This window comes from Lagenorhynchus albirostris, chromosome 7, assembly GCF_949774975.1.
Source record: "Lagenorhynchus albirostris chromosome 7, mLagAlb1.1, whole genome shotgun sequence".
NCBI lineage: Eukaryota > Metazoa > Chordata > Mammalia > Artiodactyla > Delphinidae > Lagenorhynchus > Lagenorhynchus albirostris.
Window position 1 is genome coordinate 112,056,316 of NC_083101.1, and position 71,194 is coordinate 112,127,509.

Consider the following 71,194-nt stretch of genomic DNA (forward strand, 5'->3'; position numbering starts at 1 on the left):
TTTCTAATTCCACTCACTTGTGACCCAGACCCCCACACACACTCCGGCCCGCGGCCCGGCCGGGTACCTCGCACCTGCGCCGCCCCCGCGCAGCCCTACCGGAGGCCCGGCTGGGTCCACCTGGGCGCCCGACGCGGCCGCGAGCCGGCGAGCATGCTCAGTCGGATCCTGACCCATTTCTGCGGCCGGGCCCGCGGCGGGGGTCGGGGCGCTCCCCCGCGAAGCTCGCCGGGGACAGGGAGAGAGGAGGAGAGCGGAGCTGCGTCACCCCGCCCCCGGCAGCGCTCCCGCCTGGCGCCTACCGGCGACTACTGGCTCCCGGGCGCCGTGGGAAATCTGCAGTTCCGGGTTTTCGCCGCAGCCCGAGGGGGCGGGGAGGGGCGGGGTCGGCAGGGGCGGGGGCAGCCCGAGAAGGAGCTGGGGGCTGGCCTGGCACCAAGCAGTCCCGCAGTCTGGAAAAGGGCAGCTTGCACTGCGGGACCGAGCCGCTCAACTTCTGCAGGCGCCTTAGAAAACCTGTCTTTCCTCACTGACAAAACACTACAGTGGTCACTAGAGAAAACTTAGAACCTCCAGATAGTCACAAAGGAGGAGAATAGAATCCCAAGCCCGCCGCTCAGAAGCCTCCGGTGGACGTCCCGCTCCTGAGGCTCCGCGCGCGGGGGGGGCGCTGCCGGCGCGGGCACCGCGGCCGCACGGGGGCCCTGCTCGGGGTAGGTCCGGGGTCACGGTCCCAGGGCGGGTCCCGAGCCCCACGTGCGGGAACCCGGGACCCACGCCGAGATGGCCGAGGCTGCAGCACGGCCGCGCGGGGCGGGCGCCGGCCGGGTACAGCTGGGCGCGGGGTCCAGTCGCGGGGCCGCGGGGACTGAGGAGCCGCCTCCCGACCCTGGCCCCTCCCCCGCGGGCCGGCCCGCTGCCCCGCCCCGCCGCGCTGCCGAGAAGACCCGGCGACGACGCGCGCACTGGGCATGCTCCGCCCTGCCGCTCGGCCCCGCTGAGCTGCGGGTGGCTCCGCGCTCCCGCACACCGCAGCCCGCGCCGCCGCCAGCGCTGGGGCAGAGGCGGCCGCCGGGAGGCTGCGGGCATCGGCGCGGCTCCCGGGATGGCCATGGCTAGGGTCGCGCGGCGGCCGCCGGGGTGGCGAGGCGGCGTCAGGTTAGCCGGGCGCCGGTGGACGGGGGCGCGGGCGGCGGGGAGCCCAGCACCGCGTGTTGGCCGAGTCGCCACCGCCGGCAACGCGGCCGGGCAACTTTGGGGCTCTCGGGCTGGAGGGGCCCGCGGCCGGGGCTGCGCGCCGGGAGGCGCCCGGATCCCCGCGGCGGGCTCCTGGGTCGCAGGATGCTGCGGGATCCGGGAGCGGCGGGTCGGGAACACGGCGTCCCAGGCTTGTGCCATAGCCTTCCCACGGCTACAGGAGCGTGGTGTCCACAGCGCGCTGCCGAGGAGCCTCCCGGCCTCCGGGGAAAGGGGACGACAAGCCGCGGCGGGGCCTTCACCGACTCCAGGTCGCCCGGGTCACCGGGCCTCAGTGTCCCCGGGACGGGGGGTGGCGGTGGTGCACTGTCCCGGGTCCGGCAGGCCCTGAGCGGGGGCTGCGCGTCCTGGTGCCGCAGCGGTGCGGGATCTGTGCGCGCCGCCAGCCGCCGCCTCCACTGGAGCTCTTGGAGTTTGTCGCATTTGACTCCATAGCAAGTTGACATCGAATTGCTTCATGGCGTGGAGTAGGTAAACGTGTTTCATCGGCTTAAAAAACGGAGTAATTGCAGAGCCGATTTATTTTAAGCTCGACCATTAACCGGCCTTCCCCTCCAAAAAACTTGAGCTTGCAAGTTGCAAGACTTTTAAAGAAAGCTAGCCAAAAAGAAAAAAAATGTATGCGGGTCCATTACCCGCTCATACTGTAGAAAATAATGTACTGTGGTTGAATGGTCATTGTTTTTAAGCATACTCGTTGCAGAAAGGTTGGGTTACTGTAGCCATCTATGTTGTCCGTTACTTTGGCTTTATGTTAAGCACTTGGAAGCGTAGCGTCGCAGAAGCGCAATTTTTTTTTGTAAAGTTTTCTCACTTTTGTTTCTAAAGGAAACACATTTTTTTCTCAGTTGCTACTATGCTGAACATAGTAAAATTGTTCAAGATGAAACGCAATATGCAAGAAAATTTATTTTCAGAAGGGATTAAGTTAGAGCAATGTAGTTCTACTGGGCGTTTAACTTTTATGGAAAATGAAATTTGAAGGTCCCACCAACGTTTCTGTTGGTTCTTAAAACATTTAGTACCATTATCACCCTTAGGATTACTGGATTTTAGGAGCAACGCAAACAATCCTTTTCCTAGTGGGAACGAGTTCCACCTCTAACTAAAGCTCTAACTCTCAAGCCAGTTTCCATAAGTACCACTTAATGGGTTCAGTTGTTTTATTTATTAAGGTTATTACAAAACATCTGGTTTGCGTTCTTCATAGACCTAGACTTTGGAGGTGCATTTGCTCTTCACTGGGTTGTGAATAGCTTTTAATGTTTGTTCTTTCGTGAGATGGCTCCAGCTCTCATTCCAGATGCTCCAGACCATTTCCCCACGTGGGGTCTGTGTCGTGCCTGTAGGTGACCCAGATGTAATAACAGGAGTGAAGTGTCCAGACAGTAAGAGCGGCAACATGATGACTCTTTCTGCAAATTAGGCCTGCAGTCCTCCATTTTAGCCAGAGTTTGGTTGGTGGTGTTCATTGCCCTAAATGTTTTTTTTAATATATTTATAGAAGAATTTAGAAGTTTGAAAAAAGCTCGACACAAATACTGAGAAATTGTGCTTCCCTTTTCTATAAAAATGCATCCAGTTCAAAATCTGCCGTGTGTACTACATGTATGTACAGCTTATCCGTTACGGCAGGGCCCATGTTCTCAGGCTCCATTCCTCAGTGGGTGTTCAGACCGTCTACCCTCACCCTTGGCTTTTTGCTGACCTGGAGGAAGCAGCTAGGCCTGAGTTTCCGCTTTGTGAATGTGAAGTTTGATACAGATCCGTAGCCCCCCCCCCCCTTGTGGATCTGAAAATCCTACCTATTTTATCAGTGTTAGGAAAGACAATGAAATTTAACAGAAGGCGCATTTAAACACCACTCTTGGCTTTGGGAACTCCACATTCTGCTAACCTGAAACTAACAAAACCAACAGGAGTTAGGTTGAAGAGAGGTTTTATTACTGCTAAGGAAGAAAAAATAGCAGAGTAGACTTTGTATTCAAATTCGGAAACAGGTGATAATCTCTCCTCTTTTGTACCTAACTGTTGGGTCTTGCAGCTCAACTGCTGGGCACATAGATTTTACTTTTAATTACGTGTCTTTAGGTTTCTATAGTGCATAGTCCTATTAGTCACATTGGATATTCATGGCAAACTGTTGCCTTTAAAAGTACAGCTTTGCCCATTCACGAGACCAAAATTTATTCAATTCCTCGTTTGCCTTGCAATTTAAAGATATGAGGCCATTTAAACTTTGCTTAATTTGAACTTTTTGTTCTATGCAAGAACTTCCAGATACTGAAATGTCAAACAAATATTGTGGCAAAGTTGCTTTTAACCCCCAACAAAGTGCAGTCAGATTTGTTAGATGAGAATCATTTTCTTGGAATTCAGAAATAGTGCAAATAAGGTCACTTCCCTAATTCAGCATCTAAGCAAGCATTTGGGATGTGGCTTGCCCCTTTCTAGCCAAGCCCAGGAGGACACTTGACAACACTTTGTGATCTGTGGCAAATCACTTTAAAGTCAGAAACAGCCTTAGATGCAAATGGTTGATTTTAAGTTTGCAGGAAGACCTCCCTGGAATCATTAAAGGATTAAAGGGCTTGGTTGATTATGTGATAAGAACCAGTTAAGAGCTGTCAGAACTAGTTTCTAGGTTATACTCAGAAGTCCTGTGTGTTTATTGGTCTTGCCTCTGCCTGAGGCCTTTACTCATTAAAATATTCATTTTTCTTCCCCACAATCTTTTATAGTTAGGCCCCTAAGGCTGCAAAAATGAGTAAGACGGAGTGATGCACAGTCTAGTCAGAGAGACAGGCTTGAGCACAAATAAACTGGAGTACAAAGTCAGTGCTGCCAGAGGCGTGTCTTGGGTTGGAAGGGGAGGGGCCTCGTGAAAATAGTGACATTTCCGTAGGATCTTAAGGAATGCCTAAGGAATTGGATAGGAGTCTTCTACCAGGGAAGTCCAGGCAGACCACCATGATGGTAGTTAGGGTAATGCCCCCCCACCACCAAGATGTCCACTTCGGGACTGTGCAGATGTGGTTAAATGGAGAATGTGGAGATGGAGAGGTTATTCTGGATTATCCAGTGGGCCCCGTGTAATCGCAAGCGGGAAGCAGAGGTCAGTGTCAGACGCATGGGAGGAAGACTGGCTGGCCATTGCTAGCCTTGAAGATGAAGGGGCCAAGGAATGGGGGCAGCGTCTGGAAGCTGGTAAAGGCCAGGACACAGATGGCTGCCCCCCCACCTTCCAGAAGGAGCACAGGCCTGCCAGCTCCTTGATTAGCCCATCCTGACCCATGTGGAACTTTTCACCCACAGAACTGAAAGATAACAAATGTGTGTATAAGTCAATAAACGACTTGGTGCCATAGAAAGGAGCCATAGAAAGGTCATCCAGCCATAGACAAAGAACGGTTTGGTGTGATGGAGTCAGGCCGGGGCAGAGGAGTCTGGATTTCATCCTATTATAGATAAACGATGGGAAATCAACTGAAGATTTTTAAACAGGAGCATGTGATGGACAAACCGCTGCCAGGTTTCTCTTCCTGAAAAAGCAGTATACAGCTAAACCCCAGGTTTCACAGGGCAGTTCGACAAAGGGTGTGTAACTAGAGGTGGTCAGTGGCAGATGGGAGTCTGGAACCAGCGTGTCGTATAATTCAGTTCTCTCCATTGATCTGAAATGACATTAGTACGCATGTGTGGAATTAAGAGCTTAAGAAGACTTGTGTTCACAGCTAGTAATGCAGGAAGGACGTAGAAAGTAATGCAGGAAGGACGTAGAAAGTAGAGCAGAAGGGCGAGTCTCGTTTGGACTACTTTGTTTCTGTTCATTGCCCTCTTAACAGGCAGCTGCTCTGCTGCATACACACCTGTGCAGACCAGATGTGGGCGGGGACCTGGGGGAAAGTCAGATTTAACATAGTTACCTTGAGAATGATGCCACGTCACCTGGGCCAGCTCTGACCAGTTGGTAGGAGCTGCTTGCCATGTCATGGGCTTGTACAGGCTCAGCTGGGAAATTCTGACAACCCGTCAGCAGTGTTTGCTGGGGGATGGGCAACAGCTACACTACCAGATGCCCTAACCTGTGGGTTTAAATATAAGAAATTCAGTCATTCTCTCCAAACATATTATTCAGTCTCTTTTACATACAAGGGCTTAATAGTGTATAAAAACGTATGGTCTGGTTGAATTGACATCTCTGTGTGTCTGGAAAACCTCATCTGAAGAAATCTTCTACCTTAGTGTTACAGGAGTGGCTCCAAGTTGAAACCGAACTATATGTAGAAAAATTAGTAAGAGAGAACAGATTTTTCAGACAACATGGTGCAGGAAGCCCTGCGTTGGCAAAATCCGATCCTGGGAACAACAGTAAGACTTGATGAAAACGTATCTTAATGAAAATGAAACCGTGGATCTATATTGTTTAGCTTCCGTTTGCAGAACTTTGTAAGATTTTTACCCATACTTCCTTACATAGTGATGCAATAACTATTTTCCGCTGTACAGGACAAGGTCAGTGTAAACCGTTCTATCTATCTTGAATCTCCTCTCCCTTGGGCTCTGGGATACGGGCCCCTCGTCCTCTGAGGGTCTGTCCTCCCTGGGTTCTAACCTTAGTCCTCTCATTTTGTGGTCCACTGTGTTCCTTCTGGGTGATTTATTTTTCTTCATGACTGCATCAGTCACCCACACGCCGATGTCCCCAAATCTGTACCTTCAGATAAGCCTCTCTCATTCATTCACTGATTCATTCAGCAAATATTGATAACTTGAGAGCTTATAACCTAGCGGAGGGATGGATGTGCACAAAGACGGTTACAGTGAAAATACGAAGTTCTGGGTGAAGGTTGGTGAGAAAAGGGGTGTCGGGGGCTACCTGGGCAGTCCTGGTTGGCTTTGAACTTGAAGGCTGAGTAGGGGTTTGCCAGATGTGTGAGAATATGGAAGGAAGCACGGTGCAGAGGTGCCAAGGGAGCTCCAGGGATAAGGTTACACAGGCAGGCGGGAGTCAGAGCATGAAGGATCACGTGTGTCCTGCCATGGACTTGAGTTGTACGCTGGTGGCGGGATGAAGACCTGGAATACGTCTGAATCGGATCTCTCAGAGTCAGCCCACTTCAGCAGCCACTTGGTTTGTGGATTGCAGGCAGGCAGGACTCGAGGCAGGTCAGCCAGGACGGGGCCCATCAGAGTGACGTGGGAGAAAGAAAGAAGGGATTAATTCCCTGGTGGTTGTCCAGCTTCTGGACAGAAGCCTCTGGGGCTTGCCAATGAGACTGAGAGGAAGTCGCTGTGGGTGGACTTCCTAATTCTGGATTTAGAAGGTAACTCTTTGAGAAGCTGGGCTGAAGTTGTCTTTGTCATCGGTGGGAAAGAAGAAGCTTGCTGAGCAGATATTCAGATATCATCCCAACCCTTTCCTTCCATTGAGGATTCGAGTTGGCTGAGGGCTCCAGGAAGACTGGAAGGGAAGAGATTGCTCCTTAAAAAAAAAAAAGAATCAGTGGATCGGAGTAGTTACCCATTGACAGCGCTGGAGGTGGCAGGCTGGATTCATTAAAGCAGTAGTTCTCCTAGATAAGACAGGATGTGCCTGTTCCCACGTCTGTACCTTTCCGTACCCTCTCGAAACTAGCGAGAGCTCTGTGATATTTGTGGCAGTGGGGACCATCCCAAGTTGGCCAGCTAACCCCTTTCTCCCCTGCAAAGGGGAGGGGGGTAGGTAGGTGTACAGCCACTGTGCTTTCTTAAAGGTGCAGAGCCCGCTTTCTCTGGTCCTCTGCAGGAGAAGGTATTGGAGTGAAGACTGACCGCATTACTGTTGGCCTCCCACCCAGTCCTTCCTTCTGGGTCTTCACACCCCGGGATGGCCCGTGGGGTGGCTTAAACTTCCAGTAGCCATGGAGCTGTGCTTGCTTCTCAGATGCTGTTGTTAGTTTCATCTTGTAGATTTCTGCTGCGGTGCTAAAGACCGCTGCTGGGCTGCACTGCCCTGTCACTGGATGTGCTGGAGGGAAGGGTTTTGTCCTTCAGGGTTTGGACAGCCCTAGATGACTTGGTCTCTGAGTGAGTCTAGCTCTTGTTAGACTCCCCAAAGGTAACACGGCCTTCTCCATTTTAAAACACTTCTGAGGAACTTGAAATTAATTTCCAGAAAATATCTGAGTATTACCAGTCCTTTACCTGGCCGGGGGCTGGGCATTTCTCCCTGTACATCTGACCCCAGGACCTATAGTGGACTTGATTCCCTCCTGCCTTTGTAGGGCATCCATCCCTTCCTCCAGATTTTGGCTGTCTCCCCTCCTTCTTTCACTGGGGTAATGGATCTCTGTCGCCAAGTCCTCTTTGTCGTTGCTCCTAAGACGCCCTGGAGGCCCTCTTATTAAGTAGAACTTCTGGAGGAGTGCCCTGATATGCCAGCGTTCTTGAGATGAGCACACACAGCAGATCCACGGCCTGAGTCCTGCTGAAACATACTGTAGTGAAGAGTTTTGTTTTTAATTGGGAGGCCGTGCTTTATTTCCACCCCTACTTGCTAAACTAAGCCGTTACTCCTGCTGGGGAAACTGTCCTGTCTCCTTTACTCACCCTTCAAGACTTGGCCAGTCCCCGTGACCATTCTTTGACCTTTCCAGCTGGCCCTCGTCTGGATTTCTGTGGTATTTACCCAGTAGTGCTTAATTAATGATGTATCATTTTGTATACAGGTTATCACCAAGATTGTAAGCACCTTTAGGGTAAAGACCTGGTCTTAAAAAGTTTTTTAAGCCCCACAGCAGTTGGAATCGAAGTGATATTAGTGGCCTCTTAGATACTTGGAGTTCCCCTTCATTGGGATGACTGAGTCCTAATTGTTTTTATCACCCAGATGAATCTGACTGCCCCACTGAGAGATCGTTGAGAACACCCAGAGAGTGTGCCCAGCGTAGCAGGGCCTTCTCCCGTCAGAGCTGAGAGAAAAGCAAAGCTTCCTTCAGAGATGCTGCATGGAAACCACTGAAGCCGCATTTCCAATTTCCTTCTGGTGTTTTTGTTAAGATAATTTTCCATAGTGCCACATTGAAACCCACTTAAATTTGGGGGAGGACTGACCTTAGGATATATGCATTAAACTCAGCTAGAAGATTATTCTGGTCCAACTGAATTTTGAAAAGTATTGCCCTATGCACAGAATTTTAAAATAATAATCATTCTTTAAATAATCACAGTATTTTTAAATTATCATTTTAAAATAACAGTTATGACAGTTTGGATGTTAGTGGCATTTAGCCAGTTTGCCGGGGCTGTAGTGTCCACTCCCAGGTCACCGTGGGCAGGCGAAAGGAGCCCTTTGGGTGGGCCCTGGGGTGATGTGGTCCTGGAGGGGCTTCCATGCACAGGTTGGCGGCTTGGCCTCTGCCTCTTCGGCTGTCATTGTAGACAGATCTGCGTGGTCCTTCCCCACGTCATAGGCTCGTGGGAAGGCGAGGCCGAGTAACGTCCTCGGGTGTGTCTTGTAAACCATAAATGCTAGGTGAGTATAAGGGATGTTGCCTTCATGCTGTTAGTAAGAATGAAATCAAGCAGAGTGTGAATTCAGAATCTCTTCTGACCTGTTTTTCCTGACATCCAGTTCTCAGAGAGTCTAGTAAGAACACTCGTGTGATTGGGAAACACGTTGGCCGTACAATTACACTTTGTGAAAATGGGCTGGTAAAGGAGGGAGAAAGAAAAGAATTTTAACTACTCTCTGCAGTTACTGAGCATATTTACTCAAATAGATGAGATTTTATCCTGATGAAAGAAGAAACCCTGGGTGATCCAATTCCTCTGCGGTAACTCTGAATGGCCTTCATCAGACACCAGCAAGACAAGGAATGAGGGATGGTTTTGACGCTGTGAAATATAAATTCCATTTCAGCAGCCATAGGAATGTACATTTCAGGTGTAGAAGAGAGTCACGTAAACCTCACTCACCTCGCAGGCCCGAGTCCTCCAACGGCGGATCCTGTGGCCCCCATGGTTCCCACCCAGGTCCTGGGCCTCTGCTCCCAGGTCCACGTGGGAGCACCTGCCTCTCCTGCAAGGGAAGGATGTGCTGTGAAGACTGAGCTCTGGGGAAACCTTGGTTTATGTTTTAAAGTTAGGTTTGTGGTAAAGAATGGACACAGTTACCTAGAATTCCTAAGAAATGGGTGGAATTCGGAGGAAAGCAGGGCCAGTGTGGATGCCCAGTGAGTTAGTCAGCTGTTTAAAGGAAAGGACCCAGAGGGGTTTAAGCTCACCCAGTGGGTAGCCAGGTGCTTGCCATGAGGGGGGCGGCAACCCACGTGACCACGAACCACCCTCGTGACCACGAACCACCCTCGTCTGGGACAGAAGCCCAGCCCCCGGGAGAGGGAGGGGGGAGCACACCGACTCACATCACACAAGGGGGAGGGTGCTGACGAGGTGACATTTGAGAGTCAGAATGGGGGTGTGCAGGAGCCTTGCCGGCATCCCAGGGGCTCGGACCTGAGGAAGGAATGGCGCGGGCGGCTTCCCGCGAGCCTGGCGGCTTCCGGGGTTAGCGGAGCCCAGGTGGCTGGCACGGAGCGAGAGGGGCAAAAAGGTCAGAAATTGAGGCTGGGAGGCAGCCAGTGAGCAGATATTGTAGTGGCCATGGGAAGGCCCTCTGGCTTTATTTTTTTCTTTTTATAAATTTATTTACTTATTTTTGGCTGCGTTGGGTTTTTGTTGCCATGCGCGGGCTTTCTCTAGTTGCGGCGAGCGGGGGCTACTCTTCGCTGTGGTGCGCAGGCTTCTCATTGCGGTGGCTCTTCTTGTTGCAGAGCACAGGCTCTAGGCGCGCGGGCTTCAGTAGTTGTGGCACGTGGGCTCAGTAGTTGTGGCCCGCGGGCTCTAGAGTGCAGGCTCAGTAGGTGTGGTGCACAGGCTTAGCTGCTCCGCGATGTGTGGAATCTTCCCCGACCAGGGCTCGAACCCGTGTCTCCTGCGTTGGCCGGCGGATTCTTAACCACTGCGCCACCAGGGAAGTCCCGGCCCTCTGGCTTTTACCCTTCAGTGAGGAGCCCTGGGAAATGTGCATTGCGCTAACTAAAGAGTGTTCCTGGTGTGTTTTCCTTGAGGCCTCCCCATGCACAGGCCACTACCAGACATTTACAAAAGTACGTAACGAACGCCTGGTGCCCAGGATGGCGGCGGGTATTTGAGCACCAACCACACCTTTCTGTAGTTCACATAGAATTTACAAAGAATTTGTCTGGTCACAGCATCGCCAGGATAACAGTGATACCCCCAGGTTGCAAGAGCAGTTGCAGGGCCTCTCTGTCAAGCATTAGCAAGCGAAATGGAGCTGGCAGGGCCCGGGCAGGGGCACAGCAGGGGCTAACTCCGTGGTGGGCCTTGGTCTGAAGAGGGGGCGCTGGGTGGTGTGGCCACGGCACCCGGGTCCTCACCGCCGTCCACGCGAGCAGCGAGGCTCTGTGGTGGCGCTGAGCTCGCCAGGGGTGGGGCTGAGGGAGAGCCCTGACCCTGCTGCGGGAGGAGGGTCCCTCCCCGCAGCCCCCAGCCACCCCATCCCGCCTGCGCATACAGGCGCCGCTAGGGACCCGAGCTGCTTCCCCTCTGTGTTGAGGTGAGGCATCTGGAGGGTGTGGATGGACGTCTAAAGGCTTCAGGAGCTGGCGCCCTGTTGTACAGGATGGTGGGAACACTCAGGAAGGTGCATCCCCGGCAAAGGACAAGTCCCCACGTGCTGTGTGGTACCCAGGCCACTTCCTGGCCATCCACCAAGTCCTGGACAGCTGGCAACCTGGTGCTCTGCCCTGACTGTTCCCTGCAGGGGGACCTTGGTCTGGACACAGACACCTCGCTGTTCCTTCCCTCCACAGCTCAGCCACACCCCTGCTCGTTGCGGTACAGGATGGTGGATTTGGAGGAGAAGTAATCAGTCATCCCTTAGGGATGGCTTCTGTGGAAAAGGGCCCCCCTCAGTGCACACAGTGCCTCACCCTTGGCAGTTGGGAGCTGGTCTGTGTACAGGCAGGTGGGGTTGAGAAAGGGGCTGTCACTGCCACGGCCTTAAGTGTTTACGGCGTGTACCAGAATCCGCGAGAAAATCTAAACTCGCAATCGCGTCGGGCCTAAACATCATATTTAGGAAGCAGGTTAAGAATATTGGTCTCTGATTTTGGCAGCTGGGGGTGGGGGGGGCGGATTGCCCCTCTGTCCAGGCAGAACGCTGGCCTTGCGGGCAGGCAGCCGGGGGTCAGCGTGTCCATCCAACATCGCCCCAAGACGTCGAATCCTCTGGCCACTTTTCCAGGCCGGCCTGTTGATGCGTCCAGGCTCCCATACGCCCACCAGCTCCTGTCTGGCTTCGCTCTGGACAGAGGAGCTTATGCATGAAATACACCAAGAGCGTCTCGGGAAACGGGCTTGCAATGAAATTAAAACAAGAATTGAAGGTTGGCTGAAGTTGTGCTGTAGGTTAGCCCGTAAGAGAAATTAACTGCACGAGGGTGAAAATATGTATCTCCCTATATACACGTTCCAAAGAGTAGGGAGGATGTTTGGAAAGGACAGTCTTTTTAAGTGGTGTTGGGAGATGCTGGACAACATATCTAGTGGTAGAGGCGGGCAGAGAAAGACAAGCAGCCCCAGGTGCTTCTGGACCAGCTTTAGGGCCCGTATAGGATCTGATCATCAGAGTTTCAAAGGTAAGAGAAAAGTGCCAACACAGCATCCTCACCTTTTATCTGCATTGTGATGTGTTTCAGGAACAGGTTTGGTAGCACAGAGGCACCGTCCACCAGTGTATGTGTCCCATCTGTATTCAGTTCCCAGGTTTGGCTTACTCCTTGGACCGTCAGATTCCCGAGGAAGTATCTCTCTGATCAATTAAGAATTTACATGAATTGGGCCCAAAAGTGTTTTAGCCTATTCATTTAGAATGACAATTAGAAGACGTTAACTACACCCTAAAACATCAATAAGCTCTTCTAAAAGATACGCTTGTGATTAGAATAGTCCTCTGCCTGTCTCAACTGCTAGAACAATGAAAAATCGCCTTTACGGAATGAGAGGTTTTAACGTGATAATCAGGCCTGACATGGGCGTGACGTTGTATCCTGGTTTGAAGCCAATAAATTGTGTGACCCTAGGTCAGTTGCTTACCTTCTTTGGTCTCCCTTTCTCATCTTGTGTAAAAAAAAACGCCTTTTAGAAGAGACACCCAGGTTCTTCCAGATCTATTCCTCTTGTTCTGTGAACAAACCCATGCGATGGGACCATTTTTATCTCACCTGACAATAGTCATTGTCTGTAGAGGGAAGCCTTTAATACTCTTCTTTTTCTCTTTCTCCTTTTCTAACCATTATATTTATGAGAGCTTTATCTTACATGATTCTTACTTTTAACCAGAAAAATGTACCCTGTGGAAAAACTGTGTAGAAGCTCTAAGAAGGGTTTCTTCACACGATGCGCCCATAAAAAATAACCTATTACTTAGATGGCATCTCTGGGCCTGTCATTCATTGTTAGGTCTGAAAAACAGTGATTTAAAACAGATCCATTTTTGAAAAGTAGGTGCCTTTTGTGTATCAGAAAAATAGAGGCCTGAACATCAGTGTAGTTGATAAAGTAGGAATGAGACCTTTTGTCCTCGCTCCTTCTGAATTGTGCAGTGAGCTTGCTGACCTTGTCTGGAGGTCACTCCCCCCGTTACCTGTGGGCGTGCCCCATCCTTGGTGTTACAGGCCCTCCCCTTGTTATCCGGGCGCTCTGCCTTTCCAGCCCCCCGTCTTGTGCACGTCACCAGTGATGCCTAACGCACACCTTTCCCCGAGTGTGTTGGGTCCTCTGTAATCACCATTTCCTCTTATAGGGTCAGCTTCTGGCCCCGGCCCCCTTGGTGGACTCCTTTGTAATTAAACCGCTGGGTCACTTCTTGGAAGAAAGGTCTTCCTGGGCCCTCTGCCGCTTGGATCTCCTGTCCTGTACCATGTGGATCCTTGACCTCTCTCTGATGGGGCGGTTGCCACACTGTCCTGTAATTATTGATTGACTTTGTCCTCCTCCTTGACTCTTGGGTGACAGGGGTGAGGACCGTGTCTTCCCTGTGTGTTCCACACCCCGGCAGTGTGCCTCGCACAGGGAATCTTCTCAGTTAAAGTGTAGTGGTTTGGATTGGTGCTCAGTGCTTCTGAACGTCACCTAAACAGGATGCTCTTCACGCTCTCATGTAACTATCACCATCTGAGTCAAGAGTTACCTTTGTGGGGTTAGAGACATCAGGAGTCCTGCACAGACAGATTCTAGGACACATGTCGGGAAGAAAGAAGGCCCAGATGAACCTCTTTCTGTAGCGCGACTTTGGACATTGAGATAGAACTTAGCTGATTTAGAGCTTAAATGATGTGATGCTGGGCTACAGTCACCGTGGCAGGAACGTGCTTCTTCCACAAAGCTCTTCATCTTTGACTTTGGATTCCCGTAGCCCATGTTCAGACATCACCTTAACTACCTAAACACTCAAGTTAGGGGAGAAAGAATGGCCTGGTAGAATTTTGTCATTTTTCTTTAACATTGCCAAAGAAAATCTTTTTTAAACCATGTTTGTAAAACAGGTTAGCATAGGTAGTTTTCATGGATTATGATGCATGGGAAAGGAAGTTGCAGAAAGATATCTGTAGTGGCCGCAGCTGGCTACCCCTTTTGAACGTTAGCATCTACGATGTAATGAGCACGTCAGGCCCTGTCCATTCCACCAGAAGTTGAGATTTCCCACCTCGCCTGATGAGTAGGGACCTATCAAGATTGTGTCTTATCTAAAAGGTGGCCCCTGTGCCCGTCACATCATTTACGCACAAATGAAAAATGGTGATAACTCTTCGTAGATTTTGTGACAAAACCCCATTCTGTGAAGTATAAAATTATTCACAGTTGATGGGGAAATGCCAGCACGAACACTGCCAAGAAAAAACAATCCTGTACGTTCATGTAGTTCAAAACACCCTGAAACAAGAGGCCCTTTTCCTTCCAACTCCAGAAATTCATGGTCAGTAGTCATGTTTTATTATAGGTGCAGAGATAGCAAATAAGCCTCCACAAAGCATTTTATTAAAATGCTTTTAGATAAGATGCAATTGTTGGAAAGTAAGAAAGGGGTCAAGTTAAAGAAAGGACATTTGATGCTTGCTAAGCGTTTTCTCTTTTGTTTCATTCGTTTAAAAAAAAAAAAAAAGTCAAGTATTCTGTGAACGTTTTCCCAAAGGCCCTGAGCAAACATGTGAACCTTAACAATTTGTCCATTGTGGCTGTCTCTAAACCCCGGTTTGGGAATCTGTGGCCTTCGTTGTTGTATTTTGAAGGACTGCATTTTAAGCCGCCGGATTACAGTCCTCGTGGTTAATTCTACAGTGGCTGAAATGTCTTTCCCAGCGTGACAGTGTTATCAACTGAACTTGTCACGATGCTGTCTGCAGAGTCCGACAGGCTGAACAAAGTACGTTTGTAGAACATTTCCCCAGCGTTCAGAGGGACGCGATGTCTTTATGTTTTTCTTGCACCTCCCTCCTCTTGAGCAGGTGCCGGTGGATCCCACCCCAGCGTGGCCACAGGGCAGGTATGGGAGGGAAGCAGGACCGTGGGCGGCCGAGATGGAGGAAACTCTGCAGAACTGCGCCGAGTTCCTGCCCTCCACGCGTTCTCCTTGTTACTGAGCGGATGTTTCCCCAGCACGGAACTGGGAAAAGCAAGGGCCTGGGTGGGAGGGGTGTCAGGAGGCTGGCACAAGCTGCATCTGCCCCGGGGTCGGCGGTGGGACTCCTGGAGGTGGGGAGGGGAGCTGGGCTGGGCCTGGATGCGGCCAACAGCCACTCCCAGTCTCCCGGCACCTGCACAGCGCATTGAATTTACCTGTCTCTCTCCACAAGGGATTGTAAGCGGACACGGCCTGTGGCTTGTTGGGTTCCTAGCGCCCCCAACGCCCCCTGCCGCCCCCAAGCGCCTGGCGGTGTGCCCAACACATAATAAATACTTTTTTGAGAATCCGAACTGAAAGGGCACGGCGTGAGACACGGTGAATTCTTTACCAAAGCCTGTTAATTCGTTAGTGCGCCTTTTCAAAAATGAGTGCTTTCTTTTCCAAAATGAGTGTTCACAGAGAGTTTTAGAGTACAAACGCTTGGCTTCCAAACAGCGCATAGGCGACGTGTTCTGCTTTCGAAGCACCCCAGTGACTTTTCAGATGGAAAAGGAGGGGAGGGATGAGTCAGCTCTCCAACATGCCCGCAGCAGAGGGGAAGCCTCTCCCCTTACTTGGTCAGGCCTCTAAGCGAGCTAGTGCCGTTTCGGAGCAGTCGCTGTGTGTCCAGCCCAGAACACCCACTGACATGATTAAAAGATGACAGCACAGCCGTCTCCCCTTCCCTTTGTCCTGGCTGGTACAGTGTGTTGGAAAGTAGAAACCATGTGGCCGGCCTTTGTTTGAAAGCAGCTCTGATTTACACACCTTAAAACCCACTGTGATCTCCCATTTGCTGCATTCTCCCTAGTTGTGGGAAAAAAGGTCACAGTGTATTTACTGCACATATTTATGAGAACCTGTCTCGCTCACCGACTTGTTTCTGATCCTCCCTGAGGTCCTTGGTCGGGCGTCTGCCCCGGCCTCATGCCAGGGAGTGAGTGTCCGCAGGCGCTCGCTGCCCACAGAGCTCATGCTTCTCAGACCTGAGTCCCACCAAAGGAACCAGTGCCAGAAACCATTTGTCATGACTTCTGGTGGTGGGATGGTAGTCATAATGTATTCAGCAAAACCAAAAACAAGGTGTGATAACAACCTGAAATAAGAATAAAGTCGAGAAGCGTAGCTTCAGTAAAGGATGCTTTATATGCTGTATTAGTAATTTTTATTTTTCAAGCTGAGCAATGCATGCTTGATGTATATTTGATCATGAATCCTTGTAACAGTCCTTACGTGGTAAGTCCTGGGCCGGAAACACCCAGGCCTTCGGGGTGGTTGGATCCGGGTGGGATCCCAGTCGCTCTCAAACCTGAGGCCGTGCTCTTAAGCGTTCTGTATGGCGCAGGTCAGCTTTCCTGCTAAAAGGAAACCACAAGATGAGCCCAAGTATAGAAAACCATTGACAGAGCCACGGCAGGGTGTCTGTCATGCTCCTCAGCCCTACAATTCCTACTGGGAAGTTGTGTGTGGGCCGCCTTGGGCAGGAAGGCACCCGGCCCCGTGGGGTGTATGTGTGGAAGGCTGTAGCTCTAAGAAAACCCGTGTCTTTCTGACTGAAGAAGTCTGTGGTCTGAGGCTGCTTTATCACCCCTGGTACTTCTTCAGTGTTACTGTCCACACGATTGAAGTGATAATTTCTGCTTTTGCAGACAGATTCATTCGTTCAGCAATCCGTTGGGCATGTAAAGTGTCAGGGACAATTTCAGACTCTGTAGATACCAAGAAAGTTGAGGCAGACAGTACAGTCAGGATGACATCGGACTCAGGCCAGGCATTGGCACTAGTGGAACAGCAGGAAGAGTTTAGTAATGGAGTCACTGTGTTTGAGACACAGTCCGCTGAGAGAGGATGGTCTTTTCTACAGGTGGTGCAGAAATGGCTGGGTGTCCGTGTGGGGAGATCCCTCCCTCACGCCGTACACAGAAGTAACTGGAATGGGTCCGTGGCAAAACTAAAACTGGGAAGGGACACAAGGGAACTTTTGGTCGTGATGGAAACATTCTATATCTTGTTTATCGTGGTGGTTATGTGAGTGTATAAATCTGTCAAAGCCTATTAAAATGCATACGTAAAATGGGCACTTTTTTAATTTGTAAATTATGCCACAGTAAAGTTGATCTTAAGAAAGACAAATCACATCCTGTCCCTTCCCTGCTTAACATTTTTCAATGAACGTCAGCTAAAATCCAGATTCCTTACTCTGTCCTCCAAAGCCCTAGGTGATCTGGGCCCATCTCGTAGTGCCCCGTTTCCTTTGGTTGTCGGCTCTTCCTGGAATGCTCTTCTCTGGGGTCTAGGCATGGTTGATTCCCAAAGAGCCCTCAGCTCTGGGGCCACCTCCTCAGTGAAGTTCTCCTGGATTGCCAGCTGTCACGGAGGACCTGGCTGGGGCTGGCGACCGTCCTCTTATTCTTGTGGTCACGTCATGGGTGTAGGATGCCCACCCAGTCCTGCTCCAGTCTCCAAGGAGTAGAAGCTGGGACGGCAAGCGATGGGTGGATCGCGGCTGGGCGCTGGCAAAGGGATTGTGGCGGGAGAGTGAGAGCTGAGGGTGCAGGGGGTGCAGTCCGTGTGCCCGGGTGTGGGCAGGGGGCGGAAAGGAAGTGAGCCAGCTGGGTGAGAGGGAGGACCTGAGGAGAGTAGGACGTCCAGGAAGCCCAGTGAGGGGACTGAGAAGGTGGGGTGCAGGGAAAGACGGGTATTGAGAACTTCAGAATGAACTGGAACTTCAGAATTTAGAATTTGGAGAGCAGAAGGGTCCTGGGTGTGGCCGTGTGATTAGTGGATGAAATGGAGAGTAGAGGTGTAGGTGAAGGTTAGATCCTTGGGTGAAGAAGTGCAGCCACCCGTCCTGTCACCCCCTGCATCCAGGGAGGCAGGTGTAGCTGGAAAGCAAGGCATTCAGTGAGTGATGAGGGCGGGTGGTGCGGGTCGCCCGGAGGCTCCAGGAGCCGGGGCAGTTGCCTGAAAGGGGAAGGGGGTGTCCTGGTGGGGGTGAGGGGGACACCGCACTGGTTCTGGGGGGCCCTTCCGATGTGGCAGAGCCCAGGTGCACACTGCAGGAGCTGGAATTCATTTTGGCCAGCAGAGAGGTTAGGAGGGCCCAGGTGCACCACCGGTGTCCACGACGGGGACAGGTGAGGGATGGGAGGAGGCCTCGAGGTGCGGGATGAAAGAAGCAGGGGTCAGCTTTTTTTTTTTTTTTTTTTTTTTTTTTGCTGTACGCGGGCCTCTCACTGTTGTGGCCTCTCTCGTTGTGGAGCACAGGCTCCGGACACACAGGCTCAGCGGCCATGGCTCACGGGCCCAGCCGCTCCGCGGCACATGGGATCTTCCCAGACCGGGGCACGAACCCGTGTCCCCTGCATCGGCAGGCGGACTCTCAACCACTGCGCCACCAGGGAAGCCCGGAGTCAGGTTTTGAGCCCCAGGAAGTCGTGTGGTCCAAAGTTAACATGTTCCTGCTAAGAGTCATATGTTTCAGTAGCAAAAATAACAGACGTGTATCATCACGATTTCCATGAATATTTGGAACATCTTCTGAATTTGTGTGCTATTTAAAAATTACACAGATGTGTACTTTAGCTGGGTTTCTAACATTTTATAAATAATCATTTTAAAGTATGGGCGCTAACATTTACGTGGCTTTTTTTGTTTGTTTTCTTCACAGAGGTTCTTAATCCAGAGCCAACTCCATGGACCCAGGCCGGGTTTGGCCCTTGGCCTGCTGTGAGCAGGGTGTTGTCTGCTAGAAGACTCCCCTGGCCCACCTGCTCTGGTGCCTTGCAGAGCAAGCGAAGAGGATGGACGGCGTGACGCGCCCTCTGCCTGTATGCCTGCTGCCTTCTGCGTCCTTGTTAATCCTAGTGTCCACTCTGGCGACCGCTAAGAGTGTGGCCAACAGCACTTTAAATGGCACTGACACGGTCGTGGGCTCAGTGCCCGTGGTCATTGCCAGAACCGACCATATCATCGTCAAGGAAGGGAACAGTGCCTTGATCAACTGTAGCGTTTATGGCCTCCCTGAGCCCCAGCTCAAGTGGTATAACTCCGTGGGCAAGCTGCTGCATGAGGACAGCAAGGACCGAGGGGCAGGTAGGCTGTCCAGTCGTGTCCCGTGTCAGAAACTACGGGGAGGGACTTGGGGGCCGGCACCCTCCGTGTCCGTTGTTCTTATGCAGATCGTTTCAACATCTCCTTTTGTCTTATTTTTCTAAGGCAAGAGAGAGATATCCAAGAAGTAGATATCCTTAAGGGTTCAAAGCAGTAATGAATTCATTCCTTCACTCTTGACTCGGAAGACAAAACGCAAACAGCTTCTCCCCTCTAATGAAAGTATCACAGTAACGAAAATATTGTATGTATCGTTTGAGTCTTTTAAAAGGCCTCTTGGAATGTTGCGGTATAATGCGTACAGGATATTGTAGGGGTGGATGTAAAGTGGATTTTCCTTAAGTATATGTTCTGTGTATATGGGAGTTTTAATTTGTTTCAAGGAACATAGCAGTTGTCTATCATTAAAGGTCAGTTTAATGCGTGGACTGTGGGTTTAAAGGTCACATCTTTTGAGAGCAGTCTCTGTGCAGCTTCTCACCAGCAGCCAGAGATCGTGTGTGCTCCCGGGGACCTGGCTGAAGTTTCTAGACTGTTGGCCAGGGGGGAGAAATAACCCGTGGCATAGGGGCAGTGCTTGGCTTCTCATGAATGAGTTTCTGGCCAAAAGGTGCACATCCCCTTCCCACGTACCAGATCACTTCAGGAAGGACTGTGGCCGGAGCGGGGCACTGTGGGCCCTCAGGAGTCTACGTGCTTCCTATCTCAGGTGTGAGAACCAAGCCTGATTGATTGACCTGAAGGCCCGGGATGTACTTTCTGAGCCTCTCCAGTAATGACCTGGCAGGTGGGGGTGAGGGTGAAAGGACCCGGATCTGACTTAGCAGCTGCTCCGTTTCTGCCGCCCTTTCCCTCGTGTACCTCCCAGCCCACGGCCCTCTAACCCCCAGAAGAGTCTCTGCCCCAGGAAGGCCTGCATTGCTAATCTCTTTTCCTCATTTTATCTTAATCGCTCTGAAAAAGAGCAGAGGCTGGGACTTCCCTGGCGGTCCAGCGGTTAAGACTTCGCCTTCCAATGCAGGGGGTGCGGGTTCGATCCCTGGCCGGGGAGCTTAGATCCCACATCCTGTGCGGACAAAAAGTAAAAACACAGAGCAGAAGCAATATTGTAACAAATTCAATAAAGGCTTTGAAAATGGTCCACATCAAAAAAATCTTAAAAAAAAAAAAAGAAAGCCCAGAGGCTAACACTGTGTCTCCTTAGGTGCCGGGTGATGGGGTGTCTGACAAGTCCAGGCTTCAGCTCCCAGTCATGCCCCGACATTCACTGCCTGTGCTGCTCCTTACACGGCCGTTCAAGGCCAGGCAGCGTCATGCAGCTTCTCCCCTCTAGTGCAAGTATCATGGTCACGAAAATACCATGTGTACATTTGCATGCTTCACCTGGCAGAGGGGAACTCCCTCCCCACCAAGTAAAACGATGGGACCGCAGAACTTTCCCATTAGAAGGGACCCTGGAGACGGTGCAGTCCCAACCCCTCTTTTATGTGACTTTTCCCCGGTCCTGTGGTCATTAAGTGGCTGTGACTGGACCGTCCGTGCTGACAGTGAGCAGATGGGACGGCGCAGCCCCTTCCTCCTACTGCAGGACAGGAGGAAGTGACATCCCACCTGTGCAGGGGCGGTGACCATGGCAACGTGTACACACTCAGGTCCCTGGACCCCACCGGGTCTTTCTGCTGGGCTGGCCTCGGGGAGGATTCTCAGGGGACCAGGGACTCCAGACCGAGCCTGCGGCTCCCGTGGGCCCAGAGCAGAGGTGGTCCCGGGTATAAAGAGCCAGGGTGGGGCTCTGAGCCCTGTATCCAGGAGAGGAGGGAAGCGTAGGAACAGAGTGGGGCTGGGGCCTGGACCTCAACCGTGGCTTTGTGAGGGCTGCCTTGGAGTCGTAGTGGCCCCGCCAGGGAGATTGCGCGAAGTCTTGATGGTAGGGGTCCAGCCTTGGCAAGTGGCCCCCGTATGTCGTTTCTCTCATTGGGAGGTTGGCAGAGCCGGGGTCCCCTGGGCTCACTTCTCTTCCGTCTGTGGGCGCCGGGAGAGGAAGGGGCAGACACCAGTGCCTCGGAGACAGAGCCTGGGCGCAAGGCGGGGCATCAGAAGCCTCTGGGCATGCTTGTGGCCGGTGGCCGTGCTGAGAAATCCGTTGGCTGTTCTCAAACCTCGTAAGGAAGACACACTGTGGAGTTTGTAAAAGAACTGGTGATCCTGGCCCTTGATGTTCCAGCTCAGCTTTGGTAGTCACCGTACATAGTAACAGGCATTTCAGGACACAAGTAACACGGAGCAATATTCAGAACAACCAGGCAAGACAGGGGAAACGGCAGAACATTTATCCTCATCATAAAATACGTGCATGGTGGTGCCACTCGAGGACCCGTGGTCTCTAAGTCTCCGTTTCTGACAGGAAGATGCCCACGTGCTAACCAGGATGTAGATTTCCGTTTCTGGGCTGATTGGCCAGGAGTTTAAATGCAGCAGTGTTAGTAACAAGGAGGTGATTGATACAGCGTGGAAAATGGTGCTCCTACGTAGGAATGTTACCTGTGTACACAGTAGACCACTGCTGAAAGCAAACAAAATGAGTGTAATTCCCGTTAGCAACCACTCCCGTTGACTAAGCCCTCGTACCACGTTGCACACCTTGTTTCTGGTCCTTCCAGTGAGTGTGAGGGTTTGGTGGCCTTGGTGCTCACACATCCAGATGAGAAGCGGGTGCGTGGTGCCCACTGGGCCCACCAGCACCTGCTCGTCCTCCAGGTCTTGGCAGGCGAGGGGTGGTGAAAGCCTCTGACCAGACGGAGTGGATGAGAGGCTGGATGGCCGCTGCACCAGCCCCGTCACCGTCACAAAGAGGCAGGGTTAGGACCCCGCCATGATCTGCGTACGAGGCGTGCACACACCCAGGTGTGTTCAGAGCCGTCTGGCGAGTTGCCCACCACGTGTGCTCTGTGATTCCAGGAGTCCCCTTTCTTGTTGGTGCTGAGAAAGTGAGACGGCTGTTCCCGGCGCCAGCCCCGCGGGCCCTAGAAGGGATGGGCTATTTCCTGTCCCTGGCAGGGGCAGCAGCTGCTTTGCTCTGTGTCCCTCGTGTTGTCACTTCATTCCCACAGATGAGGAGAGGCTAATGTGTGAGCTATTTCCGGAGGAAGACTTTTTTTGGAGTTCACCGAAGGACACGTTTGGGGTGGTCCACCAACCATGTTACAGAAATAACCCACAAGTCCAATAACATGAGGAACCACAAATGGCCACAGAATGTCCTGTTTTCAGTTTTCCTTTTGCTGGAGGTAAGTAGGAATATATAGGTGCCAGAAAGTGGTTCCCTCTTATTTCAGGTACCAGTTACCCAGTGTATTTTTGCTGTAGCTCCGTACTCTGACTTTAAACCATTGAAATGCACGTTGGCACCTTTATCAGATGATAAATAAACATTTCAAGAAAGTCAGCTTTACAGAAATAGAGACACAGATGTAGAGGACAAACTTATGGTTACCAAGGGGGGAGGGGAGGGTGGGATGAACTGGGTGATTGGAATGGACATATACACACTACTATGTATAAAATAGGTAACTAATGAGAACCTGCCGTTTAGCATAGGGAACTCTACTCAGTGCTCTGTGGTGACCTAAATGGGAAGGAAATCTAAAAAAGGGGATGTATGTATACATAAAGCTGATTCACTTTCCTGTACAGCAGAAACTAACACAACATTGCAAAGCAACTATACTCCAATAAAAATTTTTAAAAAATAAAAAAGTCAGCTTTGGAAAAGGCACAGGCCTTTGTAAACATGCCTGGTTCGTGAGCGATTAACTTGGAAATGCTTCCCTTCAGGAGAGGTTTTAGACTTTCCTGTGGATTTGTTTTCCATTCCCCTGTAGCATTCTGCCACCAAAAATAACTAAGAGTTATCTCTGCAAATAAACATGCACAGCGTAAGGAAGCTGAGCCGAACTGTACAAAGTTCACAGTTGTCTCACAGCTACTCGACCTTTGTGGAATTTATTGTTATACATTTTGCTTTAGTTTACATGGCTCTAGCGTTTTTATCCTCTGCTTTGCAATGTTTTTAGTAGCCCGTGAGATGCTTTCAACTCCTTCTGTCAGGGGGCCTCAACAAACTGTGCCAGCCATGTCTTGAGACCTGAGTGTATCACCCCCTGCAACATATCCAGGAGGGGGTCAGCGCCCACAGCACTAAGTGCACAGCATCCTTTGCCTCTCAGATGAAGCGTGGAGTAGTGCATTAACCTAGGGAAGTGTTATACCGAATTTCTCTTAAATGTGTTCAGTATTTGAGATTTAAAAAATCAACTCCTCGGGGCTTCCCTGGTGGCGCAGTGGTTGAGAGTCCGCCTGCCGATGCAGGGGACACGGGTTCGTGCCCCGGTACGGGAGGATCCCACATGCCGCGGAGCGGCCGGGCCTGTGAGCCATGGCCGCTAAGCCTGTGCTCCGCAACGGGAGAGGCCACAGCAGTGAGAGGCCCGCGAACCGAAAAAAAAAAAAAAAAATCAACTCCTCAAAAGGCATGAGATAAAATTGATGTAACTATAAATATATTACCGCAAATTCAGCAGAACAGCACAATGGCATCTCTTTGAGCAAGTTCCTCGACTTTTCGGAGCCAGTTTTCCTATCTGTAAAGCGGAGATGATCCTCTTTTACCGCCAGGCAGGGCTGTGCAATTTGTGTCGTGTATGAAATGTCAGTCCAGCACGTGGAACACACCAAGCCATCGGCAGACGGCAGCTGCCACCGTCATCGGTCACATCACCAGTGTCCTGTGTTGTCACAGGCAGGATCCCAAGTGCGTCTGTCTCTGCTTCGTAGTACGGTGTGTTTTGTAAAGAAAGGAAATCGTTTTCTGGGCAGTTTCTTATTCGCGCTCTCAAGTTCTCAACCTTTTAAAAAAACATTCAGTAAAGACCAAAAACATTTATATCCCTTAAGTGTTGTTTAGAAGCTCGAGTTAACGCTGGGACGGATGTGATGGCGAGAGTGGCGCCCCCCCCTCCACCAGCAACATCCCCCACCCCCCGACACATACCCTCCGCATGCAAGGGGCCCGCTGCTCTCCAACGCGCCCAAGCCTCGGAGCAGCGAGTGTGGATGTGACGGAGTATGGTATGCACAGGATGAACTTTCCCTTTGCCTAACCCACTGGTTCTCTCACCCAGAGGACGCCAGCCAAGTCTGGAGGTGTTTTTGGTTGTCATAGCCGGGGCAGGAGGGAAAGGACCGGGGAGATGTACTGCTGGCATCTAGAGGGTGGAAGCCAGGGATGCCCTCAGTATCCTGCAATGCACAGACAGACCCCTCCCAAGAATTATCTGATGCAAAATGCCAGCCCAAGAGAAGAAACCCTGGTCTCAACTAAAGAAGCAACCTCAGCCCGCTAAAGAATCATTCCAAAGTCGGTTAAGTCACTTGCGTGAACCCATAATGTATTTTTCCATAAAAGTGGTACTTCGGTTCATTTGCCAGATTGAGTCACGTCGAGGGCCAGCCTGGTAATGAGCCACCATTTATAGCGTTGTTTTTTAATGGGTTGTGCTCCCCCTTTGGGGTGTGAGCCCAGACTGCTTTAGTCTTAGCAGTGGGAAGACCCTTCCCCATCCCCCTCGGATGAGGATGTGAGGGCTGAGATGCTATTTCCATCCACCCAGTGCAGGGTGCTCTCAGAAGACCACCTACGCCCACTCTCAGAAGAGACTCCTGCCAGCCTGCACGGACTGACGTGCTTGGCACTTTTTTAAAAATGGAGATTATCAGGCCAAATGAGCCGGAGGGTCAGATGTTTCCTTTGCCAGGAAATGAAAAGACGGGTTCTTTTCAGATATTATTTATGCCTTGAAGCAAAGCACAACTGCAGGCTTTGAACAGCCCGGGCCTCCCCCCAACCTTCCTGAGCTGAGAGCCGAGCTAATCCCTGATGATCCCAGGCCACCTCTGTCCCACGTGATGTAGGAAGCAGCTTGGTAGAGCTGCCCCAGGACCATGCGAAGAGCCCGCTTGGGAAGCTGGGGGTGGTGTCGCAGGAGCCCTTGCAGGTTGCAGTGTTTATAACGTGGGCCTCTGCAGTGGCTTGGGGGAGCTATCATCTCCTGCAGAAGCCCCGTAACAGGTGCAGCCATGCGGGGCTCCATTTGTTCTCAGTTCTGTTTTGTAAAAAGGCTTGGATCCTTTCCCCTCATAGCTTCTATTTCACATGTTAGAAAATAGACGCCATGCTTACAGACACATGCGCGTGTTTGGTTCTTATTTGAAGAGTGTGGATTCAGTGCGGCATCGCTCAAGTGAGTGTTGCACTTGCTTTCTGTTTGCATAAACGTTATTGGAACTCTCACCACCCAAAGAGTTTTAAGTTGGTTTCAGGAAGATAACCTCCTTGTTTTAGCAGACTGAACTCTCCTCCTTGAAAAGTTTAAGAGCTTCCATGTCTAAATGGCATTGTGAACAGAGGCTTAATGTTCTCCTACCACCTATCGGGAATGCAGACGAACCACACATCAGCTTGTTGACACTTTCACGGAAAGACATCTCCAAGGAAAAAGAGAAATCCTTTTCTTCTCATAAATAATTTGAGGGAAATTCTAAGAGCTTTTCAGTGGGGCATGGTGTTAATTTTTAATGCTGAGCCATCCTCAGGACGGCTGGAAAGATTGGGGATTTCGGCAGACGTGGGTTTGGAGGGAAGTTGTAGTTACAGCATCTTTGTGATTGTGCTGTCACCTTTCTCATGATGCTCGGGTTCCGGGAAGAGTTGGTGCTGCTGTTTCTGTCCAGCGGTCATTTGGTCGGAAGGTGTTGGCACCGGCATTCGTCCTGATCTGTCATGTCAAGTCACAGTAACCCGTGTGCCGTGGCCTTTCCTGGTGGCACGGGTTTTTTTGTTTTGTTTTGGTTTTTTTTGCGGTACGCGGGCCTCTCACTGTTGTGGCCTCTTCCGTTGCGGAGCACAGGCTCCGGACGCGCAGGCTCAGTGGCCGTGGCTCACGGGCCCAGCTGCTCCGCGGCATGTGGGATCTTCCCAGACTGGGGCACGAACCCACGTCCCCTGCATCAGCAGGCGGGGAGTCTCAACCACTGCACCAGCAGGGAAGCCCGGTGGCACGGGTTTTAACTGTCACCACGCGACACCGCTGACCTGCTTCTCTAGTTGCTGGATGGTCCCCGACCCAGTTCTGTCGACATGACCTCGTGCCATCCTCAGTGCCTCCCCCTCCCCGTGCCTGGGCCCCACAGTGACACAGTGATACGAGGTCAGCCGCCTTCCTGGCCTGCGACCCCGGTGACGGCTTCACCCAGAGGATGTAGGCCGTGAGGAAGGCTCTAGAACTGTGTCCCTGGGGAGAAAGATGCTGACAAGGAGATTTTTTTCACTACCTTGATTTTCTTACACTCGTTGATATTTTCCCAGTCAATCTAGGCCTGCCTGATTTGAAGCGTTTCAAGAATTCTAGAAGTGGGTCACAGGCTCCATTCATCTTGCACTTTGGTCGATGCGAAAACCCAGCCTTGCAGTGTGCCTTCCCATCCTCCCAGCAACACACTGTATAATCAGGGGCCCCTTCCTCTGGCGCTCTGCAAGGTGGAAAAGTCATCTGTTTTAAAAAATTACTTCAATCTATTTAAATTTAATTATGATTTAACCACAAGTGATTTTGTGCACTTTGACACTACCTGCATTCCTTTTTTCTGTGACTTCTCTGTCCGTCTCCTTTCCCTTTTTTTTTTCCTTTTGGGTTCTTTGTCTTGATTTATAGGAGTTCTTTATGTTTCATAGTTATTAAGCATTTGTCTGTCAAATATTCCAGAATTTTCTCCCACTCTTTCATTTGCTCTCAACTTTAGTGTAACAGATGTTACAGTGTAAAACGTTGAATTTGGGAGAAATCCGATCCCATCAGGTTTCTCTGTTAGAGTTTCTGGGATTCTTGAAATGTTGGAAAAGGCTTTCCGGTCCCAAGGTTAGAAAAATGTTTTCATATCTTTTATTAACTTTATAGTTTTAATTTTATGTTTAGAGTACTTGGAATTTATTTTTAGGTATCACATAAACTAGGAATTTAACTTCATTTTCTTTCAGATGAGTAGTCAGTGATCCCAGTATTCTTCCCCCCGATTTGAAATGACCTTTTCCTTCATTTAAAATTCCCACGCTTGCCAGCATCTTCATCTGGACCTTGAGGTTTCCTCTGCTGAGTGAACCAGGGGTCAGAGCAGGGGACGTGCAGGTGACGCATCCCCTCTTGGTTTGTACAACGTCTGACAGCTGCAGCAGTGCACACGGGCTCCCCTCTTTTGCTCACCTGCCCTGCTGCCCGCTCTGGCCTTGGAAGTGCTTCCTCTCCCTCCTACTCCTCTGCCTGCACCCCCGTCCCGCTCGGGACCGCACCCCCGCCGAGCAGCATCCTTACCGTCCCCGCTACGCGCACAGGGCACGCGCCACGTGCCCCAGGTTGGCTGCGAGTCTGCAGCCCTCTCGGGGCCCACTGGTTTCTGCAGCCGGGGGTCATGTCTTACTCATCTTTGTAGCTGCATCTTCTGGCAGGGAGCCTGGTGACAGACAATGTGTTCAGTAATGTTTGTTGACCGAATGCATGAACAAGATAAAAAATACCGCTGGCCTTCTAAAGACGTCAGCTTTGTCACACAGCGCAGCACTCAGCGTGGTTCAGCTACAGGCAAACCTCTGTTAGCATTTGTCTTTGCAAAGGCGATGCCCCAGTTCACATGGGGGAGATTTCCACATGGGCCTCTCATGCCTGGAGTATCCGGGGAGACCGTGAAGGATTCCCGAGAGCCGCACGGCCCATGTCCTGGGGTGTCAGCCTCCATCCGTGCATCAGGATCAGGACAGAGCGGGAGGATGGGATGGGGAAGGCCATCCCGAGGGGCAGCGGGGGAGCTCCCATCCGAGCACAGGACCGGAACCGGGGACTGCCCTCCCGAGTGTCAAGGAGGCGGTTTCTTGTTGTTGTTTTAAATTTTTATTTATTTATTTATTGGCCGTGTTCCGTCTTCGTTTCTGTGCGAGGGCTTGCTCTAGTTGCGGCGAGCGGGGGCCACTCTTCATCGCAGTGCACGGGCTTCTCACTGTCGTGGCCTCTCTTGATGCGGAGCACAGGCTCCAGACGCGCAGGCTCAGTAGTTGTGGCTCACAGGCCCAGTTGCTCCGCGGCATGTGGGATCCTCCCAGACCAGGGCTCAAACCCGTGTCCCCTGCATTAGCAGGAGGATTCTCAACCACTGCACCACCAGGGAAGCCCTGTTGTTGTTGTTTTTTAATTTTCTTTTTTATACAGCAGGTTCTTATTAGTTATCTATTTTAAACATATTAGTGTATATATGTCAATCCCAATCTCCCAATTCATCCCACCACCACCACCCTCCCCCTGCCTTCCCCCCTTGGTGTCCATACATTTGTTCTCTACATCTGTGTCTATTTCTGCCTTGCAAACCAGTTCATCTGTACCATTTTTCTAGATTCCATATATATGCGTTAATATACAATATTTGTTTTTCTCTTTCTACTTATTTCACTTTGTATGACAGCCTCTAGGTCCATCCACGGCTCTACAAATGACCCAATTTCGTTCCTCTCTATGGCTGAGTAATATTCCGTTGTATATATATGTGCCACATCTTCTTTATCCATTCATCTGTTGAGGGACACTTAGGTTGCTTCCATGTCCTGTATTGTAAATAGTGCTGCAGTGAATACTGTGGTACATGAGTCTTTTGGAATTATGGTTCTCTCAGGGTATATGCCCTGTAGTGGGATTGCTGGGTCGTATGGTAGTTCTATTTTTAGTTTTTTAAGGAACCTCCATACTGTTCTCCATAGTGGCTGTATCAATTTACATTCCCACGAACAGTGCAAGAGGGTTCCCTTTTCTCCACACCCTCTCCAGCATTTGTTGTTTGTAGATTTTCAGATGATGCCCATTCTAACCGGTATGAGGTGATACCTCATTGTAGTTTTGATCTGCATTTCTCTAATAATTAGTGATGTTGAGCAGCTTTTCATGTGCCTCTTGGCCATCTGTATATCTTTGGAGAAATGTCTATTTAGGTCTTCTGCCCATTTTTTGATTGGATTGTTTGTTTTTTTAATATTGAGCTGCATGAGCTGTTTATGTAGTTTGGAGATTAATCCTTTGTTGATTCGTTTGCAAATATTTTCTCCCATTCTGAGGGTTGTTTTTTCATCTTGTTTATGGTTTCCTTTGCTGTGCAAAGGCTTAATTTTAACTTTCATTAGGTCCCATTTGTTTACTTTTGTTTTTATTTCCATTACTCTAGGAGGTGGGTCAAAAAAGATCTTGCTGTGATTTATGTCAAAGAGTGTTCTTCCTATGTTTTCCTCTAAGAGTTTTATAGTGTCCAGTCTTAAATTTAGGTCTTTAATCCATTTTGAGTTTATTTTTGTGTGTGGTGTAGGGAGTGTTCTAATTTCATTCTTTTACATGTAGCTGTCCAGTTTTCCCAGCACCACTTATTGAAGAGGCTGTCTTTTCTCCATTGTATACTCTTGCCTCCTTTATCAAAAATAAGGTGACCATATGTGCGTGGGTTTATCTCTGGGCTTTCTATCCTGTTCCATTGATCTATATTTCTGTTTTTGTGCCAGTACCATACTGTCTTGATGACTGTAGCTTTGTAGTATAGTCTGAAGTCCGGGAGCCTGATTCCTCCAGCTCCATTTATTTCCCTCAAGATTGCTTTGGCTATTCGGGGACTTTTGTGTCTCCATACAAATTTTAAGATATTTTGTTCTACTTCTGTAAAAAATGCCATTGGTAATTTGATAGGGATTCCATTGAATCTGTAGATTGCTTTGGGTAGTAGAGTCATTTTCACAATATTAATTCTTCCAATCCAAGAACATGGTATATCTCTCCATATGTTTTCTGTCATCTTTGATTTGTTTCTTCAGTGTCTTATAGTTTTCTGAGTACAGGTCTTTTACCTCCTTAGGTAGGTTTATTCCTAGGTATTTTATTCTTTTTGTTGGAGTGGTGAAGGGGATTGTTTCCTTAATTTCCCTTTCTGATCTTTCATTGTTAGTGTATAGGAATGCAAGGGATTTCTGTGCATTAATTTTATATCCTGCAACTTTACCAAGTTCATTTATTAATTCTAGGAGTTTTCTGGTGGCATCTTTAGGATTCTCTGTGTATAGTATGTCATCTACAAACAGTGACACTTTTACTTCTTCTTTTCCAATTTGTATTCCTTCGATTTCTTTTTCTTCTCTGATTGCCATGGCTAGGATTTCTAAACTATGTTGAATAATAGTGATGAAAGTGGACATCCTTGTCTTTTCTTGATCTTAGAGGAAATGCTTTCAGTTTTTCACCATTGAAATGATGTTGGCTGTGGATTTGTCCTATATGGCCTTTATTATGTTGAGGTAGGTTCCTTCTATGCCCACTTTCTGGAGAAGTTTTATCATAACTGGGTGTTGAATTTTGTTACAAGCTTGTTCTGCATCTATTAAGATGGTCATATCGTTTTTCTTCTTCAATTTGTTAATATGGTGTATCACATTGATTGATTTACTCTGTTTGCTAGTACTTTGTTGAGGATTTTTGCATCTATATTCCTCAGTGATATTGGTCTGTAATTTTCTTTTTTTGTAGTATCTTTGCCTAGTTTTGGTATCAGGGTGATGGTGGCCTCATAGAATGAGTTTGGGAGTGTTCTTTCCTCCCCAGTTTTTTGGAAGAGTTTGAGAAGAATGGGTGTTAGCTCTTCTCTAAATGTTTGATAGAATTCACCTGTGAAGCCATCTGGTCCTGGACTTTTGTTTGTTGGAAGATTTTTAATCACTTTCATTACTTGTGATTGGTCTGTTCATATTTTCTGTTTCTTCCTGGTTCAGTCTTGGAAGGTTATACCTTTCTAAGAATTTGTCCATTTCTTCCAGGTTGTCCATTTTATTGGCATAGAGTTGCCAATAAAATGGTGTCTGTTGTAACTTCTCCTTTTTCATTTCTAATTTTATTGATTTGAGTCCTCTCCCTCTTCTTCTTCATGAGTCTGGCTAATGGTTTATCAATTTTGTTTATCTTCTCAAAGAACCAGCTTTTAGTTTTATTGATCTTTGCTATTGTTTTCTTTGTTTCTGTTTCATTTATTTCTGCTCTGGTCTTTATGATTTCTTTCCTTCTGCTAACTTTGGGTTTTGTTTGTTCTTCTATCTCCATTTCCTTTAGGTGTAAGTTAGATTGTTTATTTGAGATGTTTGTTGTTTGTTGAGGTAGGCCTGTATAGCTATAAACTTCCCTCTTAGGACTGCTTTTGCGGCATCCCATACGTTTTGGGTTGTCGTGTCTCCATTGTCATTTGTTTCTAGGTATTTTTTTATTTCCTCTTTGATTTCTTCAGTGATCTCTTGGTTATCTAGTAACGTATTGTTTAGCCTCCATGTGTTTGTGTTTTTTACATTTTTTTTGACTGTAATTGGTATCTAGTCTCATAGCGTTGTGGTCAGAAAAGATGCTTGATATGATTTCAGTTTTCTTAAATTTACTGAGGGTTGATTTGTGACCCAAGATGTGATCTGTCCTGGAGAATGTTCCATGCACACTTGAGAAGAAAGTGTAATCTGCTGTTTTTGGATGGAATGTCCTATAAATATCAATTAAATCTATCGGATCTATTGTGTCATTTAAAGCTTGTGTTTCCTTATTAATTTTCTGTCTGGATAATCTGTCTTTCGGTGTAAGTGAGGTGTTAAAGTCCCCCACTATTATTGTATTACTGTTGATTTCCTCTTTTATAGCTGTTAGCAGTTGCTTTATGTATTAAGGTGCTCATGTGTTGGGTGCATATATATTTATAATTGTTATGTCTTCTTCTTGGATTGATCCCTTGATCATTATGTAGTGTCCTTCCTGTCACTTGTAACATTCTTTACTTTAAAGTCTATTTTGTCTGATATCAGTATTGCTTCTCCAGCTTTCTTTTGATTCCCACTTGCATGGAATATCTTTTTCCTTCCCCTCACTTTCAGTCTGTATGTGTCCCTAGGTCTGAAGGGCGTCTTTTGTAGGCAGCATATATATGGGTCTTGTTTTTGTATCCATTCAGCAAGCCTGTGTCTTTTGGTTGGAGCATTTAATCCATTCATATTTAAGGTAATTATCAACATGTATTACCAAAACTATTTATATGTATGTTCCTATTACCATTCTCTTAATTGTTTTGGGTTTGTTTTTGTAGTTCCTTTTCTTCTCTTGTGTTTCCCACTTAGAGAAGTTCCTTTAGCATTTGTTGTAGAGCTGGTTTGGTGGTGCTGAATTCTCTTAGCTCTTGTTTGTCTGTAAAGCTTTTGATTTCTCCGTTTTATCTGAATGAGACGCTTGCTGGGTAGAGTAATCTTGGTTGTAGGTTCTTCCCTTTCATAACTTTAAATATATCATGCCCCTCCCTTCTGACTTGTAGAGTTTCTGCTGAGAAATCAGCTGTTCACTGTATGGGAGTTCCCTTGTATGTTTTTTGTCGTTTTTCCCTTGTTGCTTTCAATAATTTTTCTTTGTCTTTAATTTTTGCCAATTTGATTAATGTGTGTCTTGGCGTGTTTCTCCTTCGGTTTATCCTGCATGGGGACTCTCTGCGCTTCCTGGACTTGGGTGGCTATTTCCTTTCCCATGTTAGGGAAGTTTTCAACTATAATCTCTTCAAATACTTTCTCGGGTCCTCTCTCTCTCTTCTCCTTCTGGGACCCCTATAATGCGAATGTTGGTGAACTTAATGTTGTCCCAGAGGTCTCTTAACCTGTCGTCATTTCTTTTCATTCTTTTTTCTTTATTATGTTCACGGCAGTGAATTCCACCATTATGTCTTCCAGGTCACTTATCCGTTCTTCTGCCTCAGTTATTCTGCTATTGATTCCTTCTGGTGTATTTTTCATTTCAGTTATTGTACTGTTCATCTCTATTTGTTTGTTCTCTAATTCTTCTAGGTCTTTGTTAAACATTTCTGGCATCTTCTCAATCTTTGCCTCCATTCTTTTTCCGAGGTCCTGCATCATCTTCACTGTCATTATTCTGAATTCCTTTTCTGGAAGGTTGCCTATCTCCACTTCATTTAGTTGTTTTTCTAGGGTTTTTCTCGTTCCTTCATCTGGTACATAGCCCTCTGCCTTTTCATCTTGTCTGACTTTCTGTGAATGTGGTTTTCGTTCCACAGGCTGCAGGGTTGTAGTTCTTGCTTTTGCTGTCTGCCCTCTGGTGGGTGAGGCTATCTAAAAGGCTTGTTCAAGTTTCCTGATGGGAGGGACTGGTGGTGGGTAGAGCTGGGTGTTGCTCTGGTGGGCAGAGCTCAGTAAAACTTTAATCTGCTTGTCTGCTGTTGCGTGGGGCTGGGTTCCCTCCCTGTTGGTTGTTTGGCCCGTGGCAACCCAACACTGGAGCCTTCCCGGGCTCTTTGGTGGGGCTAATGGCAGACTCGGGGAGGGCTCACGCCAAGGAGTACTTCCCAGAACTTCTGCTGCCAGTGTCCTTGTCCCCACGGTGAGCCACAGCCACCCCCTGCCTCTGCAGGTGACCCTCCAACACTAGCAGGTATGTCTGGTTCAGTCTCCTATGGGGCCACTCCTTCTTCCCCTGGGTCCCAGTGCATACACTGCTTTGTGTGTGCCCTCCAAGAGTGGAGTCTCTGTTTCTCCCAGTCCTGTCAGAGTCCTGCAATCAAATCCCACTAGCCTTCAAAGTCTGATTCTCTAGGAATTCCTCCTCCCGTTCCTGGACCCCCAGCTTGGGAAGCCTGACATGGAGCTCAGAACCTTCACTCCAGTGGGTGGACTTCTGTGGTATAAGTGTTCTCCAGTCTCTGAGTCACCCACCCAGCAGTTATGGGATTTGATTTTACTGTCATTGCACCCCTCCTACCGTCTCATTGTGGCTTCTCCTTTGTCTTTGGATGTGGGGTATGTTTCTTGGTGAGTTGTGTCTTCCTGTCGATGATTGTTCAGCAATTAGTTGTGATTCCGGTGCTCTCGCAAGAGGGAATGAGATCACGTCCTTCTAGTCGGCCATCTTGAAGCAGTCTGTCAGGGAAACGTTTGACACAGAATCTTTGGTATTAGAATCAGAAAGTGATGGCTCAACATCTGCCTTTAAAAAAATCAAAAATAAATCTGGTTAACTTATCTGGCTGTGCCGGGTCTTAGTTGTGGCATTGGGGTCTTCGCTGGGACATGCAGGATCTCTTAGTTGCGGCATGCAGGATCTTTTAGTTGTGCATTTCCTCCAAAATCATTGCCTGTTGAAGTGACTCAGCGTCAGCGGCTCACATTTTAGGTGTTTACTTGTGCTGAAATGATGCAGCTTAGTGAGAATTGAGCACATGGTTGTGACCTCCCTGCTCAACTCCAGTTTAAAATCATCCCTGGAGCTGCAGCACCAAGCTTCCCTGCCCCAGGTGGCTGGGTCTTCGGGTCCCTGTGACAGTCACTGGGGCCCTCTTTATTCCCTCGACCTCCTGATGGCTGAAGTCAGACCTTCCAGGCTGGGTCTTAGGACAAGGTATTTACAGACTAAGGAGAAAGGCAACATGTGGCCCAGGAATGTTCTCGAGACGATCCTAGTGGGGCGGCTGCCTGTGATTCTCCATGAGCCTGGGCCCCTGCTGATGTGGTAGAACCCCCAGGGTGGGGTTCATAGTGTTCGGGGCTGCATACAGCAGGAGAACATGCAGAAATCTTTATTTCTCACTAACCGAAGGTCATGCTGAGGCTGAGAGGAAGTATTTAGAGTCTTAGTTCCTAGGAAGGAAGGAATGTATCAGCCTTTAGACAGGACATGATGCAGACATACATCACCTTTGAGGCCAGAATCGTCTTTCATCGTGTGTGTGTGTGTGTGTGTGTGGGGGGGGGGGGCTTCCCAAGACTCGCTTTGAGATCTGGCAAAACAAGGTTTAGTCCAGGTCACACGTTCCCTTTACCTCGTCGTACCTGAGAAGCCTAAGCAGCATTACTATGACCTTAATCCATAAAGTAAATGTGACATGTGGTTTGTTTCAAGAGAAATACAGTGAAGGACTGAACCCTGAGGAGAGGGACGTCTTGGTGTCCTTGTCGTGGACTCGAAACAGGGACTTGCTGGCAGAGAGATGGGTCTCAGTTATTTAACTGTAGTGTCACAGCTCCTATTAGGGGTGATACCTGCCTGTTTCAGGATAATCATATGTGGTTCATTGTTGTGGTTTATCGTTAGGCAAATATAGTCACTTCGCAGATTCATGGCTGGGCTTCGGGCCTCTGGAACAAACGAGGTTAATTATTGGATACGGTATATGATAGATGTTAGTCCAAGGACCCACAGCCCTGGGCTGAGAAGCAGAATACGTGCCAAACTAATAACTTATGCACTTTACATCTCACCGGTTTCCCCAGAATGAACTACAAGTGTCACCTAATTGTGTTTGATTCCAGACTGTGCCTGTTTTGACCGTGCGACAGGGAACTTCTGGAGTGTCTGAGTCAGTATCTGCTTTGAATCGCTTAGGTCCAGGATAGATAAATATACATCAATAGACGATTAAAAACATGCCTAGGGCTTCCCTGGTGGCGCAGTGGTTGAGAGTCCGCCTGCCGATGCAGGGGATGCGGGTTCGTGCCCCCGTCCGGGAAGATCCCTCATGCCGTGGAGCGGCTGGGCCCGTGAGCCATGGCCGCTGAGCCTGCGCGTCTAGAGCCTGTGCTCCGCAGCGGGAGAGGCCGCAACAGTGAGAGCCCCGCGTACCACCAAAAAAAAAAAAACATGCCTAAAGATAACTATAAAATCCAAGTTCAGAAACCCTTTGAATAGTCAGTAGAGGAAATTGTTGGCATCTTGTAACTGGCCTGCATTTCTACACTTCACTTTTCTATCACAATTAGGTGCAGTTATCGCTGAGCACCTTGCCTAGGTGTGGGGAGAGAGCTGTTTCTGTTACCGTCAGGTGCCTGCCTTCTGAGTTCAGCACTCCTTTCTGCTCTTCCTCCACACCCTGGTTCCCCCTACCCTGTCCTTGAATTTGTAGATAAGTCCTCTGTGTCCTTGAATTTGTAGATAATAATTCCTCCACAGAGGGAGCGAGGGTGGGAGGTTAGGAGCTGGACAAATTGATCCTAACTGTTCCTCATACAAAGAACCTCACCTTCTCACCTTCTCCCTTCCTATTTCCTGTTGTTCTCCAACAATCAGTATGAGAAACTCCTATAGGTAGAGTCTATAATTCTGTGGCCCCCAGTACCTTCCACATCTATCATAAGCTTTCAGGCAACCGGAGTTGTTATTTTTTCTATGCCTGCTGTAGTGTGGTTTGATGAAACATGCACATTTGAAGAACACAAATTGATCATTTCCCTTGCTCAGATTATTCTCTATTTGGATAAATCTGCCACTGAAGTATCAAGTTGCATGTTCGGGAACGAACGGACAGGGTGGGAGGCTTGCCTCTGCCCATCTGGACGAGAGAAGGTTTCACAGGCCGGGCGCTAGGGTGGTCTGTTCATACACGTTCACAAGAGACGGAAACGCGGTAGATTTCCCAAACCAGTGTTTCCTACTCTCGGGAAAGTACACTGGCTGAATTATTAGAAGCAGGGTACTTGGGGACACCAGGAACCACTCTTCTCAGATGTTCCTTCAGGAAGCAGAGGAATGTGGCAGCATCTACAAGAGGCTTCCTGCCAGGCTCCCCAGACCAGCGGGAGGAGGGGCTGCAGGTCCCCGACGGCCCCCACGGCTCCGGCCAGCCTCCCGAAGGATGGTCCTTGGAGCAGAGGACCTGGAATAACGGGGGCCTCTGCTGTCTCATCCCACAGTCCCTGGAGATCCTGGTCGCTTTGGTGCTCACAAATTTCTTCTTTTTTAAAAAAATACAAAGTGATATGGGCTTCCCTGGTGGCACAGTGGTTGAGAGTCCGCCTGCCGATGCAGGGGACACGGGTTCATGCCCCGGTCCGGGAGGATCCCACATGCCGCGGAGCGGCTGGGCCCGTGAGCCATGGCCGCTGAGCCTGCGCGTCCGTCCGCAACGGGAGAGGCCACAGCAGTGAGAGGCCCGCGTACTGCAATAAATAAATAAATAAATAAATACAAATCGATAATACACCCTTAAAAGGAAACCACGCGCTAAGTTGCCGCATCTCTCAGGAGAGGCCTCTGGCTTGCTTGGGGACGCAAGTGCTTTTACGCAGAAAGATCTTCCTGCTACTCAGAACTCCCCCGAGGCCGGGCCGGGACCCTTCTCTCTCTACAGGACAGTCTAGGGAGGTGGAGGGTTTTCAGAAAGGCTCAGACCCAAGACCTGGAAGGCAAAGCTAGGATCACGTTTCCCGGGGTCCTCTGACCGGCGGGTACACAGGCAGACTAAGGAGTAATCCCTAGCAAAGATGAATTCAGATTAAGAACCTCATTCCCAGGGCAACGATCCTTTCCAGGCCAGAGGGGGGTAGAATTCTTATCTATCACAACGCTTTTCAGTGTGCGTTCTCCATTGTGTGAGGCCTGGTTTCAACCCGATGGGTCTGTGATTTATTTGCAAAGCGAAACCAAATTGTTGCTTATTCACACCCAGCCTCTGAATCTCCACAGCATTAGCTTGTAACCGTAAGTGACGTAGTTCATTGTAGCTTCTCAAAATTAATTATTTATGTTTCCATCAACGGAGGTCATACCAGGACTACTTCAATCTCAAATATGAGAAACCCAGGTGAACAATTACAACTTAATTGATTTACTCCAGTTTTTATGTTGATCCTAAAGTGCTTTATCTTCTGAAAAGTATTAAAACTCTCCAGTGAACATATATATTCTGTAGAGCCTCACTCACAGGCAGGCTAGAAAATCAGATGCTACATGAAGGAATTCTCTAGTAAGAGCAAGCATTTTCCATACGGTTTATTTTTCTAATTTTTCTCTAGGATGTGGAATCACACCGTATGATTTGGTATTAAGAGTACAGCCTCTTGGGCTCGAGTTCACGTCTAGCTCAACTGCTTCCAAACTGGCGCCCTGGGGAGGTGGCTTAGTGGACCTGTGCCTCAGTTTCCCCATCCTGTAAAATGGGCCGGTGCTGGTAGCTCCTCCCCGAGTTGTGAGGATTAGGCGACCTAACACCGTCACCGTCCGGCGAGGTCGGCGTTCGCCGTGGGCGCCGTCGGCAGTGGCAGGCATGGTGGTGGGAGATGTGCTCAGCGACGTGCGGGGCAGTGGCTGCAGGGAGTGGAGGGCCCGGCTGACTCTGTCCTCTTCCTCCTGCAGGAAAGTGGCAGATGCACGACGGCCTCCTGAACATCACCAAGGTGTCCTTCACGGACCGAGGTCGATACACATGTGTGGCAGCCAACGTCCACGGCACCGTGAACAACACGGTGACGCTGAGGGTGGTCTTCACGTCGGGGGACATGGGCGTGTACTACATGGTGGTGTGCCTGGTGGCCTTCACCGTGGTGCTGGCCCTCAACATCACCCGCCTCTGCATGATGAGTAGCCACCTGAAGAAGACCGAGAAGGCCATCAACGAGTTCTTCCGTACAGAGGGCGCCGAGAAGCTGCAGAAGGCCTTCGAGATCGCCAAGCGCATCCCCATCATCACGTCGGCCAAGACGTTGGAGCTGGCCAAGGTCACACAGTTCAAGACCATGGAGTTCGCCCGCTACATCGAGGAGCTGGCCCGCAGCGTGCCGCTGCCCCCGCTCATCATGAACTGCAGGACCATCGTGGAGGAGCTCATGGAGGTGGTAGGGCTGGAGGAGCAGGGCCACAACTTCGTGCGCCATGCGCCTGAGGGCCAGGAGGCCACCAGCGGGGACGAGGTCTACACCATCCCCGACGCCCTGCAGCGGAGCGAGTCCCCCACCGCTGACTCAGACGCCTCGTCGCTGCACGAGCAGCCCCAGCAGATTGCCATCGAGGTGTCCGTGCACCCCCAGGCCCGGAGGGAGCCCACGGATGACCAGGACAGGGGGCCCCTCGAGGCCAGAGACGAGGAGGACACCGAGCCCTCGGCCGAGCACTCCCCCGAGTCCGCGGCGCCTTCCACCGAGGTCACGTCCGCGGCGCTGACCTCCGAGGAGCCCACGCCTGTCGAGGTACCGGACCGTGTCCTGCCCCCAGGTCTCCTGGAAGCCACAGAGCCGGCCGGGGCGTGCGACAGCAACGCCCGCGTCGTCTATGAAAGCCATGTCTAACAACGCCCCCCCGAGAAGCTATGCACACCCCGAGAATCAGGGCCGCCCCCCCCACCCCCAGGGCCAGACGCAGTCCGCCCTCGCCGCTAAGCCTTACCGGAGACGCCTGTCCCGTAGGTAGGAGCCAGGCCCCTTCAGAAGGGAGCGCCTGCGTGCATGCTGTGTGCCCGGACCGCGCCCCGCGACGGAGGATGCAAGCAGCGGCAGGGTGCAGAGCCGGCGACCTTGGGCAGGTGTCTGTGCGCGCGGCATGAATCTCAGAGGCTCTTCTCTGCCAGATACCTTAATCACTGATGCCCTTTTGGTGTGAGAGACTCTGAGGTCAAGAGCCCTGTCCAATGCACACTGCAGCGCTTTTCCTTTAAAAAGTTATAGGTCTGCTACGAGAGCAACTGCACGTCCGTGGGTCTGTTGCACTTTCTTCTCAGTTTTAACCCCCCTTCTCCGTTCCCCTATAACCGAGTCGTTGTGATACGGATGCTAATCGTTCCTTCTGGTTTCGTCCCCTTTGCCACTTTGTCCTTATTTCTCTCCCCCCACCCCCTCGAACCCCCCCGCCAAGCTTTTACCTCAGAGGCTTTGGTGTCAGGGCTGATACCCACAAGTCATCTGTGATGTTCCAAAGCAGTTACCAGCCTCGTGATTTTTGTCATTTCCCAGGCCTGTCTCCATCCATTGCTTTGTTTGTTTGTTTGTTTCCAGTGAAGCTACTGTTGTGAAACTGAGAAAGAAAAAAAAAAAAAAACCTTGCCCAGGATAGCACTTTAATAGCCAAATAAAAATGTGTTGCCTGTCCGATTCTGAGAGCCTTTAGGTGAGCTCAGCTGAGGTGGCAGGGAGACTGTAAACTTGAATTTACCCAAACTGTCCATGAAAAATGCTGTTTTTACGTGTAAGTAACATCATCCTCCAAACACGGCTGCTGCTTGATCTGGAACGCATGGTGCGTCCAGAGACAGAGGCATCTGAGGAATCCATGTAGGTGTAGAATGTGGGCCGCCAGGGGCCGTCCGGTGACCCAAACACTTGGTTTGGGGCAGCAAGTGTGAGGGTCCGTGGGATCGCCTAGCCAGGCCCACTTCCCTGAACTGCAGGGCTAACTTGTCCGTCCTTGAAGGGGAGAGTGAAAGGTTCGGGTGATGGCCTCAAATTTCACGCCAGAATTCTTGAATTAATTTTGTCCCACAAGAAAGCAGTTGTATGTGCGGCAGAATGATGTTATAGAAACGACAAAACTAGTCACCCAAAGGCTAGCGTCTCGTCTGATGGTGCCAGTAAGCACCGCAGGCTTTGGGCAGGTGGGGCCTCCGTTCCTTCCCTGGCAGAGGGACAGACCAGACGGGCTCGAGCTCCATCTAGATGGTCCCCTCTCCCACAGAATCACCTGGCCCTCCTCCACAATTACTCGAAAGATTTTTCACTTTCCTCTCTGGTTCCTCTAATCTTCTTTATGGTGAAAGTTAGTATTGATGCAAATCAAGAGGTTCGGTTTCAAAAACCAAAATCATTAGGGCAGCGTCTGCAGTTTAGATGTCATCGTGGAAGAATGAGAGGTATTAGTTCCTTTCCATTTATGAGCAGGGGAGCCATAACCCTGAAGTCGTCTTGAGGGTCGCAGCCACATCATGGTTTCCATGGAGGTTCGCTGGGCCACACGGATCGTGAGAGCAGACCTGATGTTTAGTCCTCACTCTCGCTATCTGGATAAGTGACCTTCGACACCCCCCTGGGTTTAATCTTTCTCATCTGACAAACACGGAGGTGGGACTTGATGGGTCCCCAGATCCCATCCAGCTCAGACATTTTAGAGTTTTAGGGAAAGTTTGTGATGGCCCCCCTTGCAGGAGACAAGCGGTCTTGGGAGCAAACATGGGCACGTGAGGTTAGATACTCTTGCCGCCAACCTTCACGGCAAAAGCATCTGAATCTGTAGCTGAGGGCAGAGGGTTTGGCTTCAGGAGTTTCTCTATGTATAGATAACTGGTGTGACAGGTGGTCTGACAAGACTCAGTTGGATCAGAGTCCTCTTGGCCTCAAATGACCCATTGCCATCAGGTAGGAGTGTCTTGGGTGGTCACATAAAAAATGAGTCGCGAACGGTCCAGAGAAACCTTGACCTCCCACTTGCACTCTCTGGACAAGGGTTTTCTGTATTGGGGTTGCAGAAGAGTTTTATCTCCACCTCTTAGAATTTTCCACTTGTCATGGAGGTCAGCGGATTCTTACCATGGATCTGTACGCCCAAAGCAACAGCAGGGACCCACACTCATTTTGTGACACTGCGTGAACTTTTTCCCATTCTGTCCAGTTCTCCCTCCACCGAAACCCATGTGCACATTTCCACGTGGAAATTACAGGAAAAGGCATCTATCTCTCCCATCTAGGCACTGATTAGGGATAGAAAGTTAAAAACGGGCAGATTTTTTATGGAGCAGGAGCAGAAACGTGTGACCAAAGAATGTTTTCAGGTTGGTTTTAGCTTCTTTAGACTGGCGAGATTATATAGATTTTTCAAAACCTTTCCCCTCTTTAAGGCATCAGAAAGCTCTTGATAGAATAACAGCCAACCAAAGAGGAGGCTGGCTTACGACGAAGATTTCTCTGTCCAGAAAGGCTACACTCTTCCTGTTCGTCCTGTAGCTTCTTTACAGAATAGGAAAGCTCTCCTGCTAGAATATGGAACAGAGGTGATCTCGTGACTTTGGGCTGATTTTTCAAAGATAAACCGTTGAGCTTCATAGAAATCCATAAAAGTATGGCTGCTTGTGAGCGTGTGTGTGTGTGTGTGTGTGTGTATGCACACATGCATACGTCAGACTCATTTGGGCAGTTTTAACAGCTTAGCACTAAATCCCAAGCCATGTCCTTTGGGTCTTAGGTCATTATTCTCAAAAGTAAGCAGTTTCTGGTTTCTGAGTCATCTGGTCATATCTCTAGCGATTTTTTTTTCTTGAAGTTCTGAAAATGATTCAGATATGTGTGCATATTTAATTCACTTAGATGATCTGTAAACTTGGATGGTATTTATTCTAAATGGGAAAAAATTTTATACTGCAAATCTATGTAATTTATAATGGTTTTGTTTTATATATTATATTTTCATATTTTTAGGGCACATCTATTCTCATCTTTTTGTATATCATGCTTGACAAAAAGAACTAGTAATACTTGACTAAATCTCTAGGAACCAAATGTGACATCTATAATGTATAGAAATCGCTCGGAAAGTAACTGAATGTCCTTACCCATCCTGAGCACTATTGTGCTGTGTCATTACACCCGGAATGATGGCTGGTGAGCGTTTCTTTTTTCAAAACCAAGCCAAAAGGCCTGGCCTCCCACACAGTGGAGTCTGGAATCCTTCCCTTCTTTATCTTTTTCGTTGTGTGTTTCATTTTTAATTGTAGACATCCCGTGTTGTTCAGACTTCCTTTGAAGGGCAAATGTGAGATAAGAAAGCAACTTGATTGAAAGACTTGGCTGGAAGGATGGCTGTGTAACTTATTCACTGGGCTGGTAACATTTCTCATCTAATGGTTGGATTGTTCTTTATTGGTGATCTCAGAGCTGTTCAGCTGTTTAGCTCGTGAAGAAAATGTTAGGCAGACAGAATGTTTGCAAGATTTGGACAGACAGCCTCTAAATGTTGTGCAGCCAACACAGACCAGCTGAGCCTTAGAAACCCCGGTCCCAGCCAGTGGACGAGCCGTTTCAGAAGGCGGATCAGACTCCTGTGTGTGCAGGTTGAATTTCAGTGTTGTACCAGTGCTAAAGCTCTTCAAGGGCAGCCCCTGTGGTTCTGTGAACAGGGGTTTCCTCCCAGTGTTTCACTGGGTAAGAAAACGGAGCATTTCCTTTATCTTTCAGATACTCTAATTTATACTCAGCGCAGTTCAGCGACTACTTCCCTGTACCTGTCTTCACGTACCCTTTTGGCAGTCCTTTTAGCTCATAATCCTGGTTTCTGTTCTTGCTTTTTAAGCTAATTCATTGGTACTCTTTACATAGCCAGCAGATCTCATTGTATATTCACACACGTGTTTTGAGCACCTGTTACCTTCACGGTGTTGGTCATTTTTACATTCACCTGTTCATTTAAAAATCTTTTAGTAGACAACAGAGTTCATCTTCCTAATGACCCTTAGGGTTAAACCAGTGATTAACAAGGTTTGAATTAAACAAATCAGTGGTGGGGAAAAAATAGAAAAAAACAATTGCTTCTTATGCTTTCTGAAGGACTGAGTGTCTGTTATACAAGAAAATGTTGTATGAGGGTGATAATGATCTTTCACTGAGATATTTTAGAAATGTCATTTTTAAGGGGACTGATGCTTAGAATACCACAGTCGAAACTGAAGCTCATAGAGAATGTAAAAACAGAAAGCAAATAGTTCTAAGAATATTCTGGCAAAAATTATTTTTATTTAACGAGGAATTGAAACCTTCATTGTATCTCTCAGACACCCCAGCACCGCTCACAGAAGGTGCTGGCACTCAACGTTTGATGTGCTATTCCTCTGGTTCTGGAATTTCTTTGTTAAAGCCAGGAAATAAGATGGAAAAATGCATCTGCGCGGAAATGTCAAACTGTTGATTTGTGAGCTATAAATGTTCACCTTTTAAGAATAATTGAAAGGTATAAACAAATGACTAATATTTAAATTGATATAGCAGCAAAAAAGCAAAAAAAACATGTGAGCCATCCTGTATTTTGGTTGTTGCTTTAATAAAGGATTTGCACAGGTGTGCCGAGCGTGTCGTGTCCCAGCTCAAGGCTGTGTGAGTGTGGCCTGATTTACTCTTTCCAGTGGTAAGAAATCTGTAGTCAATCCTCACCCCTACCTTTTGCATCTGTGGCACATCTTGGGGAAAAGGGAAAAATGAAGTGATTGTTACGTGAATCGGCAAACTTCATCCAAATTCAAAAATCCTAACTCTGGCCTGACAAACGTGATAGCCATTTATTTTTTATAAATGGCTATCTATACGAAGAAATAATTTTAAACATGTAACATCAAGCTTATTGTAGAAAATCCACAAAGACCAGGAAACTCCCCTACCCAGAACATTCCACGGGAGAAGGCATTAGCCATAGATCCAACACGAAACACCTAGACAGAACCCAGTCCAGACCAAATCCAAGAATATGCTAAGGAGGTGCCCTTTGAAAGCTTTGAAAGCTGGATTCCTCTCAGATAGACAGGATGAGGTCATGTAAACAAAACAAGAAAGGACAACACCAAATGGGAAAGAAAGTCAGTGTTTTGCTGTAGATCTGGAGAGGGCAACAAAATTATTGAATGGGTTACCGGATAAACTGTGCATATAGCTAAGATCCAGAGGTTCTGTCAAAAAAAAAGGTTTAAGAGAACTATGGTGGCATTCATGGAAAAATGAACAATTGTGCCACCAGGGAAGAGAAGATAGGCAAGTTTTGTCCTAACTGTGTAATTTTGACCGGTACCTATCTTCAGACCCAGAACAAACAGCTGCCATTTTTTTTTTTTTTTTACAGGTTTTGGAATAGTGCATTCTCATGGGCCTTAATCACAGGAGCCTAGGTAAGGCTTAATATTCATCTGAGTGATTTTCAGAGCGTGTAGTCACAGAGCTGGAAAACAAGTGTCAGGTTTTCTGATTTCCCTGTCTTTTCGGCAGAGTCCCTAACACACAGGGGTTCCGCTCTGCTTGAACATCTCTGGTGTAGCAGAGCCCGTGACCACGTTTAGGACATGCTCCAGTGTTGGTAGGTTTTAAGCGCTGAGTCAGAAATCTTAAAAGTGGTTCCACACTGGTCCTTGTTGAGCATCTGGAGCTGAAAGCGTGAGTTTGTCCTGCCACGATAAAATGTTCCTTTACTGTCAACCCCAGATGAAACTTATAAGTGTATTCACGTCAAAGAGACGATTACCAAAAAACGTGGGTGCTCCTGGCACCCACGACATGAATTACACGCCATGTGGCACAGACCCTTTTGAGTTGAAATGGTTTCTGCCAACGGTGTTGGAGGCAGAAGTAGGCAAATCAGGTGCTCCCCCAACCCCGGGGATGCCCTGATGCTACAGCTCATTAAGTAAAGGATGGTTCAACTGCCAGAAAAATGAAAGAACCAGGAAATTAAGTGCCTCAGTAGATTAGTATGTTTTGGCAGGACCATTAGACATGACACACTGAAAGAAGTTTATGTGTGTGTTAAGTGGCTTATTGAGGTATTTTTCAATAATAGGTGAATCAGAGCCAGCACCAATTGCATTTAACTGTTGGGTAAAATAAAGACGCCAAGGGTAAAATAAGAATTTTCCTAAGATACTAACTCATATTAAATAAACTAAAAACTACGAATGAAGATTGATGCATAGCAGTATGAATTTTTCAAGAAGCGAATTTCTCACTGCCAATGGCGTAGGTTTTCTTATAAGGGACTCATGTTTTAAAGCTCATTATGGAATGGGAATTCACATGAATCATGCAAAAAATAATTACCTGGGCATAGAACTCTAGCTAGATTGAGGGTCTTTCTGTTGTTCAGTTTTCATGCTGTACAGCATCTGTTTCCTGAAAGTTTTCATGATTCGTAGGAAGCTCACATGCACTGGAGACCCTGACGGGATCGGCGTCTCTGATTTTTAGGTCTGATGGATTATTACTTCTACTGTGGCATACTTCTTCCACCCAGCCGTTTGATGAGGTGAATAAAGTTGTCCCAAAGCTTTAAAAATATTCCTAGTTCTAAACCTCAAGGTTTTTACATGAAGTAGGAAAGAAAGGACAAGTCTGTCTGAAGAAAAGAGGTAAACTTCTTCCATACCAGCTGTGCAGATAGCCCTCACTGTCAGATGATGTCTCCTGGCTTTCCTGCTAGCATTACCTCACCTGTTGGGCCAGTGGACCAAGCTATTATGCATGAAGTAAGATGCTTGATTACAGTTAGAGACTGAGAAAACTCATCCACCAGGTAGCAGAAACTTGAACATACAAGAGGTACATTTTAATATTGGCTCCACTTGAGATTATTCTAAAGCTGAAACATTACAAAAATTAAGACCTGGCACCATATTTGTAGAAATGTCTTCATCTAATGAAGAAGAAATTTTGAAAGTGTTCAGACCTCAGAAATTATAGAAAATTTAAATACATTTGTAGGAAAAAGAAAGATGACAGCTCATATGGGAAGTGTGGGATCCGTTTTTTTGTGTGTTCAGAATACAACTTCCTAACTTTTTGTCATTATAGTAGTTATTGAGATACATTAGTGATATTTCTGAAACCCTGCCAGATCCTGAAAAAAAAAAAAATTAACCCAAGTTTTTAAAAAATATATGCAGGTAAATAGTTCGATATCATCTAACTATTTTATGTTACCTTCTCTCATCCCATAATGGATTTGAGGTGATGGAGTTAAATATATTTTACTCTCTGTGCATCCTCTGACAATAGTAATTGCTGTGTTTCATACAAGTTCACTAACTCAATAACCAAACTACTTTATTAATCGGACATTTTATTCCCAATCATTTTGAATCCATGAGAGATTTTCAGTATGACTCTAAAAGCAGAACAGCTGGATGATCTAGAAATGTTTTTCTTTATCTGTAGCTAAAAATGGAAGGTTTTCTGCTGTAACACAAGAATAAGATGATTATGCCGTACTCACAAACAGACTGAATGTGTCCCCTCAAAAACTGTACATCGAAATCCTAAACCCCAATGTGATGGTATTGGGTGGTGGGGCCTCTGGAAGGTGATGGGGTCATGAGGGTGGAGCCCTTATGAACGGGGTTAGTGTCCTTATAAAAGAGGCCCAGAGCACTCCGAAGACACAGCGAGAAGATAGCCATCTCTGAACCAGGAAGCTGGCCTCACCAGGCCTTGAATCTTCCAGAGCCTTGGTTATGGACTTCCCAGCCTCCAGAACTGTGAGAAATGAATGCTTTTTTTAAGATGCCAGTCTATGGTAATTAGACCTTTCATTTTAGAGTTCTAGATTCCCACATGGTTGTAAGAAATACTACAGAGAGATCCCACGTACACTTGACCAGTTCCCCCAGTGGTTATCTCTCACAAAAGCATTGCACACCATCGCAGCAGGGCATCAATACTGATAGAGTTCGCCAGTCTTAACCAGGTCACCCCAGTTTTCCACGCACTCATTTGTGTGTGAGCATTTAGTTCTGTGAAATGTTACCACACATGTAGATCTGTGCATCCACCCCCACCAGCAAGGTGCAGAACATTCCATGAGTACAAAGACCCCTGAGTTGCCCTTTCACAAGCACACCTCCCTCCCTGCCACCCCAGAACATACATATTTTTTTTTTTACATCGGTAAACTTAACCAGATAACGGAAGCTTCTCTGGAACCAACTGTAATAAGTATGTTTTACCAATAGAAATATATGGGAATTTGTCACTTTCTTGATGTCTGAATTCCTGTTGCTTTAAAAGGACTTGTACAATGAAGACAGACAGGTGTGGTTTCTGAAACACAAAGGGAAGACAGCCAGACGTTTGAAATCCTAGAAAACCCTTCAGAAGGAGGAACGTGAGGCAGGTGTCTTGGAGGAGGAACTCTGGGATGCCCAGTTCACGCCTTGCACTCTGGAGCAGCCGGAAGATGCAGAGCACGGAACAAGGGCGTGGTTGCTCCATGCCTTGAAAAGTCTCCAAGAGAAAGTACTCCCTCCCAAATGTACAACGTCTAGGGACAATCCAGAAGTTCCAAAACTAAGGCGCAGAGGGGTAAAGGCTCAGACAAGCTCTGTGAGGCTGGGGATCTCGATAGCCTTGTTTTCCGCTCCCTTGGGTAAGACGGCACGGGCAGGTTAGTGCCAGCCCCTAGGCCGCCATGAGGTACCTGTCACTTCTGACGTTATATTAAGAAAGCATCTCAAGTGTTGAACTTAAGACAGCTGGCCACAGTGGTGAGGAAAAGATCCTCTGCCCGACGCAGGAAGGCACAGGAGGCAGATTCCAGAACAGGGGCATCTGAGGAGTCTCGAAGAGTCCTCATTCGGAGCCGCTGGAAAGGCACCGTGAAAGAATCCTTCCAAGTAATATTGTTCTCTTGCTGTGCAGATGCCCTGGACTCGTAATCACATTTGGCTTCCATCAGGCATTATGGGTACAGAGCGTGGGTTGGTTTGCTCCTATGACTCCATCTAACAACCAGCTGAAATCTGAGTGCCCAGGACCCAGGAGTATTGAGGAAGGTACGGGACTTCCAGGAGGCCAGCCCTGACCGGAGGTCCTGAGCAGCCTGAAGCTGGACGCTGACCTCTTGGAAGCAGGAGAAAACTGAAAAACAACTCTCCTTCATGCTGTTAGCCAGGGGCAGCTGTGCCCAGATAAAAGTGAATTTTTAAAATATGGAAAATGGTAAATGCATTAGCTTGTGTGAATCAGTCATAAAAATTACAGAAAATTGGGCTTCCCTGGTGGCGCGGTGGTTGAGAGTCCACCTGCCGATGCAGGGGACACGGGTTCGTGCCCCGGTCTGGGAAGATCCCACATGCCGCGGAGCGGCTGGGCCCGTGAGCCGTGGCCGCTGAGCCTGCGCGTCCGGAGCCTGTGCTCCGTAGCGGGAGAGGCCACAACAGTGAGAGGCCCACGTACAGCAAAAAAAAAAAAAAAAAAAAATTACAGAAAATTATACTCATTACCTAATTTCCAGCCAAGAAACCCCTCCAGTTTTGGTCCTGGTTGTCTCCCCGGTGACACGAACCTCAACGACTGAAGCATTTTGTGCTAAGCTAATCAGTAGGGTCCTGTTACAAAACTCAGGTTATTAAACCATTACTAAGAAATGATTCCCAGTGATAGTGGAGGGCAGACTTTCCGTTAAGCAGCAACATTGAAGCCTCTTTCAAATATTTATTTTGAGTGTGCTACATTAGGATACTTTGTCTCCATCAAGTTCAAAAATGTGTCTCCATCAAGTTCAAGAATGTTTTCGTCATAATTGCCACGTCAGTAAAGTTGCTCTTCTGTATTTCCCACTCGAAACTCAGGACTGAGCCCGAGATGTGCACACCATGCTCTGACCATGAGGTTCAGGTTTATTCTGTACCAGCTAAGTTTTGCTCTGTTTCCTCTGCATAGGCAGTATTTCACAGCCTTACAAAATTGTATATGCTCATTCATCAGCAGTGGGATGTAACATTTCCTGTCATTTTTCATATCAAAGTGTATTTAGGTAAAGCTGGGTAAACCCTTAAGTCTTTTTGTCGTTGTTGTTGAATTGTAATAGTTCTTTATTATATTCTAGATACAAGTCCCCTATCAGATATATGATTGCATAAACCCTTAAGTCTTTTCTTTGGTTTCCCCTTCATAACAAGACGCACCCGCCTTCTTCCCTGTCTTACCGGCAGGGTAACCTAACAGATGATCCCATGTTCTAAACAAAAAAAGTCATTTTCCCAAGAGCATAAGAGAATCTACAGCTACCAGACCGTGAGCTCTGTGCAGACAGCAATCATGTCTGTATCCCCACAATGCTTCCTACAGAAGCGTAAAGATTACTAGCCTTTAGTAAACGTTCATTAAATGAAAACAAATCTGTCTTCTAGCTAATTAGGATTTATTGATACTGGATTAAATGTCTTCATTCATAGGGCCCAGTGAAGGGTAAAAAGTACACTTTGAAGAATCTCTTGGAACCTAAAACCATACTTGAACAGACTCCCCCCGTCACAGGATGGGGTAGGTTTCTTTTTCAAGGAGTAGATTATAACTCTTCTCTTTTTGTCGAACTTTAACCTAATATATTTTTTTAAAGAGCCGTTTAAAAGTCTTCCGTCCACTCTGGTGGTGTGTTGGTGAGACAGCTTTCCACAATTAGAAACCTGCAGTGGATTCAACAGAAAGGAATAGTGACACTGGAATCACCTCTATGTCATTTCATGTCGTATTCTCTGAGGGCACTTTTCAGACCCTGGGGGGTCGAGCAGAATAAGAACCGCATCCTTTCTGCAGCTCAGATGCTGGTGGGGACGGTCCATGCATCCCGGGGACAGGTCAGTGCTTAACCACCCAGGCTGCCCTGGCCCCCTTCTAAGTTTCTTTTACCTCAAAAGAAACAACAAAGTTCTAGTGGAGAATCCCCTTCCTCGAGCCCAAGCTGCCCCTCTCCTTAAATTTTCACCAGGGCAGACCAGCCCCAGTGGAAAATGAACCCACACACAGCTGATGGGTTTAACTGTTCCTGAACAACCAGGGGTGTGTACCCCCCTGAATTGCTTTCAGGGCACAGCAGGGCAGCGCTGCCCAGGGGCCTCATTGTAGGAGCGGGAAAACCGGGCTCGTTAAGTGAGGGAATTATTTCAGGATTGGGGAGAGACAGGATGTGACATAATAGGCATGCCACCCCGACTCACGCGTGTGCTGCCGCTGAGCTGCGTGCTGTGGCGTCGCCCACGAGGGCTTCTTGGTGCGGCTGGTGGCCGGGGTTTGTGAAGGGCCACCGCTCACCACCCTCCTGGGGAGATGAAGGCCCTCTGCAGCTGCAGCCTCATCTCAAGGGGTCACCGTCGTTTCCTCCCCAGCTTCCCCTCCATCTTGGTCTTGTCGTGGGGCCTCAGCCCCCGGCGGGCAGGGAGCACCTGTGTTTTCCTCCCGTCTTGAAGTCAGGTGCTTCCTGGGGAGGGGCTGGGCTCAGGCTCCCACAGAAGGCCCCAGCATGCAGCCCAGGAAGTGGAGGCTTCCACCGGCGCTCGTGTTTCCATCTTGGGGACCTCTGGTCCCCTCCAACCACTCTTGGTCACCATGTGCCGCTACTAAGGCACATACACACGTCCAAACAGCGACTGCTTTCACTGCTGTGAGTTACCTCCCCCCGCCCCGGTGCTCACCAGGCTCTTTGAAAGATCAGCCTGCCTACTTGCTCAATTCCACCTTTCCTTCCACACTTCACAGGGGAGCAGGCCAAGCTGCCCTCCACTAGGGCTGATTCCTCCTTACTGTCCTAGGCCGGGCCGCACAAACCCTGCCTCCCCTCTTCCCCAGCCTCCCTCCACTGACCAGCCCCGGCCCTGGCCCCGGCCCCGGCACCACCATCAGAGCATCATCGTCACTGTTCACCCTTGACCTCGGGAACTGTGCAGACCCTTCTGAGAGGCCTCGAGCTGTTGGGCCATGAACTGCTTCCCTGTATAACAAACTGCTGAGGTGCCACGAGCCCGACTTTCCCATCACGCCGCACACGTGCACACACACACACACACACAAACACACGCGCCCCAGCACCCCCTGCAACCGGAGGCAGGCAAGGAGGAAGAAGAGCTTCTTCCAGGGCTGTGATCCCTCCTGGTCCCTCTCAGAAACAGTAACTATGGAAAATCAAGGGGATGCTCTTCCAATAGCAGAACCACATCAACACGTGGTACACATGCCGTTTTGCCATGGGGCGACTGAGATCTGAGCTATAAGAACCCCTGTCACCCCCTCCATGGCATCCACCTGGACAGAAACGCACCTGCCACCGGGTCATCCAGGTCTCTGTCTTGGTCCTAACACCACCCTCCCATCCGAACGTTGAGTAACCATCCAGAGGCAGTAACGGGGGAACATTTCCACTGGGGTCCACGGCGGCCACTCTGTCCCACCCCCCTGTGGAGCCTGGTTCCGTAATCGCTGCTGCCCAGACCGGAGAAGGGCCCAGACCCAGAGCTCCATCCACTGCCCCGGCATCCGTCAGGGTGACTGGGCGCCTACTTGCTTATGTAACATCAGCCGTGCCCAACCTCGCTGTAAATCCTCTTTCCTGGCATCTGCAGTCACAAGAGGCTAGACTCTAGGTATTAAGTATAGGGTAGAAATCCTTCTGAACCCTTTGTGACTCACTTCTGTCTACTTTGCTTTGTGTCTCAGCTGCCCTTGATTTCTTTATCTCCACCCGATAAAGGACCTGTTCCATCCTGATATGGGTTAAAGGTGGGTCCAGTTGGTTTTTACTTTTGTACGAATATTGTGCAAACAAAATCTTAATTGCTCCCGTTAAATACGCAGGAATTCAGTTTTACCAGTGATCAAGTGTTTACTTCGTCACCTGTCCTTAAAGTGAGTCAGAACAAATCCTACTATGGTATCTAGTTACATCATCTTCTTACCCAACAAGCAGTAAGTTCATGGACATGAATAGGGTTTATTTACTCGACAGTTTTCCTGAGCTGATAACCTCTGGGTCTACTTCTGTTTTACACTGTGTATTAAATTTAAATAGTAGGGGAAAAAAATAAGCATAAGAAAACGTGGAGGGTAAGCCTAGATGTGTCTCAGAATTCCCCCAGCATGGGTCTGTGGTGCGTTTCTTTTCTGCAGATTAGCTGAGTACAGGTTCCTGGGGTCCAACAGGAAGTCCTGGTGTTAACTGCCCACTAGGTAACATGCACCTCATCGTCTCGTGGTGCCTACACATGAACAGTAGGACATCGCCTTGATCAGTAGAGAAGTCTGCCCAGCGAAGACATAGGCATTTGCTTGTTGAAAAGCATCCTTCATATTGATATTGGTACACATAATCTTTTGACTCGTTGAAAAGTGGTGTTTTTCAGTAAAGCAAAACAGTCCTTTTTTGTAAAGTTCAAGTGATAATCTTCAGATGAAAGGCCAAAAAGTGCTTATAAATTTGGGAGAATAATCCTGAAGCATGTATGTTATTCAAACTCTTCCAGATTAATATGCATCTCTCTGAAATAGAAAACGAAGGTATCTATCCTGTTTTGCAGTTAATATGATTCTGCATTCATCAACCCTTAACGAATTCTCCCTCATACAGTCGATTAGTGACCAGCTGAACCAAATAATGTCCCTTTATTTTTTTTGCAAAATTTTATTTCATTTTAATTAATCAGATGATGATAAGGTTTGGACACACAAAATAGGATTCAACAGAAAGCCAGTCCCTCTTTAGTAATTCAACTTTCTTTTAGTTTACAGAGCGCCACTGCACACTCTCAAGTCCTGCCCTGTGAGCAATTCCAAGGTCAAGCAGGCACTTCCTAACTGCAGAGGTACCGAGAGAAAGCAGTTCTGTCAAACTGTGTGTTTACAGACACGTATCTTTATTGGATGTTTGTAAGGGCCAAGGAAACACTAGCCTCCAAGAGCATAAAAATGAACAAGACCTGGTTCCTGTCCTTAAAACTTTTTACAAAGTACTTAAGGTATGTAGTAAATATCTACAGTAGATGATTTTTCCAAAAGTAATAAATGTTGGAGAAAAGGTGGCACACCCTCAGAGATGTTAGGGATTGAAAAGAGTAGCTCAAGATTAGATTGCAACATCATTGTGAAACACATGCCTCAGATGTTTGTCTTCTGCTACTGGTGATCATGGAGTGTGAAACTCCAGAGCAGCACGGATCTCATTACAAGAGGAAGAACTACCAACACCCCGTTCTTGCTAAAAACACTTACTTAATGTTAAAGAGAGGCCAGAATGAAGACAGGGTTTTGCTCTGTGGATAAAACTGATTATGTACTGTGAAGCATAAATCCACTTAATCCAGCTCTCAAGAAATGCCTAGAACTGTGGTCAGGCATCTAAGATACCATTCCTTTGTGCCTACAAGGAAACATTACACCTGTGGGGAAGCAAGAATTTTATTATATTTTATTTGATCAGAATATTATAACTTGCAGGAAAAAAATCTAGTTGGTTCAGGTTTATGTTGTATTTTGAAAGTCTGTTCTTGTTCAAACAGACATAGCTCTATAGAAGCATCAGCTCTTGTATATAATGCTCAAATTTGCACCTATCAAATCCATTAAAAGTGAATCTTGGGGCTTCCCTGGTGGTGCAGTGGTTGTGAGTCCGCCTGCCGATGCAGAGGACACGGTCTGGGAAGATCCCACATGCCGCGGAGCAGCTGGGCCCGTGAGGCATGACTGCTGAGCCTGTGCGTCCGGAGCCTGTGCTTCACAACGGGAGAGGCCACGACAGTGAGAGTCCCGCGTACCGCAAAAAAAAAAAAAAAAAAAAGTAATAAATGCCCTCATGGATAGAGAACTGAAATCCTAGTAAAAGTCAAGGGAGGAATGCCATACTTTTGACTGGGAGAAATCAGGAGAACTCCGAATAAAAAAGTAATTTCAGGGGATTTCCCTGGTGGCGCAGTGGTTAAGAATCCACCTGCCAATGCAGGGGACACGGGTTCAAGCCCTAGTCCAGGAAGACCCCACACGCCGCGGAGCAACTAAGCCCGTGCTCCACAACTACTGAGCCTGAGCTCTAGAGCCCATGAGCCACAACTACTGAGCCCACGTGCCGCAACTACTGAAGCCTGTGCGCCTAGAGCCCGTGCTCCGCAACAAGAGAAGCCACCGCAATGAGAAGCCCGCGCGCCACAACGAAGAGTAGCCCCCACTTGCTGCAACTAGAGAAAAAGCCCGCACGCAGCAACAAAGGCCCAATGCAACCAAAACTAAATAAATAAAAATTAAATTGAAAAAAAATAGTAATTTCAGATCATCTGTGAAGGGTAGTTGGGATTTCGGCAGATGGAGACGGACTGGATGTGAGGTGAAGGGTGAAGGCAATAAAGGGCCCAGAGGGCCGTCTGTTGGGCTGGAGTGGGGAACGTGGGGCGCAGGGGAGAAGTGGGTTGAGGTCTCCTAAAGGCCAGTGTGCAGAGTGGACAGGACAGACCTCTGCTTTGGAAAGATGCTCGGGAGAGAGTGAAGCCCCTCGTGGGGGTTTCAGAGGCTCTTGATGAGGGTCTGAACCCGGTGAGTGGCAGGAACGACAGGGTGATCTGCCTGGACCTGAGAGATGTTTCTGAGGGCCTCGTCGGGGGCTTGGGCCACAGTAGTTTCTGGAGTAAGAGGGTAGGAGAAGCAGAAATAAATTGGAGGTTTTAAGCCTGGATGGCTAAGAGAATCACATTGCCATCAGAGAAGCGGGGAGGAGAACGTAAGAAAAATCGAACCCTTGGAACAGTTATACCCATTACTGCTGTGATGTTTGCAAGTCCTTTCCGGCTGCTTGAGATTGACAGATACGTGTCTATAAACACGTAGATTGACCACTGCTTTCTCTCGGTACCCCTGCAGTTAGGAAGTGCCTACTTGTTCTTGGACCTGCGCGCAGGGCAGGACTTGAGAGTGTGCAGTGGCGCTTAGTAAACTGAAAATACGATACAAACAACACTGAACAATAGAATCAGTGGTTTGTCTTCTGTTGGAGGTAGAGACTCATCTATTTGATATATTGACGTATTCGTTACTAGAAAATCCTACTGTTGTTCCAAAGTCCCCAAGCCAGGGGTTTATAAAGACATGTTGAGCAAACAGCAGAGTCACATGGCTTAGTTAGGGGGCCTTGGGCTGCCAGGAAGGTAGAAAACACAATTCAAAGTGACTGAAGCCACGTTAGGATTTTTTTTTTTTTTTTTTTTTTGTACTCTCACATGATAAGAGCTCTGGCGGTGGAGAGTTTCTCAGGGTGATTAAATCATCAGCATAATTAAGTACTGAGGTTTTATCCAGCCTCCAACAGTTCCATTTCCCCTGGACCTTCACTGGCTTCCCTCATGGTCTCCAGGTGGAAAAGCAAGTACAGGAATCACCCTTCACACTCGGCATTCGGAAACAGAAAATACAAAAGGGCCATTTCTTCTTATTCTTGTTTGTTCGTTTTGTTTGTTTTAAGGAAGGGAAGTCTTTCTCAGAAGTACACCCAGCTGAGCTGGTCAGACATCTCTTTTTTTCCCTGGACTGAGTGAAATGCCTGTCCCTAAATCAGTCCCTGGCTTATATCAACCATGATGAACCCCCCGTGGACAGGGCCAGTCTCGCCTGAAATCGAACCACGTCAGCTATGAAGAGGGGTGAGGAGGCCTGAGCAAAACCAGGGTTATATTAGAAAGGAGGGCAGTAGAGGCAGATGGAGGCTGGGAGGCCTCAGTGGCGTTCGCTATAATGCCAGTGGTAGGAGGTGGAGAGGGAGAGGATGAACAGCTAGAGGGTGGATTTTCTTTTAACATTTTACATCAATGTATTGAGAAATTGAGAGCAACCTGCCCTTATTTTCTGCCACTCAGGGAAGTCTCGTAGCCATAGAAACGAGGACCACTTGGAATCAAGTTCTCCAGCCACAGACATGGTTTGTCAGGGAATTCTACACCCTCAGGGAGCTGGCGCTCTTCTTAGGAGGATGTGGGACTCGGGCTGCCAGGCTGGCTGGGACGGGCAGGTCTGCAACAAGCACAGTCACCCAGCGCAGGGAAAGGGCTTCAGGTTCTAAATGCTCTCTTGGGAGCAGAGAGAAGGCAGCCCGTGGGAACAGCGGACAGGCAGGCTTTGTCAGAAAAGTGGAGTCGTTGATTCCCTCACGAATGCCTAAATGGTCATTATGCTGTGGTTCAGAATAGAAGTGCCGCAGCCTCTGATGTTCCATTTACACTCCCTTGATACAGGCATCGCGACACATCAGACTGTCTCGGGTTTGTTTAAACCCATCGTCCTCAAATTCATGAGAGTATTTGCACGTGAATCCAGCTTCCCTTTCTGTTTGTCGTGCCTCCGGGACTTTTCTTACCTGATGAGGGGGTGGCTGATACATGTGTGAGGTGTGGGTAGCATGAAGATTGCGTGCAGAACTGAACTCTTGGCGTCTTCATGTCAATCTGAAGATGTGTGCATTGGCCATCACTGGGCAATATGAAAGCCTGAAAAATGCATGCCCAACTGTCCAAATCCAACTGCCTGGACACCTATTCTTAGGAGCAGGGTAATAGACCACCCTGTCTACACTCGCTGGGTCATAGAGAAACTACCACTACCAGGTTATCCAGGACACCCTGGCCCACTTGCTGGCTGGACTGTTCTCCATTCCTCTCTAGCCACGTTCTCATAAATCAACGTGAAGAATATATATCAATATACCGATATCAGAATACGATACTGCAGCACATAACAACGATGGTCATGATGACCACTGTTGTTCATTTAACAGATGTTGTTACTTGCCTACTCATATGTCTGCCATATTCTGGGTGTTGGAAACCAGCAGTGAACAGGCAGGGTCCCCACCCTTAGTTTTTTTTTTTTTTTCCAGGTATATACCGAGGAGTGGAATTGCTGGGTCATATGGTAGTTCTATTTTTAATATTTCGAGAAACCTCCATACTGTTTTCCACAGTGGCTGCACCAATTTACATTCCCTCCAAGAGTGTAGGGGGGTTCCCTGTTCTCCACATCCTTGACAACATTTGTTTATTTGTGTTCCTTTTGTTGATGGCCATTCTGATAGGTATGTGATGATACCTTGATGTGCATTTCCCTCATGATTAGCGATGTTGAGCATCTTTTCATGTGCCTGTTGGCCATCTGTATGTCTTCTTTGGAAAAATGTCTGTTCAGGTCTTCTGCCCATTTTTGGATTGGGTTGGTTTTTTTTTTTGATGTTGAGTTGTGTGAGCTGTTTATATATGTTGGATACTAACCCCTTATCAGTCATATCATTTGCAAATATTTTCTCCCACACGGTAGGTCTTTTCATTTTGTCGATAATTTCCTTTGCTGTGTAAAAGCTTTTAAGTTTCATGAGGTCCCCTTTGTTTATTTTTGCTTTTATTTCCTTTGCTTTAGGAGACAGATCCAAAAAAATATTGCTACGAGGTATGTCAAAGAGTTTTATGGTTTCCAGTCTTACGTTTAGGTCTAATTTTTTTAGTGTAGAGAGAGGGAATTTAATAAATAATGGCAGAGGGAGTATTTAGTAAGTGATGGTACCTTCCTTATACACTGACACTCTGCTGGAGTACATGGGGTGTTTATAACATTTCACTGACTTTCTACTGTACTTTATTTCCCCTTCAGTTTTATTGAGATATACTTGACATATAACAGTGTATTAGTTTAAGGTATGCAACATAATTATTTTGTGTATGTATACATTGCAAAATGACCACCGCAGTAAGTTAATATCCATCACCTCGCCTAGTTACAAAGTTTTTTTGAGCGTGTGAGGGAACTTTTAAGATTTGTTCTCCTAGCAACTTTCATGTATGCAGTACAGTGTTGTTAACCATAGTCACTGTGCTGTGCGTGACATCCCCAGGACTTATTTATTTTACAACTGGGAGTTTGTACACTTTGACCCCCTTCACCCATTTCTCTCACCCTCCACCCCCGCCTCTGGCAACCACCAATCTGTTTCCATGAGTTTGTTTGTTTTAGATTCCACATATAAATGAGATCATACCATGTTTGTCTTTCTCTGTCTGACTTACTTCATTTAGCATAATCCCCTCAAGTTCCATCCACATTGTCACAGATGGCAAGATTTCCATCTTTCTTACGGCTGAACAATATTCTATTACACATACACACACATATGTGTGTGTGTGTATATGTATAGTGATATATGTATAGTATGTATATATGTATTACATATATATTTGTAGATAGAGATGTATAAATTGCTTTATCCATTCGTCAGTGGACACTTAGGTTGTTTCTATGTCTTGGCTACTGTGAATACTGCTGCAGTGAGTATGAGGGTACAGATATTTCTTCATGATAGTGATTTCATTTCCTTTGAATAAATACCCAGAAGTAGGATTGCTGGATCATATGGTAGTTTTATTTTAAAAGTTTTGAGGAACCTCCGTACCATTTTCCATAGTTGTTGCACCAATTTATGTTCCCACCAGCGATGCACAAGGGATCCCTTTTCTTCACATCCTCACCAGCACTTGTTATTTTTAGTCATTTTGATAATGGCCATTCTGACAGGTATGAAGCAATATCTCACTGTGGTTTTGATTTGCATTTCCCTGTTGATTAGTGATGTGGCGCATTTTTTTATGTGCCTGTTGGCCATTTGTATGTCTTTTTTCGGAAGAATGTCTATTCAGGTCCTTTGCCTATTTTTAAGTCAGATTTTTTTCTATTGAGTCTTATGAATTCTTAAAATATTTTTTGATATTAACCCCTTATCCGATATATGATTTGCATATATTTTCTCCCATTCCATAGTTGCCTTTTCATTTTGTTGATGGTTTTCTTTGCTGTGCAGAAGATTTTTAGTTTGAAACAGTTCCACTTGTTTATGTTTTCCTTTTGTTGCCTTTGCTTTTGGTGTCAGATTCAAAAAATCATTGCCAAGACCAGCGTCTAGGAGCTTACTGCCTGTGTTTTCTAGGAGTTTTATGGTTTCAGGTCTTACATTCAAGTGTTTACTCCATTTTGAGTTGATTTTTGTGTGTGGCCTAAGACAGGGGTCCAGTTTCATTCTTTTGCACGTAGCTGTCCAGTTTTCCCACCGTTTTATATTCTTGGCTCTTTTGTTGTAAATTAATTGACCATATAGACATGGAAAAGACTTGAATTCTCTAAATCTAAAACTTTCCTATAACTGTTGTCATCCCTAAAATCGGCTCATAGACTTTGTAAGCATAGAACCTTGGGTCTGTACAAATTATATTCTTTTTTTTTCTTTTCTCTGATGTGGCATCTTGCTGCTCAAGAGAAAAACATTCCCAGATGTCCCAGCCAGATTTGAAAGCTCCATCCATCTTCAGTGTGTCAGCGCACTGAGTTGAGCAAGCCACCTCCCTAGAGCTGTCAACAGACAATTCTTTTTCAGACTGGTAGGTCTTAGGACACTGAAACTGGTCATCAGTTGAAACAACAGAAAAAAGGGGCGGGGGGAAGGAAATTAAGAATACATGCTGTAGAGTTTGACTATTTTTAAAATTTGAAAGTTTAAGTTATCATATACAAAGGGCAACATTTTGTAGGGAGGCTCTGGTTTTTGAATCCCATCTATCTATAGATGTATTATTTATGAAGAGCTTTCCACTGAGATGGCCCAAGTTTTGTCTGGAAATAGCATCTTGCCATTACCTTGTACTTCTCAGCTGTCTTAAGGATCAGTGAGCAAATATAACTGTCAAACATACAAGCTCCCCAGAGTATTGAGGTACATAATATTATCAGCCATGATTTTGGCCATTAACATAAAATTCTGGGGAACATGCTTTTTTGTTTGTTTGTTTCTTTGTGTGTTTGTTTCCCGATGGCGTATAAAAATGAAATATCAGGGTAAAAATGTACTGATTCACCAGGTTGAAATCTCTCAGAAGCTGAGACATATTTCCAATGGTTTCCCACATAACTATTTTAGACCAAAATATTTCTCCAGATTGGACTTGTGCCTAATCATACAATCAGATTGCTTCAACCACCCAGATGCTTATGGGCAAAAATAATAACTCCACATCAAGTTATTATTAGCTTCTTCTGTCTGAATCATGGCTAAGTTCTCTTTGTCTTCAGAAGTGATATTGGCATAATCAAATTACAATCCATTTGAATATTTTCTTCCCAGCTTGTGCCCCTATTAACAGCTCTCAGTTAGAAAGCCTCTCATAAATGAACGAAGCATCCTTTCTTAAGCTTAGTCAGTTCACCCATAAAACTTGAAACTTTCAGGAAGTCTGACCTACTGTATATGTTATGGTAACAAGCTTTTTACTTAAAAAACATTGGTATTGGATATAGCTACTATTATTTTAGGTCTAGGGTTGTAAGACTGAAGCTAATCACGTCGGAGGATGAGAGATTCTGAAACAGTGAGAATTACCTGTTACACAAGGTATCTCAGTCAGGATGGTCAAGTCATTTGTGTAAGTTGGCAGTGCCCTTTATCTTTAGAGCATGACGTACAGGGACCACCGTATAAAGGTGGAGTGTGTGTGCATATTTAATTGGAGTGATCATTTGGGAAGTTTTCTTTCACTTGGTTTTAAATAAGCTTCCAGTCTTGAGGTAACAATTCTAAGCCACATAAAATCCTCTCTGTTAGTGGACAGAATACAGATACGTTAATTTGAAATATAGTTGTTCCATTATTCAGAAGGTATGAATCGGGTCTTACTTTTAAAGGCAGAATTTGTGTTTTTCCAGACTAGCAGTTCAGGTTTAACATGAGTTACTGGCCTAATTAACTCTTTTGTGAAGTAGCTCTTTGAGGAAGTTGGGCCAAATTAAACCCAATTAAACTGTGATCTTTGTTTTGTCAGTTTCCCTTCTTCCCCGAGTCCCCCCTACCCACCCCCCTTCCTGATGCCCCTGCTTTCAAGAGTCCTGTCTCAGCCCACACTTCTTCCAGGCCTTATGTTCATCCAGCTATTCAGTGAATCTCCAAGTAAGTTTGAACTGATAACTGTTTAAACAACATCAAAGACATATCACCAATGGTGGGATTTCAGGCAGATGATAGGCAGTTGGACCCAGGCGGTGTGCTGGGAAAGAATCTGAAATGAGGTTTATGAATCCACCTGCCACCTCTTAGGTTCTAAGTGTCAGAGATGAAGGATGTTGAGGACACCCCATCACTCCTGTGTCTGCCTGCCACAAACTTTTCCAGACCAACCCCCAACCAATGCCCTTAAAATAGAAAGGCCAGAACTATTGGCTCACTCTGACCTAGCATTCTTGTGTCAATAAAATATTAACAACTATAAATAACTTAAAAGGCCGTGACTGGGAAAAATGGCAAAGCACAAGTTCATTCTTCAGTGACAGAGAAGAGTAACATTTTAAATCAGATTGAAGCACTGACAGTATTTAATAAAATGTTTCTAAGCAACAAGGTAGAAGAATCAAAGAGCTTCAATAGACCTAACAGTCATAGAATAAAAAGGAATCCAAAAATAGTCTCACTTTCTTGTAAGCAATTCAGTCTGGAAGGTAAAACAAACTCGTTCCCAAAACTCAGCCTATTGAATAATCTTCTCTTTCTAAACATCCCATGTATGGTTTCAGCATGGTATAACCATGTTAGTAGCCAAGTTTTAATATGCATGAAAACCTTGGAGAGTAAATACTGGGGAACAGCAATGATTTAAATGCCCTGGGCATGAGATACACCCTCTTCGACCCTTGTTATCAAGATAACTTACAAATAAAAAGGAACACTCAGTACTCTCTCTTATGTGGACTTTAGGCCCATCTAAGTGGAAGTTTTGATATTCCGTTGCTAATGACACCCTCGCTTTGTCAGCAAGAAAGACTTTCTAAAGAAAATTTTCAATGTCTATAATAGACCCAAATAAGTACTTAGTAGATTCAAGTCTAGAAGAGAATATGACATCTTTTCATGTCATCTTAATGCCACAAAAGCAAGAATGCTTTAATACTTGTAGAGTCATTTTCCCACAACTGTGTCTTTGAAATGACAGCTTAGAAATCCACGAATCTTCTCATAGCTTCCCCAAGAGACGGCTACAGTGTGTGTGAATGTCTAGTCTGTGCAGAAGGCTTGTGGCATACAAATGGGTATTCTTGGCTCACTTTTACTCTGCACCAGAAAACATGTATAATGGGCTCAAGAAAGAGAAAAAGGAGGCTGCTTTTCTGGCTGTTGGTCTAGTTGACAAACTAGTACTAGGTGCTTTGATGTCTCTGTTTCTGCTGCCACTGGAGTTTGGTACAGGAAGTCAGGTAGGGGACCACGCAGGTCATTTCACTAGAGAGAAAGGCATTTAGTGAAATCCATCCATCCATCCTTCCATCCATCCATCCATCCCTCCATCCATGCAGGAAGCATAGTTTTTAGAGTCATTTATTTAATTAACCACTTTTTAGAAAACTCGCCAAAAATATGTGTTTGGGGTTTTTTTATTTTGTTTTGTTTTTTCCTTTTGTGATTGGTTTATTTCACTTAGCCTGTGTCTTCAAGTTTCATCCATGTTGCAGCATGTATCAGAATTTTCTTCCTTTTTAAGGCTGAATAATTGTGTAGACCTTTTTTATTGAAGTATAATTGATTTGCAATGTTTCAAATGTACAGCAGAGTGATTCAGTTATATATATTTATTCTTTTACAGATCCTTTTCCATTATAGGTTATTACAAGATATTGAACATAGTTCCTTGTGCTATGCAGTAGGTCCTTGTTGTTTATCTATTTTATATATAGTAGTGTGTATCTGTTAAACCCAAATTCCCAATTTATCCCCCCCCTTCCCCTTTGGTAACCATAAGTTTGTTTTCCAAGTCTGTGAGTCTGTTTCTGTTTTATAAATAATTCATTCGTATTATTTTATAGATTCCACATATAAGCAATACCATATATTTGTCTTTCTCTGTCTGACTTACTTCACTTAGTATGATAATCTCTAGGTTCATCCGTGTTGCTGCAAATGGCATTATTTCATTCTTTTTTATGGCTGAGTAGTATTCCATTGTGTATGTATGTACCACATCTTCTTTATCCATTCATCTGTCAATGGACATTTAGGTCGTTTCCATGTCTTGGTTATTGTAAATAGTGCTGCTGTGAACCTTGGGGTGCATGTGTCTTTTTGAATTAGGGTTTTCTCTGGATATATGTCCAGCAGTAAGATTCTTGGATCATATGGTAGCTCTATTTAAGGAACCTCCATAGTGTTCTCCATAGTGGCTGCACCAATTTACATTCCCACCAACAGTGCAAGAGGGTTCCCTTTTCTCCACACCCTCTCCAGCATTTATTGTTTGTAGATGTTTTGATGATGGCCATTCTGACCGGTGTGAGGTGATACCTCATCGTAGTTTTGATCTGCATTTCTCTAATGATGAGTGATGGGGAGCATCTTTTCATGTGCCTCTTGGCCATCTGTATGTCTTCTTTGGAGAAATGGCTATTTAGACCTTCTGACCATTTTTTGATTGTGTCGTTTGTTTGTTTGTTTTGATATTGAGATGTATAAGCCGTTTGTGTATTTTACAAATTAATCCCTTGTTGGTCTCATCATTTGCAAATATCTTCTCCCAGTGTATAGGTGTCTTTTCATTTTGTTTATGGTTTCCTTTGCTGTGCAGCAAAACTACATATGTTGTGTGTCCACTGAAGCTCACCAGAGGTGACTCATGAGACTGAGGGCACACAGCTCTGGTCCCAGCCTCGTGATCACACACCTCCTGTCAAAACAAGCCTGGCTTCCCTCCCAGGTCATGCCTTTAGACTCTGTACACAAATTCTAGAACTGTTGATTTGATCCTTTAAACTACCTTCAATTTCAAAATGATCCACTTCACCTGCCCTGGTCTTTTTGCATGAGGCTGCTTGGAGGACGTTTTTGTGCCAAGGGCTTGATATTATGGTTTTTGTTGTTTTTATTATTCCTACCACTTCCTAATATATCTCAGTGAACGTGGAAAGTCATCACAAAGTAAACGGTCTAAATTTTTTATAGAAGATGATGAGATTAGCACAATGTCCATTTAAAAGCGCTTTCCCAGAACCCGGAATTGAGCTGCCAGTTGCTCCCACCGTTTTCCTGAGGTCACAGTGAACCTCCACCACTTTCTTAAGCATTGTGCATCTTAGGTTCTACACTAAGTACCTGAGGGATGATAACATCGTGGAGTTTTCATTCAGACCTTCTGCCCATGTGATGCTGTCTGTCCTGATGTCAGCATGTGCATCTAAGTGGTACCACACGGCACAGCAAAGCATTAGGTCAACCACAGCTCAGGGCGGTAAAAACAGTGCTGAGTTGATGGGGAAATTAAACTGCCGTAATATATGGCATTTTATCTTTGCGAGTCAAACCACAGAAGAATATGCTTGGCCTTGTTCTAGATTAGCCTTAAAACGTCCCATGTAGGTTAAGACCTCGCCTGGGAGACCCTGCCCCTGACCCCATGGGGTAGCCCCATTGCTGGTTTCTTCCAGAGTCTAGACTCTTACGTCGTCCTTGGAGAGATCAGAAGAGGTGCTGGACCAGAAAGTACTCTCTTCGGGCCCGCGAGCTTTAGGGAACAGTGAAGAACGCTGAATAGGGAAGCAAGAGACTTGTCTATCTGGACCAGCCCAGAACCAGCCGTGTGAGCTGTGTGCGCACAGTTTAGATCACATTCCTTGCCGTTTCAGGTGGCCCTAAAGGGCTTCTGGTCTCCACACAGATCAGTCTCCCGGGGTGGCCTTCAGTTTCAGCCTCTGTTCTGCCCCAGCTGTCTGAGGGGTGGCCCCGTGCAGGGGTCAGGTGTCCAGACCCTGTGGTCAGGCTACCTGCTTTGAATCCTAGGTGTGCCCCTGGCCAGCTGAGCAGGTAACCCCACCTCTCTGGACCTCAGCTTCCCCATCTGTCAGCGAGGTAGTAACAGGAGTCGCCTTGTAGGGTGGTGGTTAGGATCGAGTGAGTGGAAACGGCCCTGTCCTTGGTGCCCACAGGGAGTACATGCTAGGTGTTTGCTAAAGAACAGCTGTCCCTTCACTTTCAAGCCTGACTTTAAACCCACGTGCTCCACGGCACTTTCCCGAGGCGATGCGCCTGGTTTAAGGATCAGTGAGCAATGGCTGAGTTGAGTTAGCAGTTCCGACGCTTGATGTATCCAGAGAATGGGAGAGCAGTGAGACTGATTTTCCTCTGATGCTTGATCTGTTCGTGGTCCCCCACTTGGATTCCTCCTTCTCCTACCTCTGTGTCCCCATGGGTGTGTGAGCCTGGGATGCTGTTCTTGACACCCTCGCCACTTCTCCTGGCAAACTTCCACTCCTCAGGATGCAGCCCAAACGTCACCTCTTCCGTGAAGCCTTCCCTGACTCCCCAGCTAGGAAGGTGCTCTCTTCACAGCAGTTTTTGTTTGTTTTGTTTTTGCGGTACGCGGGCCTCTCACCGCCGTGGCCTCTCCCGTTGCGGGGCACAGGCTCCGGACGCGCAGGCTCAGCGGCCATGGCTCATGGGCCCAGCCGCTCCACGGCACGTGGGATCCTCCCGGACCGGGGCACGAACCCGTGTCCCCTGCATCGGCAGGCGGACTCTCAACCACTGCGCCACCAGGGAAGCCCCACAGCAGTTTTTATAAATGGCCACAGAATTCTTCGACATTCCCCGCACTGAGAGTTTGGGTCCACGTCCCTCCTCTTGCTTCTGGGCGGGCTTCATCCAACAGAGTCTGTGGCAGGAGAGACACTGGTGTCTTATGAGGCTGGGCCCTGAAAGACAATGTGGCTTCCACCCTGTTGGCTGGAACTCATCCCCTTGGAGCTGTGAGGAAGCCTAGCTCCTTGCAGAGGCCACGTGTACACACCTGGTGGGCAGACCTGGTCGTCCTGTTTCCAGGTGGGGTCCCTCCTCCATGCTCCGTGCCTCTCCAAATCCCTAACCCACCGAATCTGTGAGAATAATACGATGGTTGCCTTATGCCGCTAAGTCCTGGGCTAATTTATTATCATCCAGCAAAAGGGACTGGAGCAACTTTCTGTGAGTCCCAAAGGCTTTGTATATTCCAATGTTACAGCACTCAACAGCCCTGCAGAATCCTCGTCACTGGATTGCAGGCTCCCCAAAGACTGGAACCCTGCTTTACTCATCTTTCTGTTCCTGGCACCAAGCACGGTGCCTCGAACTTGGGAGATACTCAAGATGCATGTTGAATAAACTGTTCCTTAGAGGGTACAGACGTCAAAAAATGTTACATTAATTTGTAATCAAATTATTGTATATAACTTATATTTATAATCACCAGAAGGTTTTGCCCAGTGCCTGAAACTCTGAGTTCTCAAAAGCACACGCACCGCATGCAGAGCTGTGTCTGCGCATCCGTGTGACACATGTGAACGTCACACACATCGTGAGTGTTGGTTCCCCTGGACTCCCCCCACCCCTGCCTTGCCAGCACCTGGGTATTTACTGGGTTTTTCTCTAACCTAGACCAGCTTAGAGAAACGCTTCCTCCTTCCTGCCTGAGCTCAAAGCCCTCCTTGAAGCCGTCACACTGAACTAGCCCAGAACACGGGGGAGAGCTGGTCCTGGCGTCTGACGTCACGTTCTCAGCAGACTCCTCCACGGTGGGCTGAGTACACACCCCTCCCGTAGCAGGGCTCACACAGCGTTCCGTCTTTCTGTGCAGTTTAGTAAGCCAAGAAAGTACAGAGCTTCTGTTGTCCCTGCCAGCTTCAGCTGACTATTTATAGACGCGTGTTCTGTGCTCTCATAGAAACGTAGCACATACATGTATATTCACACCAAGTTTTTGTCGGGTTAGCAGCTGAGCTGGTTCGACTCTGCAGCTTAGAACTCCCGGCGCTGCGTCGGGAGCCGCTGTTCACTTGTTCCTCCGTGCTGTGCCCGGGAGGAATCCCTGCCAGCCCCACTCAGTGCCAAGCAGGAGACTCGTGCTGGCTTCATTAATTTTGTTGGATTTGAGGTACATCTTTGATGCAGCATCTAGTTGCAAACCCAGTTTGCCACTTCTCCAGTGTCTAATCGTGTGACTAGAATTGCAAGAAGCCACGTGAGTCAACAAGCCTGTAAAGTGCTGAGATTAGACTGTGCATGGAATTTACCCCAGACTGACAGCACTGACTCTGAGAAGGGGGTTGACGGGGGGAGGCCAGCCTGTGAGCCATGAAGAGTGCACGGTGGGGTTTTCTGGCGTGGGCGGCACCTGCGACAGCACAGATGGAAAGTGGTGGCCTCGGAGAGAGGACATAATGGCCTGTGGGCTCTGGCCTGAAAAGCGTCCGTATTCAAGGACCTGGTAAATTACATAAAGGAAAACCAAAGAGGGGTCAGGCATTTCCTGAGCACCAGTGAACTGTGTGCCAGGAAGATTTCTAGGTACGGTACTTGCTGGTCCATGTACTTTACACCATGCTGGTGACAAGTCACGTGATGCCTCTGAAGCTGACCCCTCCTCTGTGGCCATCCCGTCCCCTCCCCCCGCAAGGCTATTCCACCCCCTCCCACCCCTCACTTTCCACAATCTACCCCTTCACTGGGATCAGGGCTGTCTGGTGTGAACTCACTCCACCTCCAAAGTTCTCATTATCCGTTTGTTGTTTTTCTTTACTGATTTCAGAAAAACTTTCCAAGGCGCCATCTTTGATCCCAATTTTCCTCTCTCATATCTTCCAGTATTACCTCTGATTTGGCCCATTTCCTTCAGCCCGTAAATATTCCTAAATCTCGGGCTATCTCCTGACTGCTCCCTCCTCCAGAGGTGGCCTTCCCCGTCCACTTTGAGAAGTGTTGACCGCTGACCGTGATGTTCAAGTCCCTCATGACCACATTCAAGTCCCTTTCAATGTGGTTGAAAGGATCTTCCACTCCGCTCCATTCGCACCAGAGATTCTAGATCTATCCGGTTACTCGTTGTTCTCCGCCCTCTTCCCCAATCCACCTGCATGTTCCCACATCTGTCTCTTTGGATATAAACATACACCCCGCCTGCTTCCTTCTCTGTCCCCTGAAATCCTACTTACACCTCCAAGGAAACCTGACATCGCACCCGCTCCGAGAGTACTTACTCAATATCCGCCAGTAAAACGAAATTCTTCTCTTCCAGGGTATTAATCTCTTTCTGTGCGGTAGCAAACAACCGCCAAATCTCTGGCTTACAGTAAAGGCGTCTTACTCTTGTTACATTGCAGACTGTGCGTTCTCCCATTCTGGGACCTGGGCAGACTGGTGAAATCTCACAGTGACTCTGCACCTTCTGCTTGGAGGTGATACACAACTGGTTCTTGCACATGCCGTTGACCAAAGCACATTACGTGGCCAAGTCCAAAGTCTGCGGCGGTGGGGATATCTGGTCCTCTTCCAGGGACAGATGTAAGTAACTGTAGATGTCGTCTCTTGGTGCTGGGCTGGTACCCTTAAGATGACGTGAGGAGCCGTATGCCTTGTATCCCTCTCACTTGGGGTAAGAACTAAGCTTTTTTCACATTTCTTATTTATTTTCTTTTAAACCAATTTTTTTTAAAACAGCTTTATTATTGAATAAGCTTTTTTTTTTTTTCTTTCTTAGCCATGCAGCATGTGGGATCTTAGTTACCTGACCAGGGATCAAACCCATGCCCTCTGCACTGGCAGCTCAGGTTCTTAACCACTGGACCACCAGGCAAGTCCCCACATTTTTTAAAATTCAGGTATAATTGACAGGTAGAACATTCGGGTATAATTCAGGTAGAACATTGTGTTAGTTTCAGGTGTACAGCCTAATGATTCGCTATTCATATACAGCGTGAAATGGTGGCCGCAGTTAAGTGTAGCTAACATCCATCATCTCACAGTTACAGAATTTGTTTCTTGTGATGAGAACCTTTAAGGTGTACTCTCTCAGCAACTTTCAAATATGCAGCACAGTTTATTAACTGTAGACACCATGCTGTGCATTACATCCCAGGACTTAGTTACTTTATAACTGGAAGTTTGTACCTTTTGACCCCCTCCACCCATTTCACCTACCCCCGCCTCTGGAGACCACCAGTCTCATTAAGAACTAGGTTTTCAGGCTTCTCTGGTGGTGCAGTGGTTAAGAATCCACCTGCCAATGCAGGGGACATAGGTTCGATCCCTGGGCCGGGAAGATCCCACATGCCGCAGAGTGACTAAGTCCATGTGCCACAACTACTGAGCCCACATGCCACAACTACTGAAGCCCACGCTCTTACAGCCCGTGTTCCACAACAAGAGAAGCCACCGCAGGTATGATGAACTGGGAGATTGGGATTGACAAATACACACTAATATCTATAAAATGGATAACTAATAAGAATCTGCTGTATAAAAGATTAAAATTAAATTAAAAAAAAAGAGAAGCCACTGCAATGAGAAGCCTGTGCACCACAACGAAGTGTAGCCCCTGCTCACCGCAACTAAAGCCCACGTGCAGCAACAAAGACCCAACACTGCCAAAAATAAAATTAAAATAAAAAATAAATAAATTTATTTTTTAAAAAAGAACTAGGTTTTCATCATCTGGTATCCTCCATGTGTGTCTTATATTTTGAGAAACTGGGAGTATTTAGAGATTTTAAAATACTGTAAGTTGCTTAATGTAGGACATATTAGTTAATCTTTCAATGAAGCCCTTTCATGTTGGACAAGCAGTGCGTTTAATAAACGTTTATTATGTGTCAAGGAAAACTTCCTATTTCCCCAAGGAGAGCCCAAAGCAGCCACGTAGAGTCCAGCTCAGTAGCCTGACTGAGTCCTTAGTGGGGTTTTAACAGCCGCAGTCCAGGTTTTCAAGCAGAATGGGATTTCATACAGGATACTGGGCACCTCCAAAATCACAGCCGAGTGCAGGAGTAGCTGGAGAGCTGCTACCAGACTTACCTCCATAGGTGAGATTCAGAGACCAGAGGCTGATCCTGCTGTCACCTCCACTCCCAGCACGGACGCCTCCCATCCTCACTGGACTGAGGGCTACACACTGGGATGCTGAGTCCAGCCGTAAACCCCCGCGCCTCCCTGACCCAGCGTGGCAGCCGTCTCAGCAGCACAGAGAGGACCTCTGCTCCTCTTCACCTTCCACGGTGGGTCTCACGCTGCAGTGTGTTCACATCCAGAACCCTAGCTGCAAGGGAGTCAGGAAAGTTCTGGTTCTGGCTTTCCGGCTCTCTGGGGTTTAGAAAGGTGAACGCCAGGATGAGAGCACATGCTGAGGGCCTTCTACCAGGGGCAGCCCACGCACAAGGCTACCTGAGCCCTCTAGCCCAGCAGTTGTGGAACCTTCCATCTGCCACCTGCACTCTACTATGGGGGATAGTGGCTCAAGATTTCATCATAGACATGGAGATGAACTCACAACATTGCTGTATGAAATCCGTGGTTGTACTGAGACATAACATAGGTCGTAATCGATGTCGTTTATTAAATTGCAGTACTGCTAGGGCTGTGTAGGAACTCAGACTAATTTTTTTTTTTTTTTGCGGTACGCGGGCCTCTCATTGTTGTGGCCTCTCCCATTGCAGAGCACGGGCTCCGGACGCACAGGCTTAGCGGCCATGGCTCACGGGCCCAGCCGCTCCGCGGCATGTGGGATCTTCCCGGACCGGGGCACAAACCTGCGTCCCCTGCATCGTCAGGTGGACTCTCAACCACTGAGCCACCAGGGAAGCCCTCGGACTAATTTTTGTTTTTTAAGAAGATGTTGGGGGTAGGAGTTTTT

The 71,194-nt window shown here is 47.6% G+C and overlaps 1 protein-coding gene across 5 annotated transcripts; it reads left to right on the forward strand.

The window, feature by feature from the left end:
- The first annotated feature begins 578 nt into the window (after positions 1 to 578).
- Positions 579 to 44,852, forward strand: MFAP3L (microfibril associated protein 3 like). Of its 5 annotated transcripts, XM_060155823.1 has the most exons (4): positions 992 to 1,158; positions 18,657 to 19,081; positions 38,371 to 39,200; positions 44,815 to 44,852. In XM_060155823.1, the coding sequence occupies exons 2-4, from the start codon at positions 18,790 to 18,792 to the stop codon at positions 44,824 to 44,826; spliced, it is 1,134 nt and encodes a 377-aa protein (XP_060011806.1). In that variant the 5' UTR covers positions 992 to 1,158; positions 18,657 to 18,789; the 3' UTR covers positions 44,827 to 44,852. The 5 variants fall into 5 exon arrangements, 4 of the variants coding, with proteins under 4 accessions (XP_060011803.1, XP_060011806.1, XP_060011802.1 ...); XM_060155820.1 differs by lacking the exons at positions 992 to 1,158; positions 44,815 to 44,852 and adding an exon at positions 579 to 713 and having other exon boundaries at positions 38,371 to 44,068; XM_060155819.1 differs by lacking the exon at positions 44,815 to 44,852 and having other exon boundaries at positions 38,371 to 44,068.
- Positions 44,853 to 71,194: the final 26,342 nt, after the last annotated feature.

Coding starts and splice junctions, on each gene's coding strand:
- MFAP3L (XM_060155820.1), top strand. CDS start 18,790: ATGGACGGCGTGACGCGCCCTCTGCCTGTATGCCTGCTGCCTTCTGCG. Junction 19,082..38,370: donor CAGCAAGGACCGAGGGGCAG/GTAGGCTGTCCA, acceptor TTCCTCCTGCAG/GAAAGTGGCAGATGCACGAC.